The following is a 56,709-nucleotide window of genomic DNA, read 5'->3' as shown; positions in this document are numbered from 1 at the left end:
ACAAAGGAAAGTTTCAAAAAGGAAATAAAAATTGCCTATACTATTGTAAAGGATAAGAATGATACACAGAATGTGTGTAACTGAATCACACAAAAAGGAATTCTACTTTTTGAAATTTAGTAATGATATCTTTTTGCCAGTTTTTCTAATGTCCTATAGACAAATAGGAAAAGGAGTACGTCAAGGCTGTATATTGTCACCCTGCTTATTTAACTTATATACAGGAATACATAATGAGAAACGCTGGGCTGGAAGAAGCACAAGCTGGAATCAAGATTGCCGGGAGAAATATCAATAACCTCAGATATGCAGATAACACCACCCTTATAGCAGAAAGTAAAGAGGAACTAAAAAGCCTCTTGATGAAAGTGAAAGAGGAGAGTGAAAAAGTTGGCTTAAAGCTCAACATTCAGAAAATGAAGATCATGGCATCTGGTCCCATCACTTCATGGGAAATAGATGGGGAAACAGTGGCTGACTTTATTTTTGGGGCTCCAAAATCACTGCAGATGGTGACTGCAGCCATGAAATTAAAAGATGCTTACTCCTTGGAAGAAAAGTTAAGACCAACCTAGATAGCATATTGAAAAGCAGAGACATTACTTTGCCCACAAAGGTCCGTCTAGTCAGGGCTATGGTTTTTCCAGTGGTTGTGTATGGATGTGAGAGTTGGACTGTGAAGAAGGCTGAGCACTGAAGAATTAATGCTTTTGAACTGTGGTGCTGGAGAAGATTCTTGAGAGTCCCTTGGACTGCAAGGAGATCCAACCAGTCCTGGGTGTTCTTTGGAAGGAATGATGCTAAAGCTGAAACTCCAATACTTTGGCCACCTCATGCAAAGATTTGACTCATTGGAAAAGACTCTAATGCTGGGAGGGATTGGGGGCAGGAGGAGAAGGGGACGACAGAGGATGAGATGGCTGGATGTTATCACCGACTCGATGGACATGAGTTTCAGTGAACTCTGGGAATTGGTGATGGACAGGTGGGCCTGGAGTGCTGAAATTCATGGGGTCGCAAAGAGTCAGACACGACTGACTGAGTGACTGAACTGAACTGAACTGATAGACATCTAATAACAATGTATGAGATACAAAATTTTGAATATATTTGTGTGGGATATAAGATCAATATAAATTAATGTAAATAGAAATATATTTAAATTATTAATGAAATCATCCAAGATGCTCCTATTCTTATTTTTTCGGCAATTGATAAAATATTCTCAGAGAAATGGCTGACCACTCCAGCATTCTTGCCTGGAGAATTTCATGACAGGAGCCTGGGGTTGAAGAGACTCAGACATGATTGAGCAACTAACATGAGTAAAGAGGGACTGGCCACTGAGAAGTAAAGAGAACTTGAAAGAATAAAGGAGTAGCAGATTTGGGGCACAGCCACTGGCCATAGGGCTAAAATAGTACAATGGTTGTGCCCAATGAAGAATCCTGCACCCCACACACCCAGGCTAAGCTCCAGCCCTTGTGAATGGCAGAGGAGTGGCTATGGTACCATGCTGGTGGAATGTGCTAGAAATTCACCCTATAGGCTGGAAAACTATCCACTAGGATGCTGGAGAAAGCTATTCATAGAAAAATCATCTCACCCCAGTTACTGTATGAAAGCACATAAGCAGGGTAGGTCCTGGGGGGAGCTGCTGGCTGCTAGGTCCTGCTGGTCCCTTACACAGCAGGAGCCTGGTGCTGGGGAAGTCATCCTCAGAAGCTATGCTATGCTAAGTCACTTCAGTCTTATCTGACTCTGTGTGATCCCATAGACGGCAGCCCACCAGGCTCCCCCGTCCCTGGGATTCTCCAGGCAAGAACACTGGAGTGGGTTGCCATTTCCTTCTCCAGTGCGTTAAAGTGAAAAGTGAAAGTGAAGTCGCTCAGTCGTGTCGTACTCTTAGCGACCCCATGGACTACAGCCTACCAGGCTCCTCTGTCCATGGGATTTTCCAGGCAAGAGTACTGGAGTGGGGTGCCATTGCCTTCTCCACCTCAGAAGCTAAGCAGAGACCAATTACACATACTGCAAGAGCCTGGAGAATGAGCACACCAGAATCAGAAAGGAAAACCTTTTCTCCTCCAGTATCTCTCCAGGGTCTTTATTGACAATGCTTAATATCGTGCCATTAGGCAATAAAACAATGTTTAAATGGTTCAGATTTTCACAAGCAGGCAAAAAGGTTGAATTGGAACTGAGACAATAAATCAACAACCAGCACTTTCTCAAAAGGGTTCCATGTATGTACCGAAACTATAGTTTGGTACTTCTCTGGCAGTCCAGTTTCTAAGACTCTGTGGTTCCACTGCAGGGGGCACAGATTCGATCCCTGGTCAGAGATCTAAGATCCTGAATGCTGTGCAGCATAGCAGAAAAAAACAGTTATGTTCAACGTGGTTCCCCAAAACCAGAAGGAGGAAGGAGACTATAAGTGCACCTGGAAACTAAGGGACAGTATACCTAAGGAAAGGACTAGAAATCTGAGTTTTTAATAAGCTCTCCAAGCAGTTTGACTGGTGAGAGAACTTTGACACTACTAAGTTGGATGGTGGAGCCCCTTGGATATTACAAGGATAGAACCAGCCTGGTACTCTGTGTGTGTGTGTGAAGTCCTGGGTCTTGGTACACCTCTTTGTAAGATACTAGAACTTCTCTGCCTCTGTGTGTCTTCACTCATGGATATGGGTCTCATGTCTTTGTAGCTTGTTTCCCCATCTCTTTCTGTGCCTGCCTCTCAGTCTAAATATCTCGGCCTCCCAAGGCATGCCTTCTAATGCCTTTCAACTTTAATACTTATTTGACTGTGGACACTTAAGCTTGGTGGACTTAACAGTCAACAGTCCATGGGGTTGCAAAGACGTTAGACAGGACTGAGCGCACCCATCTTCTTGCAAAGCAGGTTCTTAACCACTAGACCACCAGGGACGTCCCCCTTTCAACTTTTACATGCTGTTCTGTCTCCTTCCTTCCCAATGGGTCCATCTTCCATCTTGAGATGAAGCAAGACTTCCTCCTCTGCAAGCCTCCTCTCTTCATGAACCGTCCCCATCCTCTACAGTCTGAGCGAGAGATCCTTTCATGGCTCCAAAGGCACAAGCTCCTTTAACACTTGTATTGTCCTGCATGATCCTCTTGCTTCCCTGGCTCCCTGCTAGGCTGTGTCTTTTTCATTAGTGCATCTTGGATGCCTAGCATAGTGCCGCCCCACGGCTGGCAATCAGCAAATACTAAGTAAGTAACTGAGACTGTCCCTCTAGGGAGGGACGGGGGTGGGGTGGAGGCTGTGTCTGGCCTGTTCACAGCGGGGGGCCCGGCCTTCCCAGCCCCTAATATCAGCCTGACACCGAGCAGGCGTTCTAAAAATGGCCAACCAACAAGGCAAGCTAGCCGAGCTGTCCCTCCCACGGCCTAGCGCAGACGTGGCTGGCGTCCAGGGGCCCCGTGCTGGCCGGAAGTCAGCGGAGAGGCCAACGGCCTTCAGGTGGCTGCCAGCCCGCAAGGCCAGAGGGGGCGGGGCCAGGACCGGAGGGGGCGGGGCCGGGGCCAGAGGGCGGCTCCTGTGGCGTGCACACCCGGAAGCGTGGCCGCGTCAGCGCTCAGAGCCGGTGGAGGCGTAGTCACCGCCGCAGCCACCACCTCCTCCTCAATCATGCCGGTAAGTGGTCGCGCCGTCCCCGCCCCGCGCAGAACCGCGGCCTCCGGCTTGCTCGTTTGCACCGCCGTTGGGTCAGACGTCCCTCTTCAAGGGCTCTGGCAGCGGCCGAAACTGTCGCCTCACTTCTTGCCCCTCCCACCTAGCTCCCCCCAGCTTCTGCGACCCTCCAGAAAATCGGATCCCAAAAAGAATTTTATCTGGGAGTCAGGCTTCAGCATATGGAAGCTCCTAGCCTTCATGCGATTACAAGCCTAAACCTTTCAGGCATAGACGGCGAAACTGAGACCACCCCAATAGGGGCAGGGAGTCGCAGAGATCACACAGGGAGGGAGTTGGTGTCCCACCTGGATGCCTCTTCCGGCGGAGCTGGCCTGAAAGAGGGGTTTGCGGTGGCTTTTGCCTCCCATATAGGACGGATGTTCAGAGATCGGTGTTTTTCTTCCCTTCCCCTGCCCACTCTTGAGTTTCAAGTTGGGCCGTGCTGAATGGAGAGAGTGCTTTCAACCTTTCCTACCGGTCACTTAATGAACCTGAACCCATGGGCTCCAGAGAGGTTCGGGGTCCTGCCCAAAGTCACCAGTTGCTCAGTGGCAGAGTTTGGGATGGGCAGAGCAGGTCTTAGGGCACCTTTGCAACTGACTCAGTCTCGTGGTCTCATTTTGTAGGTAAAAAATTAAGGCCTTTTTCAGATTACAAAACAAGGTCCACTAATTTATTCAGGGTGGTGTTGAGAAATGGGTGCGCTCAGATTAAGCCTCTTATCTTCAGGGTCCAAATCTCTCCTGAACTCACATGATAATTGCTCAATAAAAGTAGTCATGCTGGCTTGGGAGGAAGTTCTGTTCCTGATCTGATCTCGGGGCTCCTGGCTGGTGTCTTGTGATGCTTAACACTTTTCCCCAGGGTTGCCTGATTTTATGGCTCTGCTCCAAGTGGGTACCTAGAGGTATCCCACAGATGCCCTGTGTCTTAGCAGCCTAGCTTTGGGGAGCTGACAGGTGAGCCAGAGGTTCCTCCGGGCCAGGTTACAAACATCTCAAGTGTCATTTCCCTTGGGTCTTGCCAGGCACCTTGAGACAAATCCTCAGACAACCCAAAGTATGAACAAAGAACCTGAGAGAACCAGCCCTCCGAGTTGAGCAAATCTGCCTGTGACAGTGTCAGAGAACAACACTAATCACTCTGGGTCTGGGATAGTGGGGGCTACCAGGTTTCGGTGGCTGGGTGGCATGAGGGAAAAGCCAGCTTGAGGGTGGCTCTATTCTACGTTAAATTCTGGGCATTTATTTTTTTATACTTCTGGAGATTTTGACAAAAGACCCACCAGAGTGGATGATCAGAATGAAGAGGGCACTTGGCAGTATTATCATGAGATGAACAGCTGAAGGAAGAAGGGTATTAATCAAGGGACTCACACCAAAGCCGGAAAGGGAACAATGAGTCACCTGAAAGGTTTCTCACACAAACACTTGGAATCTCTGAAACTCCTTTGAAAAATCTGTGCCCCAACCCCCACCCTTGCCAGCTGGTGACTTTAGACACACTGCTTTACCTTTCTGTCCCTTGATTTCCTCAGCATACAATGGGGATTAAAAACTGCAACCTCATAGGACTGTCATTAGTAGTAAGAGGAAAAAAGTGCCAGTAAAATTCATAGCTCAGCCACTGACATAGTCCTGAAGGAATGGTAGCTCTTGTGTAGACCTAGAACAAATTGGGTAGAACTACAGCAGGCAGGTTTCAACCCTGTGTTAACAAGGACCACAGTGGCTGTTCTCTGTCACCCTGAGTGAGTGACCTAACCTCAGCTGTCAAGAAGTGACAATACTAAGGCCTATCTTGTGGGGTTGTTGTGATTAAACAAAGACATGCATGGACAATGCCTGGCACATAGTAGGCACTCTAATATTAGTAAATATCCAATCATCAAGGTGTTCAAAGACTGAATATTCTGGATATTTGAGAAAGCATTTCGCCTCTGGGAGGCGTCTGGATAGTATGACTCCATTCCATTCCTGCCCTTCCAGTTCTGAGATTCTATTAAAGGATTGTACAGATGACTGGGCTTTTTCATCTTCTTTACAGAAACTGTTTTATAGGTAGCAGAGCAGAGGTGCTGAGGGGCTGGCTCTGTGCAAAGTCAAGCATTCAGTGGTGGGGCCAGTCCTAGGATTCTCTGTAAAGAACGGATTACTCTACTCATTAAGGAGGCTTTCCACAACCCCCACATTTGCTTTTGCAACTCAGAGGTACTGAAGAGAGCACTGAATAACGATTGCCCGTCTGCTGGCTTCTGACCTCTGTACTGTGCAGGATTGAAAGAGACCTGTCCTTCATAGCCAACAAAAGAAAGCTCTAGAGATCTATTGACTTTAGGTCCTTGGGCAGCAAAAACTTGTGCTCCTTCCCAAGGTGTCCCTATCTCAGGGTTTCTGCAGCCCCATTTGCTAGTCTGGAACCAGCAAGGTGTCTCTGGAGCCAAGGAAAACCTGAGTTCAAGTCCCAACCTGCATATATACCCACCACGTGACTGGGTGACTTAGTTAACCCCTGGAACCTCAGTTTTCTCCTTAGTAGGGTGACTAGCTCCCTTTCCAAGCTGGGTGGGGACTGACTTAGATACTATATAAAGAGCATTTCACATAGTGGGTACTCAACAGATTTAGGTCTTATGTTGGTCTTGCAAACCCATTAAAGCTTTGGATTGGTATACAGATGCAAGCTATTGACCAATCTGTTGTTGTTGTTGTGGACTATTTTAAAAATCTTTATTGAATTTGTTACAATATTGCTTCTGCTTTATGTTTTGGTTTTTTGGCTGTAAGTTTTGTAGGATCTTAGCTCCCCAACCAGGGATCGAATCTGTAACCTCTGCATTAGAAGGCTAAGTCTTAACCACTGGACCACCAGGGAAGCCCCGCCCCACTGACTAATCTTGATTACCAATTACTCTAGAGCAGGAGTCAGCAAACTTTTTCTTAAAGGGCCAGACAGTAAATATCTAGGTCTTCATGAACCATATGGTCTGTTACAGGTCCTCAACTCGGCCCCTCTAGTGTGAAAGTAAATGAATGAGCTTAGCTGTGTTTCAGTAAAACTTTACAAAGCCAGGTTGCAGGCAGGCTGTAGTTTGCCAGTTTGTGTGCTGGAGCAGCATCTTAAACTGTTATGTGGGCAGGAATGAGCTGGGTGTCTTGTTAAAAACCGAGGATTCTGATTCAGGAGGCCTGATGGTAGGACATGAGAGTCTGCATTTCTGGCATGTTCCCAGGTGATGCTGTTACTGAGAACCACCTGTTAAAGGCAAGATTTTGGAGTCCTCACTAGAAATCCTTATTTCCAGAATTTGTTGTGGTTGTTGCCGAATAGTCACAAAATTAGCTGAAAGAATCAAATGTGTTTAACTAGAAGAAAAGGAAGACTATTTTCTTTAAGGCAAGTTTTGCAGATTTGGCCTCAGTAAAATAGTGGTTTTCTGGTTGTGTAATGATGGTGCAAATGATGGTTATATAACTCAGCACTGAAAAACCGAAGTACTTCACTCTTGGCCTCAGTTTCCCTTGTACAGCATGATGATAATCCAGACCCAAAGATGGTTTGAGACTTGGAGAGAGCCTGAGAGGCCATTTAGACCAGTTTTTCTCAGGTATGTGGTCTTACCCTTCTGTCTCCTCAGTGGGTTAAAATAAAAATGGAGGGTCCCAGGGCCCACCCAGAGCCACAGTGCCCACTGAGGCAGCCTGCAGACCTGGCTGGTCCCCAAGGCCCGATGTGATTCTTAAGTGCACTGAGGCTGAGAAAACTTACTTGGTTAATGGTTTAGATAAGGGAACTGGGGCCCTTAAGGGCAAGGATTTTGCCTGAGGTCTTCCAGTAAGATACAGTGCTATGCCCAGAATTCCTATTAAGGTAACAGATTTGAAATACTCCATGAAAAATGTAGCCATAGGTTTTTGTTTTTTCTTCTTTTGAAGGGATAGAAAAGAGGGAAGTGGAATAAAGTAATAACAATAATAATCTGAATAGCTAACTTTCTTTTTTTTTTTTTTTTTGCCACACCACAGAGTTTAGTTCCCCAACTGGGGATTGAACCCCAGCCCTTGGCAGTGAGACTGCAGAGTCTTAGCCACTGGGCCACCAGGAAAGTCCCTGATAGCTAACTTTTTACCCCAGTGGAACCTACGACTAGGCTCCAATCTCTTTACCTAACATACTAGTTATCTATCACTCCTAATTAATTGCCCCCCAAACTTAGTGGTTTAAGACAACAAATATTCATTAACTTACAGTTTGTGAGAGTCAGGACTCTGGAAGCAGTTTACTGGTGTTTCTGGCTCAGGGGCTCTCAGGAGGTGCGGTAACCATATTGTCCAGGGCTGTGGCCCTCTGAAGGAGGATCAGCTTCCAAGAGGGCTCCCTCACATGGCTGTTGGCCAAAGGGCTCAGTTCCTCACTGTATGCACCTCTCCATAGGTTTGCTTGAGAGTCCTTAGGACATGACAGCCAGTTTCCTCTGGAGTGAATGATCCTAGGGAGAGTAAGGCAGACAACACATGTCTTTTATGAGTTAGCCTCCAAGGTCCCCTAACATCACTTCAGCCATATTCTACAAGACATTGGGATGAGACTACTCAAGGGCATAAATACCAAGAGGCAGATATCATAGAAGAGAAGCAAAAGGCAAAGGAGAAAAGGAAAGATATACCCATTTGAATGCACCGTTCCAAAGAATAGCAAAGAGAGATAAGAAAGCCTTCTTCAATGCTCAGTGTAAAGAAATAGAGAAAAACAATAGAATGGGAAAGACTAGAGATCTCTTCAAGAAAATTAGAGATATCAAGAGAACATTTCATGCAAAGATGGGCATAATAAAGGACAGAAATGTTATGGACCTAATAGAAGCAGAAGATATTAAGAAGAGGTGGCAAGAATACACAGAAGAACTGTACAAAAAAGATCTTCATGACCCAGATAATCATGATGGTGTGATCACTCACCTAGAGCCAGACATCCTGGAATGCAAAGTCAAGTGGGCTTTAGGAAGCATCATTACGAACAAAGCTAGTGGAGGTGATGGAATTCCAGTTGAGCTATTTCAGATACTAAAAGATGATATTGTGAAAGTGCTGCACTCGATATGCCAGCAAATTTGGAAAACTCAGGACTGGAAAAGGTCAGTTTTTATCCCAATCCTGAAGAAAGGCAGTTCCAAAGAATGCTCAAACTACCACACAATTGCAGTCATCTCACACGCTAGTAAAGTAATGCTCAAAATTCTCCAAGCTAGGCTTCAATAGTATGTGAACTGTGAACTTCCAGATGTTCAAGCTGGATTTAGAAAAGGCAGAGGAACCAGAGATCAAATTGCCAACATCCATTGGATCATCAAAAAAGCAAGAGAGTTCCAGAAAAGCATCTGCTTTATTGACTATGCCAAAGCCTTTGACTATGTGGATCACCACAAACTGTGGAAAATTCTTAAAGAGAGGGGAATACCACACCACCTGACCTGCCTCCTGAGAAATCTATATGCATGTCAGGAAGCAACAGTTAGAACTGGACATGGAACAACAGACTGGTTCCAAATAGAGAAAGGAGTACATCAAGGCTGTATATTGTCACCCTGCTTATTTAACTTATATACAGAATACATCATGAGAAATGCTGGGCTGGATGAAGCACAAGCTGGAATCAAGATTGCCGGGAGAAATACCAGTAACCTCAGATATGCAGATGATACCACCCTTATGGCAGAAAGTGAAGAACTAAAGAGCCTCTTGATGAAAGCGAAAGAGGAGAGTGAAAAAGTTGTCTTAAAACTCAACATTCAGAAAACCAAGATCATGGCATCTGGTCCCATCACTTCATGGCCAGTAGATGGGGAAACAGTGACAGACTTTATTTTGGGGGGCTTCAAAATAACTGCAGATGATGACTGCAGCCATGAAATTAAAAGATGCTTGCTCCTTGGAAGAAAAGTTATGACCAACCTAGACAGCATATTAAAAAGCAGAGACATTTCTTTGCCAACAAAGGTCCGTCTAGTCAAGGCTATGGTTTTTCCAGTAGTCATGTATGGATGTGAGAGTTGGACTATAAAGAAAGCTGAGTGCCAAAGAATTGATGCTCTTGATCTATGGTGTTGGAGAAGACTCTTGAGAATCCCTTGGACTGCAAGGAGATCGAACTAGTCCATCCTAAAGGAAATCAATCCTGAATATTCATTGGAAGAACTGATGCTGAAGCTGAAACTCCAATACTTTGGCCACCTGATGTGAAGAACTGACTCATTTGAAAAGACCCTGATACTGGGAAAGATTTGAAGGTGGAAGGAGAAGGGGACAACAGAGGATGAGTTAGTTGGATGGCATCACCTACTCAATGGACATGAGCTTGCATAAACTCCAGGAGTTGGTGATGGACAGGGAAGCCTGGCGTGCTGCAGTCCATGGGGTCGCAAAGAGTTGGACACGACTGAGTGACTAAACTGAACTAAACTGAAGAGATCATGGGGCCATCTTGCATGCTGGCTGCTATGCTTAAAATCCTGTGTTCATCGTCTTCACCAGCCTGGAAAGGAACTCTCATCCCCATTTTGCAGATATAGAAACCAAGGCACAAAGGAATAAGTAAAGTTCCTTACTCATGGTCACACAGCTACTAAGTGCCAGAGCTGGGATCTGAAGCCAGGTCTCATTTTCAGAGATTACAATAAAGGAAGTATTGGTATAAATAACCTTTGTTTGAAACCAAAGGAAGAACCCAGGGTTCTTCAAGCAGCTGTATCAATTATCCATTCCCTCAACAAACTGTATTAAGCCCCTCCCCTGTGCCAGGCACTCACCTTTCCCTTTACTGGGGATGCAGCAGTGAACTGAATAGAACTCATGTTCTGGGAGCTTGCCTTCATGCCCTTGGTTTGTTAGATATCCTGGATATGGTAGGATGTTGAGCCCACATGGAGAGTCCAGAAACCTGAGTTCTCTTACTGGGCCAGCTTTAGCTCACTGGGAACCCAGGCAAATTCTCTCCCTTTCTGGGACTTAAGTGCTGCCTCTGAAGTACTTGGAATGCGACAGTGGTCTCTGTACTTCAGAATCACCATGGAAGCTTACTGGCGGTAGTGGACACCTCAGCCCTTTGGATTGCTGACCAGAACCCATAGTTTTTAATAAGCTCCCAGGTGATTCTAATGCAGGGAGTGATCTGATGCATAATTACGACCCCCAGATCAGCACTGCTCAGAGCATGCCTCCCCCCACTCCCCTGACCAGAGTTACTAGTGATCCTCAGACAACTGCACAGCTGAAAAACCAGGATGTTGAAGGTGAGACTAGAAACCCGCATTTTAAACTTCCTTCCCAGGTGATTCGATACATTGTGTGCCAGATACTGCTAAAAATTTTCTAGGGATTCTGTCCTTTAACACAACCACCTCTGAGATATAGAGAACCTGAGTTACTCCACTGTACAATTTAGTAGAGTGAGACTCGAGCTACTGATGAGTCTGATGACAGCCCGATCTTTCCTTTCTCTCTGCCCTCTGTCTTGGGGCCCTGAGTGGGCCTGCCTGCTAGTGGGTGTGGGGGTCCCTGTGCAGGACCTGGCTCATGGTCCCCTTTGTCTGTTTCAGAAGCACGAGTTCTCCGTGGATATGACCTGTGAAGGCTGCTCTAACGCAGTCACTCGAGTCCTCAACAAGCTAGGAGGTGAGTGAGTGGCCCTGGGTTGGGGATGGGGTGGGGAGACTGGTACACTTACATTAAATGAATGCAGGCATGGAGCAGGAGAATCTTGAGTTTAAGCTGATAATAACAGTGAAACCAAAACGTACTGAGTTACTTGGCATGTGCCAAGTACTCTGCTTCATGGCTTCTGTGGATCATGTCATTTAATCCTCACCACAACCGTTTCAGATAGTTTCTTTGACCATCTCTGTTGCGAGCAGGAGGGAACTGAAGTTCAGAGAGGTTGAATGATCTATTGGTATCACACAGCCAGTAAATGACTCAGCCAGTAAATCTGGCCTGGAGGAGCCCTTGCAGGACTAGTTACTATGTTACATTCATCTCCACTGTGGTAACTTTTGTTATGTGATACATTTGAGTGTCATTTTCTATTAAGATTTTAAAAGTTGTAACATTTTAAGAAACAAACTTTCAGTCAGTCATGCTGGCAGAACTTCTAAAGCACCCCTTTTGGGTGTATTTAGAAAACCATTCTACAGTCCCCTCACTTCTCATCTGCGGAAACTGAGGCCCAGAGTGGGCTAGGGTCTGGGGTTCCATGAGATAACAACAGAGTTGTAATCAGAGTCCTGGGGGCAATCCGTCTTTTAAGATTTTCATTTCTAAAACCCTGGATAATAAAACACCCAATTTTCTTTCTCTTTGTATTTATTTTTAATTGAAGGATAATTGCTTTATAATATTTTGTTGGTTTCTGCCATACATCAACATAAATTAGTCACAGGTATTCATATGCCCCCTCCTTCTTAAACTTTCCTCCCAACTCCCACTGTTTTTGTTGTTCAGTCATCAAGTCATGTCCGACTCTTCTCAACCCAATGGACTGTACCACACCAGGCCTTCCTGTCACTCATCATCTCGGGGACTCTGCCCAAGTTCATGTCCATTGAGTCAGACCTCCCACAATAATAACACCCAGTTTTCCAAGGGCTCTCATGGGGTTGTCATCTTGTTAGCACTTAAAACAGTTCTCTGAGCTATACTTTCCATCTGTGGAATGGGGATGTTGACACCAGGCCCCAGAGCAGGAAGTGACTTGCCCAGAGTCTCATAGTGAGTCCACAGCTAATTTCTAGACTATAAACTGGAACCTGAACTTGAAAAAATCTGAAGCAATGGAAAGAACTTGACCACTAACTTCCTGTGTGACCATGGCCTCCTCTTCTGGGGCCTGGCTTTCCCCAGCTGTAGTATGGGAATGTCAGTCTCTTAGCTTTGCTCTGGATGCTTTAAGGTGAAACTCCACGGCTTACCTGGTGGCTCAGTGGTAAAGAATATGCCTGCCAGTGCAGGAGACATGGGTTCGATCCCTGGGCTGGGTTGGGAAGATCCTACGTGCCACTGAGCAGCTAAGCTCGTGCACTACTAAGCCTGTGTTCTAAAACCCAGGAACTGCAACTACTGAGCCCATGTGCCCTAGAGTCTGTGCTCCACAAGAGGAGCTGCTGCAATGAGAAGCCTGTGCGCCGCAACCAGAGAGTAGCCCACACTCACCACAACTGGAGAAAAGCTCGCACAGCAACGAAGTTCCAGCGCAGCCAAAAATAAATGCATTTTTTTTCTTTTTTAAAAGAGTGAAACCCTGCTCGGAAGCCTCTGTATACAAGCAGCAGGTCTGGATGAAGTGAAGGCCAGCCTGCTTTCACTCTTGCCAGCTCCAGAACACCTGCCTGGGGACCTGGGTTGCTAGAAACACAGCTTTGAAACCCACTGGGTCTCATGATCCCAGAGTGTCTTCCAGCTCTATGATGCCACCAGAATATTTACTCTAAAGAGGAGGGAGGCCCTTCCGAAGCAAAAGACAAAACCCAGAGTGCAGCCAGGATGCACTGCCCTCCGCCCCTGGTGTCCAGTAGGTCCAGAGTCAGGTTAGGACTAAATCCTGTGCCATGTGCTTTTTGAGGTCCCTTCGCTGGTGTGCCCACAAGGGCTGGCTGACCCCAACTCCTTCATGTTTGATGGGGAGACTAGGGCCTGTGATGGGCAGGACCCAGCCGAGATCAGTGGTGAAGCCAAGCCTGGGACTCTGCCTTTGTTATTTCAACAAGACCCGTTTGTACCTACTCACATATGCCACCAAGGGTCCTTAAATGGACACAGCTCTTTAGGAGGGCAGTTCTGCAATATCTGTGAACATTTAAAGTACACCAATATTTTGCCCCACACTTTCCATTTTATGAATTCATGGTATAGAAATATTTTCACAAGTTTTATAAGATATGTTCAAGTATATCTACATTGTTTTGATCATAGTGAGAAATTGGAAGCAACCTCAGTGTCTTGTAGATGGGGACTGAGTAGATGGATGGTGTGTGTGTGCACAGTTGCTCAGTTGTGTCCAACTCTTTGTGATCCCATGGCCCGTAGCCCTCCAGGTTCCTCTGTCCATAAGATTCTCAAGGGAAGAATACCGGAGAGGGTTGCCATTCTCTGCTCCAGGGGATCTTCCTGATTCAGGGATCAAACCTGAGTCTCTTGTATCTCCTGCAGTGACAGGCAGATTCTTTACCACTGGGCCACCTGGGAAGCCCTGTGATACAGTAACACTGTGGGATATGGTGTGGCTGTCGAAAAGAATGAAGTAAGTCTCTATATGTGCTAAGATGGCAAGGTGTCCTGGACACTGGAAAGTGACATATAAGTAACTTGTTTACAGAGTATGATGCTACTTTGGAAAATAACTTTTCATTTGTCCATCAGGAGAAACACTGGATGGGTCCCTATTATTCAGTGATTCTTATAGGCAGGAAATAGTCGGGGGCCTTACACTTTCAAATTTTATTCAAAAATGCTTGTCTTTTTTTTTTTAATGGTGTGTCTGGGGACTTCCCAGGCAGTTCAGTGGTTAAGACTTCATGCTTCCACTGCAGGGGGCACAGGGTCGATCCCTGGTCAGGGAACTAAGATCCCACAAACCACAGAATGTGGCCAAAAAAAAAATTGGCATGTCTGTATTACTTTTGCAATTAAGAAAAAAAATTTTTTTACAACCCTTATTTAGAGGAGAGATAGACAAATTATAGCCTTTGGGCCCACAGTCTGTTATTGCATAGCTGAGAATGGTTTTTACATTTTTTCAGGCGTGTAAAACAATATGGGGCTTTCCAGGTGGCTCACGTGGTAAAGATCTGCCTACCAATTCAGGAACCACAAGAGAAATGGGTTCGATCCCTGGGTCAGAAAGATCCCCTGGAGAAGGAAATGGCAACCCACTCCAGATTCTTGCCTGGGAAATCCCATGAGCAGAGGAGCCTGGCAAGCTGCAATACATGCATTCGCAAAAGAGTCGGACACAAAAGCGAAAGTCGCTCAGTCATGTCCAACTCTGTGACCCCATGGACTATTCAAGTCATGGAATTCTCCAGGCCAGAATACGGGTAGCCTTTCCCTTCTCCAGAGGATCTTCCCAACCCAGGAATCAAACCCAGGTCTTCCACATTGCAGGTGGATTCCCTGCCAGCTGAGCCAGCAGGGAAGCCACAACAACACAAAACAATCTACAGAAGATGATGGGGCTGAGTCCATGCAGCTCACAGTTCCTAAACCATGGGCTCTCTGGCCCCGTTCAGAAGTTTGCCAATCCCTGGTCTAGAGGAGAGGGAAAGAGTGGGGTGAACAATTTAGGAGCCTGACTGGGTATATGTCTGTCTTCCCCACCCCACTTCCTGCAGGAGTTCAATTTGACATTGACCTGCCCAACAAAAAGGTCTGTATCAACTCTGAGCACAGCGTGGACACTTTGCTGGAGACCCTGGGGAAAACAGGAAAGGCTGTCTCCTACCTTGGCCCCAAATAGAGAGGCCCCGTCCAGCAGCCTGTAGGATGGACCAGCATGGGCAGGTGGGTAAGGCCCCGACATGGCCACCAAGTATATCATTACCTAATGCAAACCACAAGCTCAGGGACTCCTTCCAGTCTCCTGCGAGCAGAAAGAGCACTGCTTGATGTATCCCGGAGACCCCTCTATGACTTTGGGCTATAGTTTGTGATCAACAGGGTTTAAATGTAAGCATCTGGCCCTGGGCAGTGTGCCTTTTACTTTGGTAATATAATGGTCCCTTCAGAGGTATTATACTTCACTTACTCCCTAAGCTTTGCTCACTGACCAGGTAAGTGAATTCACCTTGGCTTCCATCCCCACTTAGAACTGTTATCAGCTTCCCAAACACGCCCTTTTCCCAGACTGGTGCAAAAACAAGTGTGATCAGTTTGGTAGCTTCTTAAAGCTTACTATATGACCCAGCCATTCCTTGCCTAGTATTTACCCAAGAGAAATGGGAAGCACTGTCCATACAAAGACTTGTAAATACTGGTAATGGCTTGACTTGTAATAGCCCAAAGCTGGAAACAACTCAGTGGCCATCACTAGGTGAGTAAACAAACTGTGGAATAGCCATGTAATTGAATACTATTGTCCACGCAACAACTTCAGTGAATCTCACATATAAAAGAAGTGAGTGAAAGAAGCCAAGAAAAGGAAACGTACTGTATGCTTTCATCTATGGAAATTCTAGAAAAATGAACACTAGTCTGGTGAGGGTATGGGGGTGTGTGTGTGTGTTAGTCGCTCGGTCGTGTCCAACTCTGCGACCCCTTGGACTGTAGCCCACCAGGCTCCTTTGTCTATGGGATTCTCCAGGCAAGAATACCGGAGTGGGTTGCCCTTTCCTTCTCCATGTGGGTGTATTCATCTGATAAGTTACAGATCATCACATTGTACACTAAAGTATAACACAGCCGTCAAAGGTGAAAAACAACAGAAACAAACCTCAGCAGCGTGTTTAAGCTGGCTGTTCCCTTTGATTTTACACAATCCAGAAAGGCAGGTGGCACCGTGCCAGCACCCTTCACTGTGGAGCCAGGGCAGACTTTAGTCATCCGTGCAGCGTTCCTTCCCTCTGTGCCCAGTCACAGCCTCAGAACCCTTCAGAGCACAGTCCTCCTAGGGGGCACTGCCCCTGTGCACCTTTAATGCGTGGATGACAACAATCACAACATCCCTAATGTCGGCCATGGCTCTCACTGTAATCAGGAAACACGAGGCCTGGAGAAGGGAAGTGACTTGACCAAAGCTTCACGCAGATGAGTGCCAGGAGCAGGCTGCAAGTCAGGTGTCCAACCGCCTGGCAGGCCACGGCAGTGACCTTCAGCCGCAGCCTCCTTCCTAAAGGTGGGTGTTGGAATCTGCGCCGTGGCGATGTCCTGTGTGTCTGGTGACATCATATGCAGATCAGGTGTGCCTGTCTTCCTCTTCCCCTTTCTGCCCACGGATACAACCATGTTCAGGAAGGAGCCCAGGGTGAATAATCAGTATTCCAGGGGTCTAGTTTTAGCTCTGTCCTCAGTTCACACTCTGACTTTGGACATTTGTCTTTTATTCCTGAGACCTAGTCCTCTCTCCTATAAAATGGGGCTGTAACCTCTACCTTGCTTTCCTGCCTTGTGGGGGTTGCTATGACATCCCTCTGAATATGAAGGACGCTCTTTAAAGGGAGAGTAATGTTTCCACCATACCAGTGTTCATCCAGAGAAGGCAATGGTGACCCACTCCAGTACTCTTGCCTGGAAAATCCCATGGATGGAGGGGCCTGATGGGCTGCAGTCCATGGGGTTGCTAAGAGTCAGGCACGACTGAGCGACTTCACTTTCACTTTTCACTTTCATGCATTGGAGAAGGAAATGGCAACCCACTCCAGTATTCTTGCCTGGAGAATCCCAGGGATAGAGGAGCCTAGTGGGCTGCCATCTATGGGGTTGCACAGAGTCGGACATGACTGAAGCAACTTAGCAGCAGCAGCTGTGTTCATCATGGTGGATCCTGTGTCCCTGGGGTTTTGAGAGGGAAGGGGGGACCCTGGGCCCCTCCATCTAACCTAAGTAGCCCTATTTTATATTAGGTAAAAGATTGTGTTTATACAAGTCTCTATTGCAAGGATGGATGGAGGAAGGGAAAAGTTACTCAGTGGCTCCACACATGTGGGAGCCCCAGTGTAGACACACTGAATTGGAAACTCCTGACTGAGCATGTAAATTTTAACTAAAAAATTAATACCTAGACTTCCCTGGTGGTCCAGTGGTTCAGTGGCTAACACTCTGCACGCCCAATTCAAGGGGCCCGAGTTCAATCCCTCATCAGGGAACTAGATCCCGCATGCTGCAACCAAGACCCAACACAGGCAAATGAATAAATTAAAAAAAAAAATATATATATATATATATAAAGTAAAACCTGCCAATTGTAAACCATGTATAGCTTAATGTGTGTTTTTTCTCATAGTAGGCTCTTCCTTTTAAACTGAGGTGAAATTCTCATAACGTTCAGCTCACCGTTCCTCACATGTGCCGCGCGTGGGCCTGTATAGTGTGTTCACAGTGTTGTGCCTCCACTCCAGTTTCAAAACTTTCATCACACTGGGAAGACTCCCTGTACCCACTGAAGCTCACACTCATTCCCCGATGCCTCCTCTCTCCATCCCCTGGCAACCACAAATCTGCTTTCTGCCCTTCTGGACGCACCTATTCTGGATGTTTCCTACAAAAGGAAACATTATATGACCTTTTGTGTCTGGCTTCTTTCACTCAGCATAATGTTTTCAGGATTCACTCAAGCTTAGCATGTACCAGTGCTTCATTCCTTTCAATGGCTAGATAGAACATTCTCATAGTAGTTTTCATAATTTATCTATTTTAGATTTTTTTTTTTAATTATAGGAACTGTCAAAACTATGCAAGTGTAGGCGTAAAATGAATCTCCACATGCCCGTCACCCAGATCCAACATTATCGAGTCATTGCCATCATCTCATCCACGGCCCACTCTCACCACCCCCATATTCACAGCAAATTCAGGCATCATAGTGTTTGGTCTGCACACCTGTCAGTAACGATGTGTAGTATGAAGAGGCTCCTGGAGGTTCATACCACAGCACTGGGTGAGAATCACTGATCAAGCCAGTTTTACTCCCACACACCAGGCAGCATCTGTCTCTGAGTCTGTTTTAAGAGGCTCCTCAGTGACTGATTCGAAGCCAGGTTCAGGAACCAGAGGATGAATATTTATTGGTTATTAGGTCTCCTTGATCATCTGGCTCTTAGCAGATTTGTTTGCTCATGGCTTTTTTTTTTGTTGCCATCCCAGTTAAGTTGAAACAGGGCAGAGGAAGAGCTCCAGCAGCCCTGCGAGAGCCTGGAAGAGGGCTTCAGCAGTGATCGGCTTAGCAAGGTCAAGGCATTCTTGTAGGAGCAGCGTGCAGGGCTGAACATGGGGTTCTAGTCCTACTCGGCACCTGGGTTTCCCACTTCACCCCTGCGACTGCCTCTTCGTGAATCTTTACTGCGTTTGTAATGTCTCCATGTGCACAGCAGATGGCATCAGTGTTCCACCTCACTTCTCATTTCTTCCAGGATGCTGATCCTCTCCTGCCCTCCAGACAGATCTAGGACCTGGCAATCCTGCTCAGCAATGGTAGTTCCTGCGGAGACCCTCATTTGTCCTGCTCCTCTGTAGCTTCCCTGCAATAAAGTCAAGCCAGTTTTGCTGGTGATACTGTCTCTTGCCTGGTCTTGTCACTTGCTTACATGCTGTGCTGCTCACATGTTGCTGTGAAGGAAATAACTACAGTGCTTCCTTGGGTTGGCGTTCTGACAGCTCCCAGGTCCAGTGGATCCTGAATCTTGGCTGTGTGAGCTTTTGCAGATCACTCACCCTCTCTGGGCCTCACTTTTCCTCATCTATAAGTGAAGGTGTTGGGTTTGGTTGGTGATCCTCTTTCTTTTCACTACTTTCTTAGACTCCATATGTTGAAAAACTTGTCTGTCAAGTGAATGCATTTAAGGGATGTAAAATTGTATGGTAATGGGAATAATGATGGGAAGATGTGCTTGTATATCAGAATAATGGGAAGAGAGAGACTGTCTGGGGTAGAGTCCAAGCTCCACATCTCCCAGCTGGGCCACGTAATCTCTTGGTGTCCACAGGCATAAAATGTGGTAACAGCATCTCTTGCAAATGGTGGTTGTGGGGATTAAATGAGATGACTCATGTAAATCACTTAGAGAGTGCTTGCCAGTTAGAAATCACTCAGTGAACATTCTCTATTCACGTACATTTTTTTGATGTGTATTTAATTAATCAAATATCTATAGAGATGGCAATTAGAATCCCAGTCAACCTAAAAGTTAGTGCCTCACAGAGTTGATTCAGTTATATCAAAACAAAGGGAATGTTTTCGTTTGTATAGCTTTATTTACTTTTTTAAAAATACTTTAAGGCAGCAGCTCTCAAACTGTTTTATCTCAGGACCCTTTTACACGCTTGAACATTTCTGAGTGTCTCAAAGAGTTTATGGTTATGTGGGTTATGCCATGGTAGAAATTAAAACAGGAATGTTTGAAACAGAAGAATATATAAGCACATCTCCCATGGGCCACTGGGGCGAGATGAGGTCATCGCACAGCATTTAGATCCTGGAAACTTCACTGCATGATTGTAAGAGAAAGGGGAAAAAAGGCATCTTGTGGGAGCAGTTTTGACCTGGCATTCCTACTGAAAGGTCTTGGGAACCACATCACTGCTTTGAACAGTGACCTGAGATGAGACCTGGCTCTGCCTTCGGCCACCTGTGATCTTGGAGCAGTCACTCCATCTGTCCCAGAAGTAGTTTCCTCATCTGTACAGCGCACAGTATCTGCACCCCCGGGGCCTTAAGTAAAACTCTGCCAGCTCTAAACTGTGTGCTAGTGTAATTCTGGCCCATTATGAGAGTATTAAAACAAGTCTCATCCAATTCTGCCTTTGTGGTCCCTCAGGGGCACAGGGCCTCTCCCAGCCTTCCCGGTATCTAGGTGTCTTGGCCACAAGATGGTGCTATTCTTTGGCTTTGACCATCCACAGAGATGTTGAAGACCGTTTCTGTGGACTCTGGGAGTACAAACTTGAGTTTTTCCATTTTCACAGTTTCCCAGGAGACCTGGTTGATGCTGGCTGGCCCACTGGGAACGCCCAAGGATGGAGACACTGGTGCCTCTTGGGGCAAGTGGTCCTTGGAGGAGTTCCTTTGCTTTGACTCTTCTCCACCCTACCACTCCCTGCTGGAATCCAGGTTTCCAGCTGAGGCCCTAGGTTTTGGTCTTTAATGCCCCAAGCAGCAGGAGCCAATGAGATCCCACAGCAGGATGTGTGTGTGTGTTGTGGGGGGAGCAAATGTGTCCACATGTCACCCCGGTGCTTGCCCCAGTGCCTGACCCCAGCCCACCTGCCCAGCCTTCCCAGCCCTCTCTGCAGCCAGCTGCATCTCCCAGCTGCCTTGCTTTTGTTCACACTGCCTCAAGATGGAATGATCTCGCCCGCCTCCCCACCACCGCCTGTCTCCAAGTACAAATTCCTTTCCCTCCCTTGCATACCACAGCCTCCAGGAAACCTCCACAACTGGAAGTAATTTATATCTCCTCTTGGCCCTCCCAGCATTTATCCTCCTAGCTTCAGGGCTGAGGCAAAGCTTTTCATCCACGTGTCTTTCCTGTCCTCAAGATCAGGCCACACATCTGTTCCCTCAGTGCAGAAAGCAGGCACAGTGGGGATATTTGATTGGATGTGTAATGGCTGCTATTTGGGGGCTTTTTATTGTGCATCCTGCCCTTATGTTTATGTCAGTCTTTTTTTTTTTTTTTTTTTATCTTTTAATTGAAGGATAATTGCTTTACAGAATTTTGTTGTTTTCTGTCAAACATTAGCATGAATCAGTCACAGATGTACATAGGTCCCCTCCCTTTTGAACCTCCCACCCATCTCCCGTCCCATTCCCACCCCAGAGCCCCTGTTTGTTTCCTGAGACATACAGCAAATTCCCATTGGCTATCTATTTTGCATAAGGTAATGTGATTTTCCATGTTACTCTCTCCAAACACCTCGCCGTCCCCTCCCCTCCCCTCTCCCCATGTTCATAGACTGTTCTCTGTATCTCCACTGCTGCCCCATAAATACATTAATCTGTACCATCTTTCTAGATTCCATATATATGTGTTAGTTTACAATTTTTATCCTTCTCTTTCCGACTTAATTCACTCTGTAGGATAGGCTCTAGGTTCATCCACCTCATTAGAACTGACTCAAATGCATTCCTTTTTATGGCTGAGTAATATTCCATTGTGTATATATCCCACACCATCTTTATCGATTCATCTGTCAATGGACATCTAGGTTGCTTCCATGTTCTAGCTATTGTAAATAGTACTACAATAAACATTGGGGTACATGTGTCTTTTTCAATTTTGGTTTCCTCAGGGTATATGCCTAGGAGTGGGATTGCTGGGTCACATGGTGGTTTTATTCCTAGTTTTTTAAGGAATCTCCATACCGTCTTCCATAGTGGCTGTATCAATTTACATTCGCACCAATGGTGCAAGAATGTCCCCTTTTCTCCACACCCTCTCCAGCATTTATTGTTTGTAGACTTTTTGATGATGGCCATTCTGACTGGTGTGAGGTGATATTTCATTGTAGTTTTGATTTGCATTTCTCTAATAATATGACATTCATTTGTATCTGGTCCCTGTAAGACAGTGGACCAGGACAGACTCAGACATGGTAGATGTGTAGGAGGCATCCTTTGAGTTAACCTTACAGAGGCAGAAATTACCTGGTCCAATCCTTTTAGCAGGTTTATATTTTTGTAAAAGGTCCCTGTGTGAATACAGAAGTCTGGAGCCCCTCTTGGGGCTCACTATTCCAGGCTCCCGTCACCTTTGCCTCTGTCCACCTTCCCCCCGTGTCCTCCATGGCCAAAGCCTTACCTTTTCCAGGGCTGACATCCCCAGGGCTGGAGAGAAGCCGCACAAGCCCTGTGGTGCTGGAGGCAGAGCCCGGGCAGGGTCCAGTGCTGGACTTGGGAGAGGGTAGCAGAGGGTCCACAGAGGGAGCCCCTCGACCCTGAGCAAGCTTGAGCAAGTCATCTCCTATCCATGTCTCCTGCTAAACACAGGTTTTCGACTTTTTTTTTTAAACAACTTTAATGAGGTATAACTTCATTTGATAAATGGCACACAACTTAAGCCTATATATAATATTAAAGGATATACAGACACACTCATGAAACTATCACCACAATCAAGAGAGTGATGTTCATCACCTGGGAAACTCTCATCAGACCCCTTAGTAATCCTCCCACCCCTCCCTCCACCCCCAAGTAACCACCAATCTGCTTTCTGCCGCTATCAATCAGTTTTCAGTTCCTAGACTTTTCTATAAATACAGTCATACAGAATAGACTCATTTCTGTCTGGCTTTTCCCACTCACCACAGTGACTTTGAAATTCACTCATGTTATTGAGGTCTCAGTAGTTTATTTCTTCCTATCACTGAGTAGTATGCCATTGTATGGCCATACCACAAAGTATTATTCATTCAACATTGATGGACACTGGACTTGTTTCCAGTTTTTTAAACTACTCTCTGGTGCCGGTCCGGTTCCACAGTGGCTCCACAGGGCACAGGAGTGTGCCAAACCAAGGCAGATGCCAAACCAAGGCAGAAGCCAAACCAAGGCAGCTTAACATAGTTTTACCTACCCAGCTCCCTCCTAGAGCCCAGAGGTATTGAGCCACACTCAGGACTTGAGCAGATCTGGGTGCAAATTCTACATCCACTACCTACTAACTGCATGGCCTTGAGGGAAAAGTAATGGATTCTTTTGTGCAACTCACTTCCTCATCTGTAGAACACGGATCATGATATATCTACCTCAGCTGGCTATTGTGAGATTATACAAGGTGGCTTACGTAAGACTCTGAGACTGAAATAGGAGTGTCTAATGCTTGATAGTGGCATTCCACAAATCAAGTCTTTTGAACAAAAAGTTTCACCATTATACAATTTGAAGTTTGAAAACTAGAATTTGCAGATCTACAGGTCTGGGTCCTTTCAACCCTGCAGACTATGAGAAGGAAAAATGGACCCTCAAGCATGGCACTGAGTGGGAGGAGAGCGGTGGTTGTTCAGGTCACAGCCCTCTCCGTGGCATTCTCCTTTAATTAGGGATGGTCTCTTCAAAAACACAAGCCTGTAATTTCTGGGGAGTGTCCCACAGAGCTGCTTTTAGGTTTCCATGTCTTTAGGGGCTGTGGTCACTTAGTTTAAGTGGATGAGAGAGCTTGGGGAGCCTATCTGCTCCCCAGGAAGGGATAGGTCTACAGATCTCAGACTGCCAGTCAGAACTTTGAAAGAGAATATCAAAGCCTCTGGAAACAAGGATGCCATCCCTCACTGGTCTGCTCATCCTGGGCTCCTAGCATCCTAGTCCTTTTAGGACTAAAAATCCCCAGGCAGCTAGAAGCCAGCTGGATCTTAGATGAGAATGCAGGCTCTGTAGACAAACAGATGGGTTCAGTGCCAGCCTGGCTGTTGCCTGGTGGCATGAGCTTGGGAGGTTGCTTAACTGTCCTCAGGATCTCAGTTTTCTCATCTGTAAAATAATAACTATGCCTTTTTCTCACAGTGAAATGAGATGATGCAGGCACACGGTGGGTGCTCAGCCTGACTACTGTTATCATCATTGCAGGGCTTTGGGGAAGAAGACCTGGCTGGTTGTCCAGTCCAATGTCCACACACACCCACCCTGCCTCCCCCCGACAGTGGGGCCCCAAGTCTTGGCCTGCACACCAGCCCTGAGAGAGAGGTCTACAAGCAACTGGCTCAACTCCAGACAGCTCTGGGAGGCGGGGAAATTCTGGTGTTGAGCCCACACACACCTCCCCAGCACTTCTCATAATGGAGGCTAGATATATCATGACACTCAGGCATCAGTCCAGCCCCTCCCCATGGTGGTGCCTCAGAGGCAGAACACACTCCCTTACCCATTCCTACTCCCATCCCTGGCCCACCCCCTCAGCTCTTCCTCGGGGACACAGCTGGAGTCATCAGACCACCTGGTCACCAGCCTCCTTGTTAATGCCGCCCCTCCCTTTTTTTTTAGCTGTACCTCAGGGCAGGTAGGATCTTAGTTCCCTGACAAGGAATTGAACCTGTGCCCCCTACAGGGGAAGCATGGAGTCTTAACCACTGAACTTCCAGGGAAGTCCTCGTTGATGCCCTTTTGATAGTGGAAGCTGAGAAAACCCAAGAAGGCCAAGCAGCCCTGAGCCCCCACTGCTGCTAGGCCCACTCATACGGTTCCTGGCACCCGGCACATGTGCCACCCCACCCGACTTGACTTGATTCCCACCCCACTTCGCTTGACATTTTGGGGAGTGTGTTCCTGAATCCTATGGCTCCATAATAGGTCTGAGGCTACCTGGTCAGGCCGCCACCCATCTCAGACCTGACCCCTCCCCAGCTCCGTCACTGCCCCTCCCAGGGTCCAGTTTGGAAACCATCCTCCCTTAAGTGCCACTGACGGGTATCTAACTCCTTTTTTTCTTTTCTTCCTTCTGGTCTAAACAGAAGCTGTGGTTTCCTCTGTATTCCTGGTAATTAGAGAGGCCAGAAAAGCCACTGAGATGGTAGGAAGGGCTAGAGGGAGAGGTGGAAGGTTAGAGGCTGGGGGAGCAGCCCGGAACCTCTAAGAGCTTCAAGTGCCCTCCAGCGCTGTGAGACAAGCTCCCCAGACCCTTCCACCACCACCTCCTGCCTCTGCCTCCTCCTCACACCAAACTCCAGAGGTGGCAGAGGCCTTGAGGAATTCTAGAATGTTAGAACTGGACAGCTCTTTAGAAAGAAAAACTCCTACTGCCTCATAATGGAACTATGTAAGTTGTGATGGTGATACAGAATTAAAACCATCTTATTTATAAATCACTCCCTGCATTATAATCTCTACATGATGAAGAAAGTCTGTGTAACGTTTTGGTGTATTTCTTTCTACATCTTTTGGTGCTTATTTAAATATTTATGTGTATGCATGCTCAGTTGCCCAGTATGTCCAACCCTTTGCAACTGTAGCCCACCAGGCTCTTCAGTCCATGGGATTCTCCAAGCAAGAATAATGGAGTGGGTTTCCAAATCTCCCTCCAGTGGATCCTTCCAACACAGGGATCGAACCCACATCTGATGCATCTCCTGCATTGCAGGCAGATTCTTTACCACTGAGCTACCAGGGAAGCCCTATATATATATATATGAACATAAAAGGCAATATACTGTAGTGTTTCAAACTCAGGCTCTGCAATTAGACTGTGTGGGTTTAAATCCCAGCTCCATATCTACTGGCAAATTATTTAACCTACCTAGTTTATTTCTTTAACCCTCTCTAGTTTCAGTGCACAGGTTTCTCATTGCAGCTGCTTCTCTTGTTGCAGAGCATGGGCTCTGGGATGCCATGGGCTCAGTGGTTGCAGCTCCTGGGCCCTAGAGCACAGTCTCAGTAATTGCAGCGCACGGGCTTAGTTGCCCTGCAGCATGTGGGATCTTCCTGGATCAGGGATCAAGCCCATATCCCCTGCATCGGCAAGTGGATTCTTTACCCCTGAGCCACCAGGGCAGCCCTCAATAATCATTTTAATAATTTTATTGGTGCTGATGTTTTGTAACCTGCTTCTTTCACTAAGTAGTTTCCATGGACACATTTTCATCCTGGATGTATTATCTGTGGTTGCTTCTTCACTACAATGGCTGAGTTGGATAGTTGCAACAGAGATTGTCCACAAAGTCTAAAGTGTTTACTATCTTGCCCTTTGCAGAGAAATTGTATCAATCCATGGACTAGATCAGTAATTTCAAACTGTGTTCTATGGAAACCCAAGGTTCCTACAGGTGCCTCAGGGGAAAGAGAAATAGATGGTGAGGTTCTAGGCCCCCAGCACCTTTCTATCAAGATTGATTCTCTTGGGACTTCCCTGGAGGTCCAGTGGTTAAGACTCCATGCTTACATTGCAGGAAGCATGGGTTCAATCCCTAGTTAGGGAACTAATTTCCCACATGCTATGATGAAACTAAAAAATAAAATAAAAAATGACTGATCCTCTTATTTGTTAAGATTAACCACCTCACACCAGTCAGATTGCCCATCATTAAAAAGTCTACAGGGGCTTCCCTGGTAGTCCAGTGGTTAAGACTCTGCATACCAATGCGGGGGACACAGGTTCAATCCTTGGTCCTGGAACTAGGAACTCACATGCCATGGGGCAACTGAGTCCATGCACCACAACTACTGAGCCTCTGCTCTAGAGCCTGCAAACCACAACTACTGAAGCCCTAGAGCCCATGCTCCACAAGAGAGCCCGCTGCAATGAGGAGCCTGCACACAGCAACTAGAGAGTAGCCCGTGTGCAGAAACAAAGATCCAGTGCAGCCATAAATAAATAAATGTTATTTTTTAAAAGTATACAAATGCTAGACAGAGTGTGGAGAAAATGGAACCCTCCTACACTGTTGGTGGGACTGTAAATTCATGTAGCTATGGAGAAAGTATAGAGGTTCCTCAAAAAATCAGAGTTGCCATATGGTTCAGCAATCCCACTCCTGAGCATATACCCAGACAAAACTATAATTCAAAAAGATACATGTTCCCTTATGTTCATAGCAGTATTATTCACAAGACATAGCCAAGACATATCCAAAAAAATGTCCATAGACAGATGAATGGATGAAGAAGATGTGGAATATATACACAACAGAAAATTACTCAGCCATAAAAAGGAATGAAATAATGCCATTTGCAGCAGCATAAATGAATCAGGAGATTATCATACTGAGCAAAATCAGAAAGAGAAAGACAAATACCATATGCTATCACTTACATGTGGAATCTAAAATGAACAATATATATGAATAAAATGAACTATCAAATGAACATATCTATGAAATAGAAACATAATCACAGATATATACAACAGATTTGTGGTTGCCAAGGATGAGGGTAGGTGCGGGAGTGAGGGATTGGGAGTTTGGGATTAGCAGATGCAAACCACTATACGTAGAAAAAACACAGGTAAACAACAAGGACTGACCGAATAGCACAGGGAAATACACTCAATATCTTGTAATAGCCTATAGTGGGAAGGAACCTGAAAAAGAATATATATCTATATAACTGAAGCACTTTGCTGTGCACTTGAAACTAACAAACATCGTAAATTAATTACATTTCAAACATATGCTATGCTGTGCTAAGTCACTTCAGTCGTGTCCGACTCTGTGTGACCCCATAGACGGCAGCCCACCAGGCTCCTCCGTCCATGGGATTTTCCAGGCAAGAGTTACTGGAGTGGGGTGCCATTGCCTTCTCCAACATAAATTGGCAAAAAACAGAAAGTGTTCTGTGTGACAGTAAAGGAGAAAGACACAGGAAGAAAACTATAAGTTTTTCTATACAACCACATATGGCAAAACATTAAGATTTGTTAAAGCCAGCAGGTACATACAAAGATGTTAACTTACTATTCTCTAAACTTTCTTTGTGTGCTTGTAATAGCTCATAAATTAAAAGAAAAAAGATGATATATAAACGTGGAGAACACTGCCAACAGTTCAACAGGATATACAATGAAAAATGAACATCCAGTTCATCTTAGATCTGTGGTTCTCTTTCTTGGGGGCACTGATTATCACCAATTTCATAAGCATCTTTCAGGAATAGTCTGCAAATGCAAGCTTTAAGATCCAAAAGAGTAACTCCACTGGGAACAATCATCCTTACATGCATGGACATCTGATCCCATTCCTCACATGGGAAGCAGCCTGAACACCAAGGTCTTCCACTTGGAGAGTCTACCTTGTGACTCTTTACTTTGGACATTGACTGGAAACCACTTTTCATTCTCTCTGTAGTGGACCCAAACCCATCCAGTGCATCTTTTCCAATTGGTGACTTTGTGGGCCTCTCTTGTTAACCAGAGTCAGCTTCTCTGGAGAATGACTGCTTATCTCTATGACATACCCTCCCAAGGACCCCTGGGGCTTCCCTGGTGGCCCAGTTGGTAAAGAATCTGCCTGCAGTGCAGGAGGCCACCTGCAATGCAGGAGATGCAGGTTCAATCCTTGGGTCAGAAGATCCCCTGGAGAAGGGCATGGCAACCCATTCCAGTATTCTTGCCTGGAGAATCCCATTGGCAGAGGAGTCTGGTGGGCTACAGTCCATGGGGGTCACAAGAGTTGAACACGACTTAGTGACAACTACCAAACCACCAAGGACCCCTAGAATGAAAATTTTGTATGCCAAGCAACCTGTATTTTAAGTCACCTGTGAAGCCTATATTTTAAGTCAGACCCTCCCAAATATATTCTCAAAACTTGGTAAGAATCATTCCAGCCATTTTACAGTGGGGTACACAAATAGACAAGAAGTCATAAACTTCATTTTTATATTATACAGATAAGTCCTTTACTGTTCTCTGATGCTGAACTTTAGGAAAAACAAAAGAGAAAAACATATAAAATGGGAACATACTTAGCACAGTATTCTGTACTTTGGCTTTTTTTTTTTGCATTTCACAGCATCTTACAATGATTCCACATTTCATATTAATCCACATAGTTTTGCCCTTCTATTTATAAAACAAATATTGGTTCAATTTTATTTGTGAATATACTGGGGGCTAAAATTGGTAATGATCTTATTCTTTCTAAAACAGTCTTAACTTGCTGAGTATAGGAGAATGACTTCATCTCCTTGCCTGAGATTTTTTTAGTTTTACCACTTAACATCCTGTGTCCTGGGAAACCCCTCAGTTCTGGGTGAACTGGGATGTTTGATCATCATATTTAAGTACCATAAAAATATAAGACAATTTTGAATAGGTATTGGTCCATTATAGCAATGTGAGCGGTAATCTTCATTTTTGCCCCCAGATTAAATTATCAACCAAACATTTTCCATAAGGAGGAAGGATTTTCCTAGCACTTTTGTCATTATCATTGGGAACTGCCTCATGTTGTTAGGGGGCTGCATAATATTCCATTGAATGACTTCACCATAATTTTATTAAACCCATTCCCTCCCAATGGTCATTTCATTTCTTTCCAGTGTTTTGCTGGAATAAACAAGCCTGCCATAAATGTCCTTATTTATCTGTTTATAAACTGGTAAATTCTTCACAATAATTTGTTTTGGAAATAAGGTTTTCCTGCTAAAAACAAAACTCCAAAAGCCACAGGATTAAAGACTCTTTCATCCTGGGTCTCCTGCGAGTCTCTTTTTCTTCAGGTGACTGGGCTGACGATGAGTTAAAAATGAGTGGGCAGCCAAGGCCCCAAGAAGGAAGCCCAGGCAAAGGGAAGGCTTCCTGGTGGGGCAGGACAGAGGAAAACAGCCCAGCACTGTGGTTCCCAGCTTGGAGCTGGTGTTTATCAAGGCGGGTGGGAGAGGAGCTGGCCAGACTTGGAGGGGTCCAGTGTTGGCTGGGAGAAGGGCCAGGAGACTGGAGCCATTCAGCCGTGTTCTAAAAAGAGCAGGGAGAGGAAGGAAAAACAAGCCCAGACACACACTGGGTGGCTGCCGGCTGGCCAGGGATCTTGGTACAACAAGCCAGGTGCCAGGCGTTGAGGCCAAGCCAGTGAGAACCCACCCCAGACTAGGTAGGTTGAGGTCAGTTCCACAACTGCTTCTTGGGTCTGTTAGGAATGGGTTTTTACAGAATATGGGATAATTCTGTACTTTTCCAGAAAGATGAGCTACCTGGGCCAGAAGGGTGCATTTCTAGCCATGTTGTATATGGGATCCATGTGTATTAATGCATCCTTTATCCCTCAAAGGAGGTCAGCATCATTGGCCATGGTGTTAGTGAAACACAAGAGCCAAAAGTCAAAAAAGTTTGGGAAATTCTAGGTCAGTCAAAATCAAGTAAATTCTCTAGTCTGGGAATTCACAGAGCCTTCAATATACTGATACCATAATTCATGGATTTTCCAAAAGGAGAGATTGTGTTGTTTTCAAAACTTGGAGTCCTCAGAACACAACTCTACCCCCAAACATGGAATATATAATAACATCTTTGCTAAACTTTGATTGCTAATTTTAATCCATAGGATAAGGCAGAAGCCAATAAGCCGATCCTTAAACATCCAAAAACCTAGGAGAGAGAGGACTGTGGAGTCTGGCCAATATGAGATGCTGTCAGGTCCTACGTGAAAGCACAAGGGGCACTTTTCACCATGTAACATAATTGACTTTCATGAGCACAAGGGATTCCCTGGAATTCTGATTTGGGCATAGCCCCATGCAGATCACAACATTTGATTGAATATGGCAGAAGATCTCGGGTTTGCTCCAGCCTGCATCTCACTCCTATTGGTTCTAGAGACTCAGCAATACACTTAACCACAGTGCTTTCTGAGGACCTTTGTGTACCAGGGTGGGTGCACACAGCACCATGGGAGAGATGCCCTATGCTGGGTTCTGAGAAATGCTGAGATCACTTCATCCAATTAGCATCCCCACTGCATGGCTCTGTGTCTGTGACTCCACCTTTGCTGATGGATCCTTCAAGGTTCAAATGCAAAGCCATCTGGGGAGAACCACTGGCGGCCTCTCTGCCCTGAGATCTGAGTGGAAAGAGCCAGATTTGGTGCTGGTCAAGGATGAAATGCCCTGTACTAAACAGACTGTATTTGCAAATCTTTCCTATCCTTGAGTAACTAGGTAAGGCTGATACCTTGTATCAAGGGCCCCTTCCCCTAGAAAGAATTAGAAAATGAAATGCTAAGGTGTCAGAGAAAGTCTTAGTTTTCTCTGCCACTAATTTGCTGATTGATATTAGAAAGTCCTTTCCCCTCTCTGAACTTCATGTTCTCCCTCTGTGAAATGAGGTGGTCACACTATTTCCATTATTTTCTAACTTTTGACCAGAGGAAGACTTTGATCAAACAAAGTCTTAAACTTTATCCTGTATATTGGGTTGGCCTGAAAGTTCATTTGGATTTTTCCATAACATCTTATGGATATTGTGCTTTTAGGAGCAAAGAGGTTGCTGTGATTGAGTCAGAGCATGTGGAGTTCTTCTGTATGACTGCAAAATTATATTTCCTGACCCGAGTGGTAGTTACAACTGGCGGTTTCCTTGGAGAAGGAAATGGCAACCCACTCCAATATTCTTACTTGGAGAAGGAAATGGCAATCCACTCCAATATTCTTACCTGGGAAATCCCATGGACAGAGGAACCTGCAGGCTACAGTCCATGGTGTCATGAAAGAGTTGGACATGACTTAGAGACTAAACAAGCACTAACTCCAAAATAAAAGTGGCTTGGGAATTTCCTGGCAGTCCAATGGTTAGGGCTCTGTGCTTTCATTGCCAAGGACCTGGGTTCAATCCCTGGTTGGGGAACTAAGATCCCACAAGCCGAGCACCAAAATATCAAAAACAACAACAATAAGAAAATAAAAGTGGCTTAAATATGACAGGATAAAGCGTCTGCCTATAATGCAGGTAGACAAGGGTTCAATCCCTGAGTCGGGAAGATCCCCTGGAGAAGGAAATGGCAACCTACTCCAGTACTCTTGCCTGGAAAATCCCATAGATGGAGGAGCCTGGCAGGCTACAGTCCACGGGGTCGCAGAGTTGGACATGACTGAGTGACTTCACTTTAAATATGACAGAGGTTTATGTCTCCTTCGTATAAATGAAATCTGGAGATAAACAGTCCAGGAACTCAATATAATCAAGTTAAAACTAAATGATCATCATGGCTGACTCTTTGCAACCCCATGAACTGTAGCCTGCCAGGCTCCTCTGTCTATGGAATTCTCCAGACAAGAATATTGGAATGGGTTGTCATTCCCTTCTCCATGGGATCTTCCCAACCCAGGGATTGAATCCAGATCTCCTGCACTGCAGGCAGATTCTTTACCATCTGAGCCACAAACAGGCAGGTAAATGAAATGATCATCAATGACCCAAGATCCCTTCTCTATTTTTTCCCATCATCTTCAACATGAGACTTCCAAGTCCAAGGTAGCCGACTGAGCTTCAGCATCATGTCCACACTACAGCCAGTGAGAAAAGGGAAGAAGAGCATAGACCCTCACATAAAAAAAAACACCCAGAAGTAGCACTCACAACCGTTACTTATATCCCACTAACCAAAACTTCATTACATGGCCTTACCTAGCTACAAGGGAGGCTGGGAAATGTGGTGTTTAACCTGGGTGACCATGGACCCCCCCGCAACACCCACACCAACTGAAGTTTCCACAACAAAGAAGGAAGGGTAGATTTAGGGGACAATATCAGTGGACTCTGCCACAACATACTAATGAATTTTCCTTTCTGATGTGTTGAAAGTTACGGGTGACCAATATTGGTGTCTTCGTTGTTTTCCAGTCACAGTTTTAAATACAAATTTTGAGGTATACAAAAGGAGATGAATATTAACAGTTTGTGGAACTGTGGAAGCTCCCACAGAACATGGCTTAAAAACCCCTGAACTAGAAACTCCCTAAGAGATTTTCCAGCACTGACATTCTAGAATTCTATGAAAGCCCTGCCCCGTTCCATGAGCGAACAGTGGGCTTTCTCTCTGGGGACTGGCAGGGGACTTCTTGTTACCTTCAGGACTGAGAATTGTACTGTTTGTTTCTTCTGAGTCAGCATAGCCCCAGCCAAATATCTTGAAAAGCTCTCTGTCATTCAGTAGCCTTCCCTCTTGGGCTGGTAGTTCCCTAGAGGAGGTGTAGTTTACTGAGGCATTGATAACTCAGTGTTTCAAAGCCAGGGCAGCTTCTTAGCAGGGAATGGCTCAGACTTTCCGTCAAGAGTTTCAGAGATCTTTAGAGTAGAGAGACCTATTTTTTGGTTCAGCTCTTTCATTATTTCAGAGAAGGAAGAACTGATCCAGAGAGGCTCAGAGATTTAGTGAACATCATCAGCATCTTGATAGCAGGGCTGGGTCACATACTAACTTGTCCTGATGCTTTCCATGAACTGTGATAGCTTGAATTTAATGTACACTTTCTATGTGCCAGGCTCTGAGCTAAGCACATTACTTGCTAATATAATATCCTCCTGCGCCAGAGGCTTTTAATCCATTCCAGAGACACAGGAGGGAAGGGATGAGGTCACGGGACTGAAAGACTTGGTATCTTAGAGAAGGTTCTAGAAAAACCCAGGAGCCAAGTATTATTTCCTGACTCTGACCACATTTCTGAGAGGAATGTTGTGGGGTTTGGGACGGCTGCGCAGCCTGTTGCGAGGGTGGTGGGGCTGGAGCAATGAAAGGGGATCAACATAGCTGACCTGCCTCTGTGAGAGCATAACCCTGGAAAATTCCAAAGCTTCGAGCAGCCTAGTCTGGGCAGAGCCACTATCGAAGAAAACAAAGTCCCTCCACCACCAGTCATTTAAAAGCTCTATAATCTTTACTTTATATCTCTAAGAGCATTATAAAGGATCTAGTTAATTAATCTAATTAACTAATCCATTCCTGTCCCCTTCAAATTCTCTCATCGTCTCTGCTCGACTGCTAGGAAAATACAAAACCCTGCACCTGGCCTTGTAAATTTTTGTCTCTTTCTTCCTATTAATGAAAAAAAAGAATTTTTTTAGAACTTTTAACTTTGAAATAATCATAGATTCATAAGAAGCTGCAAGGTAGTAGCAAGAGTACTCAGAGGTCCCTGTACTCTCTACCCAGTTCCCCCAGTGGTTACTCCTCATGTAACACTTTCATGTTACATCTTCCCAGCTCATCTAACCCTTGCAACAACTCTATGAGATGACTCTTACAATGATCATTTTACACAGGAAGAAACTGAGTCTCGAGAAATGAAATACATTGCTCAAGATCTCCAGCAATTTGGTGCAGAATCAGGACTTCGATTCGGATTTTCTGACTGTAAAGTTGGCACATGCTCACATGAAGTCTTTTTCTCCCTCCAACTTCTCCCTGACCCTCCCCAGGAAAGAGGAAAAGTCCAGAACAGAGAGGCCCAGCCCCCAAAGAATGCAGTTCTTCACATGTCTCAGGAGTGGGAGGGCCAACTGCAGTTTGCTAAAAGTTGGAGGAGCCTCCCCTACATAGCTTGGCTGTAGAGTCATCAGAATTATGTGCATGACCCAGACAGTGGCCCCAGACGCTGTTTCAGTTCCTTTCCAAAGCTGGGACACGTTTTCTGCTCTCCTTCAGGCTGCTCTTTGCCCTCTCCCGGGACTTTCTTCCTCTCTCACCCTCCTGCTCCACTGTTCCTCTGAAACCACAGGGTGATTCTCCTCTGCCACGTAACAAATATCATCTCCTCTTGTCTTAAAGCTATGACTAGGGCTCACATTGTCTCAGAGATGTGAGAAGAGGTTAGCCACCCACTTGAGTAAACACAAGATCTCCTCAGAGCCAGAAATCTGACTTTTTCTCCTGAAAGTGACAGAGCCCCCAAGCCAAAGCAGCATACGCCCCAAAGGGACTTGACAGGCTCCTGTAAACAAAAAGGCCAGGAGCAGGGCTGTCTACCATGTAGGGATCGCAGGCTGCTGTGTGTCACAGATGTTTGCATCCAAACACGTTTATCTCACTCTGTAAAGCAACTCGTTCCTCTGGCAGCCTTCCTGGTGCCTCTCGCTCCTCTGCTGCTCCCCTTCTCATCTCATGCCTGCAATCTGAGAAGACAGGGACAAAGAGCAAAGGCTCCTTCCTATCACAAGTTTCCTCAGAAGCTTCCAGGCACAGACCTGCCTACAAGTTATTGACCAGCCCTGGGTCACATGCCCTCTCTCTTCATTGTAAGGAGGGTGCGTTGGCTGAACATGGACAGAGAGCTCCCCGAGTGAAACAGAAGGTCTTCAGATTAAGCAGAAGAGCAGATAAATAGCGATGGCTGCCCTGGGCTGGTTTAGGGACTCAGACCAATGTCCCAGGTTGGGACTCTGTCTCTCTCCTGTTGGGTTTATGTTCATTGGGCCTCCCAGTGTGAACTTGGAGAGGCTGTTTCTACTCTGGATCTCACATCCACTACTAGTCCAGCCCAGGAGGAAAACAGCCAGATCCTTTGCTTCAGACCAGCCTTCCACCTCATGCTCCTCCGTGAAACAGTCACTATTATCATGGAGCCTGGAATGCTAAGTAACTTAAGTAATTAAACCATTCCTGTCCCCATCAAATTCTCTCCTCTCCTCATTCCTACTGCCCTACTGCTAGGATTTAGACTAGTTTAATTAGCCTCTTTCTCTAAGCTGGACTGAGAATGCAGGAGAGGGTGTCATTACCCAAGAGGGAAATCAAGGCATGGTGCCCAAAGAATGGAGAATGGGTGCTGGTAGCCCCCCAAAACCCCAACAACTATCTACTGCTGATTCTTAGGCATCATCCTGTTCTGAGACTCTTAAAGCACTGAAGGTATGTCCAGCTTCCCCAAATATTTGATCAAAATTTCATATTTTAGATCAGTGGTTCTCAAAGTGTGGTCCCAGGGTTCTGGGGGTCCCTTTAAGGGTCCACAAGTTCCAAACTATATGCTCATAATACACTAAGATGTTATTTGCCTCTTTCACTATCATTCTCTCCCAAGGATCCAGTGGAGTTTTCTAGAGGGTACGTGATGTGTTGGCTCCAGATGTTGTTTTGCTCTAATACCTAATGGGGTGTGTGTATATTCTTGTTCTTTAAAAAGGTCTTAGTGTTCACTTCTAACACAGTGAATATTGACAAATATAACTAAATAAAACATTTATTCAAAGTCACAACAATTTTTTTTTTTTTTGGCCATGCCACACATCTTATGGGATCTCAGTTCCCCAATTAGGGACTGAACCTGGGCCATGGCAGTGAGAGCCCAGAATCCTAACCACTAAGCCACCAGGAAACTCCCTCACAATAATTTTTAAGGCAGTAAATGGGTTCGAGACCAAAAGTTTGAGAATCATCCTTCATATTTTGGAGTGGCATATTCTGCTCCCCATCAGCTGTTTTAGATATTAGACTCACTTGAACATCTTAAGGAACAACAGGCACACTTATTAGTGTTAGGTAACAAATTTTAACCCATTCAAGACCATTATCAGTTTAATTTTATGTATCACAGTTTCAGCTGTAAGTATCAAAAACCAAATGAAAAAATAGCAATGCCTTAAATAACACAGAAATATGTTCTTCCCTCAAACAAACAAAATTTGGAGGCAAGTTATCAAGGACTGGAGTTCTGGCTTCTGTCAGGGCAGCCCGAGTGTGGGCTGGAAAAGAATTTCCAGACACACAGTATTTCAGAAGGGACTGAGTTTATTAAGAGCAGGGAGCAGAGATAATGAGGGTGCTGCAAATGCATCAGGCTGACCTCCTGACAGACCAGGGAAAGCCAACAGGATGCTGTTAGAACAGAGGGCTGGCTCAAGAGAGAGCTGAGGCTTTTTTCGTGGGTTGCACGCTCAGTTGCTTCAGTCCCCTCTGACTCTTTGTGACCCTATGGATTGTAGCCCACCAGGTTCCTCTGTCCACAGGGTTCTTCAGGCAAAAATACTGGAGTGGGTTGCCATGCCCTCCTCCAGGAGATCTTCCTGACCCAGGGATCGAACCCACATCTCTTATGTCTCCTGCATTGGCAGGCAGGTTCTTTACCACTAGTGCCACCTGGAAAGCCCTTTCATGGCTTAGCAGCCAATTTTTATAGTCTCAAGACATAGAAAATCCCTGCTGGAAGGGTGGCACTAGGTGATTTGTTAGGGCACTATAGGGTAAGTACCGAGGTAGGCATTTTGGCCCAATTTGGGGTCAGGAAGCTTGCTGGTGATGATCAAGGGGGCTTTTGGCAACAGTTACAAAGAGTTAGCTTCAGAGGCAACCTTGGCTGTGGTCTCCACCTAGGGTGGCCCTGGTGCAAGGCCTTGCACCTCTCTCCTTGGGATAGGACTCCACAGCTTCATGATCATGCAAGACCTGGAGTCACCCTATTTTGCTGCTCTGCCACACTCCACATGGGCTTTAAATGTTGTGTTCCAAAGTGGCTGCTTAAGCTCCACCCACCCCAATTGCATTCTGTCAGCACGACATTTCCCCAAAGTTGCATATGACACTACTGGGTACATTGTTAGGCCAGAACTTAGTTACATAACCTCATCTATCTGCAAAGAACTTGAGGAAATTCAGTTTTTAAAAGTCTGTTCATCACACATTCAGTTAAAAATCAGTGTTTCTATTTCTGAGAAAGAGAAGTCTACAAAATATCAGGGATTAACTACCAAGTTAAGTTTTTTGTGTGTGTGTAGACTTTGGAATCAAGCTTCTCCTTTATTCTCTGTTTGTTCAGTTGCTAAGTCGTGTCTGACTCTTTGTGACCCCATGGACCGCAGTACATTAGGCTTCCCTGTCCTTCATTATCTCCTGGAGTTTGCTCAAACTCATATCCATTGAGTCAGTGATGCCATTCAACCATTCATCCTCTGTCACCTGCTTTTCCTCCTGACCTCAATCTTTCCCAGCTTCAGGATCTTTTCAAGTAAGTTGGCTCTTCGAACCAGGTGTCCAAAATATTGGAGCTTCAGCTTCAGCATCAGTCCTTCCAGTAAATATTCAGGGTTGATTTCCTTTAGGATTGACTGGCTTGATCTCCTTGCTGTCCAAGGGACTCTCAAGAGTTATTCTCCGTTTAACTGCAAAATATTCTGTGTTTCAAAATGAGCTGTTTAAAAACTGTGCCCATTTTCAACTATATCTATAAATTGATATTCTCTCAATATTATGGTGTAAAAAATATATTATTCAATGAATTGGCTGTGAGGCTGATTGAAGTCTATGATTGAAACCTAAATCCCAGTTTTAAGTTTTTGTGATCATCAGTGCCTGCTCTTCATGTTGACTGGCTTTCACAAACAGATAAGACAATGTTTGTTTAGCTATTTATTTATTTTGGCCAAGCCACTGAGAAGGTTGCAGATCTTAGTTCTTTGACCAGGGATTGAACCTGGGTCTTGGCAGTGAAAGTCCAGAGTCCTAACTACTGAACCTCTAGGAAATTCCCAAAACAATGTTTAAAATCAGAAAATAAATTTACACTGATAAAACGCTACCGTTATGTGTTAATATATTTAAAGTCTGTGTATAATTTCATTTGGAATTGGGGATGTACTATTAAAGAACTGATAGCAATGATTTTCTGAAGGTCCTAGGCCAACAGATGTGTTTTGTTTGGTGACTACTTTGTTCATAGCATTTTAAATTTGAATATCTTTTATAGACCAGATACTCTCCAGTTCAGTAAGGCTCCATCCCTCCCTCTTGTGTTAAACTGGGCTATTTAACCAAATCTTCACATATGCCTGGAGGCATCTGAAATTTCTAACAGATCATACAGAAAGGGAAAGGTTTTGTTTAAAGTCCAATAAGCATTTGTTGAACTTGAGAAAAACCAAGAAAGTAGCCGAGCAGTCTGCAGAGAATAATCACTAAAGTGTGAATTAAGTACAAGTTGCATAAAAGATGATGGCATATGTTGAGGTCAGATGTTGGAGAGTCTTGAAGGAGAGCTGAGAAGTCTGCCTTAACTACATGGGACATGGGAAACCACTGGATGATAGATAAATTTTAAAGGGTCTAGGATTGTTATGGAGGTACTGGGACATGCCTCTTTAAACCAAGGGTAAAACGATCTATTCTGGAGATGAGATAGGGCACGTTAGAGCAAGGCACATAGAAATGGCCTCTCGCTTTTTTGTTCAGTTTCTAAATTGTGTCTGACTCTTTGCAACCCCCTGGACTGCAGCATGCCAAGCTTCCCTTTCCTTTACCATCTCCTGGAGTCTGCTCAAATTCCCCTCCATTGAGTCAATGATGAACTTTTCTCCCTATTTGAAGTGATGGGACTGGCCTGGGGTTAGTGTTAATAGAGACAAGGGCTGGGTGTGTCTACCAAGGGAATTTGCAAAAGTCTTTTAGGAAAAAAAAAGGATCAAATCCATCCTAGCCTCCTGGCTGTTCTTAATGGTCATTAGTATTCCAATGAACACTCATAGAAAAGAATTTGATTGATTTCTTGAGTGTTCCAAGCATACCTGCATGGGTCATTCAACCCAGGGGCCATAAATTGAATGACCAGGGTTCCAAAGTTGAGTTTTCTGGGTCCAAAGGGAGACTGAGAGCAAGGGTCACAGATAATCAACAAGAAGGTTACACTCCAAAATAAATAAAATAAAATAAACAAAAGATAGTTATACTCCAGGAAGGCTAGGCAAGCTAGGCAGTTGTTTCTGGGTCTGGTGAATGCATGGAGTGGACAAGAAGCAGTGAAATGTTCCAGTTACTGTGCTAAGGATCTTAATTGCTTTATGGGGATAGATACCTTTACCCCTAATCCACAGAGAAGACTGAGGCAGAAAGGTTAAAACAATTCTTTGGATGGATTCCTATTGATGGATTCCCATTGATGGGTTAGTTAAAAAGTCGCGTAGTGACATTTTACATTATCTCCCTGCAGAGGAATAGGAAAGTGTGGTATCTTTATTCTAGCACTTGCAGTGAGGTAAGGGAAGCCGTGGGCTGGTACCTTTTGTCCCTCTGCCTTCACTGACGCTTTCCCCATTTTATTGCACCCAAGTTTCCCCCTGGCCCATCCCTCTCCCCACTCTCAGCCCCCGTGTGGGGAGGGAAGACTCTGCTTCAGGATAAGAACATCCACCCCCCGCCCCCCCACCTAGGCACTCAGAGGATTGCATCTCCTGGTCCCAGAGGCAGCAGTTGTTCTGAAATGCAGGCAGTTTGGGGAGGAAGAGTCAGGATTTGAGTGGACAGGAGACCTGGGAGAAAATGGTCAGGCTCCTTCCAAAATGTGCCAATACGCCACTGTCTATTTTTCAGAATAACTGACATTCTCTTGGAAATAGCCAATTACAGCTAGACTCTAAGCTCTATGAAGGCGGAGACTATGTCCAGGCTCATCCCAGCATAAACACCATCAATAGCAGGTGTTGAAAAAATCGGTTGTTGAATGACTGAATGAGTTGTTAGACACGTTGATCATTTACTAAATCACAGCAGGACATAATTGGAAGGATCCTTGAGATCTTTTAGCCTGATTTCTCCCATTTTACAGAGAAAGAACCCAAGGCAAGGGAACTTCCTGTGAGACAGTACTGAGTGAGAATTAGATCCCAGGCCTCCTGCCCTGAATCCTGGGTTCACTTTATAATACCAGAGCTTCTCAAGGTGGGACACAGACCACTTTCTGTCCTGAAGATTATTTTTTGCATGAAACTACACTGAATCCACAGAGTAAATAAACTAATTTCCTTTAAATATTTTTCCAAGCCTTCTGATCATGCAAAGGAGAAAGTCATGGTTTGGAGCTAGTAAATTGCTAACACCACTCACTTGCTAATAATCTTTTTTATTTTTATTTTTTAACAACAAGGGAGCCCATGTTAGGATCAGAACCTTCACAAGAAACAGAAACAATTTAGTTTAATTCAATATTGTTATCTAAATGTTTTGTGGGAAGTTTCAAGCAGAATTCAAAACAAAGAGAATAATATTATTAACCTTCTAAGTACTCAGCATCCAGCTCTAATCATTATCAAGAGTTCATCAAACTTGTTTACATACCCAGCTCCATCACACACTTTTTCTTATGAGTATTTAAAAACAAATCTTGTATTTACATTATACCATCACAACCATAAATATTTCAGTATGTAAAGCTAATAGATAAGAACTTTGTTTTTGGTGGAGCCACAATTGCCTCATCTCACCTAACACAATTGAAAGTAATTCCTTAGTATATATAGGAATAAAACTACCATATGACCCAGCAATCCCACTACTGGGCATATACCATGAGAAAACCATAATTGAAAAAAACACATGTACTCCAATGTTCATTGCAGCACTGTTTACAATAGCCAGGACACGGAAGGAACCTAGATGTACATCAACAGGTGAATGGATAAAGAAGTTGTAGGTACATACAATGGAATTTGTTATATATACATTGGAATATCACTCAGCCATTAAAAGGAACAAATCTTAGCAGTTCTAATCAGATGGATGAATCTAGAGCCTGTTATACAGAGTGAAGTAAGTCAGAAAGAGAAAAACAAATATGTTAATGCATATATATGGAATCTAGAAAAATGGTACTGAGGAATCTGTTTGCAGGGCAGGAACAGAGACTCAAACCTAGAGAACTGACCCACGACACAGCAGGGGCAGGAGAGAGTGCCCCAGGGCAGGAGAGAGTGCCCCTGGAACGAACTGGGCTCTGGGATGAACTGAGAGAACAGCACTGAAATACGTACATTATCATATGCTAAACAGAGAGCCAGTGGGGATGTGCAGCAGTGTTCTGTGACAACCTAGAGGGGTGGGATGCGATGGGAGGTGGGAGGGGGGATGAAGAGGGAGGGGACATATGTATACCTATGACTGATTCATACTGATGTATGGGAGAGACCAAAACAACAATTGTAAAGCAGTCCCAGTGAAAATAAATAAAATTTTTAAAAAAAAGTAATTTCTTATTATCGTTCAATACCCAGTCTGTGTTCAAATTTTCCAGATTATCTTAAAAATCTTTATTTCTATTTGGCTGATTTGAATCAAGATACAAAGAAACCCACACCCTACACTCTTCTTACATCCCATTAATCTATTGTAGTTCCTACCCCCACCGACCTTTTTTACACCATTTATTGAAGAAACCATTTCATTTGTCCTGCAGAATTTCTCACATTCTGGTATGGCTGGTTGGATTCTCACAGTGTTTCTAAATATTCTCCTCTAATCCTTTATTTCCTGAAAACCGGTGGTTTGATTCAGACACAGATTGATACGAGAATGGCCCCTGAGGAACAGAATATTAAAATGAGTTTTTAAAATTGGTTCTCTAGTCTGGCTGGATTTTAAGGCACTAATGACCTGTTTTCAGTCCTAAAGGGGATACTTGCAGTCCATGGCAAATGGTGGCACTATTAGCTGGCACTTCCCTGCCAATGGAGGGAACACGGGTTCGATCCCTGGTTGGGGAAGATCCCACATGCCTTGGGGCAACTAAGGCCATGTGCTAAAACTGCCCACACTTTAGGGCTGGCAAGTGGCAGCCTCTGAACCCACGTACTGCAACCACTGAAGCCCACACGTCTAGAGCCTGTGCACTGCAACAAGAGAAGCCAAAACACTGAGAAGCCCGAGCACCACAACAAACAGAAAGCCCTGCTCACTGCCACTAGAGAAAGCCCCGACACAGCAACAAAGAACCAGGGCAGCCATAAACAAACAAACTGTCAGCCACAGATTCTCATAACCAAGTACCCAGAGAAGCCAAGGCTCTAAGTGATCAAGTATTTGCTGTCATAGAGCATCTTACTGAAATGAAGGAGGATGATGCAGCTGATTGGCTGCTTCTAAGGGTGCTGGCAAAGACAAGGAAAGAAAAGTGATAAGCTCAGGGCTCTGAATGCCCAGCATTTTCATTTTTTATTTTTAAAAAATTTATCTCTTAGGCTCCAAATGCTAAGTGCTAACGGTATCAATATGATTCCTCTACCACATATAATTTCTTTACCTACTGTATCCAGATAATAATATCTGGATAATATTAATACGAAAAGTAAGTCTATGGAATACATCTTTCCCCCCTTCCAGATATAATGAGTATATATCTCATTAAGGGTGAACAGCCAAAATACTATTAAATTTACTTGAAATAATGATTCTTAGGATGGTTATGCTACCAACTTGATATACAATGAGGTTCAGTTGTTCCTGTATCTTTTTCTTTTTAGATTTACTTATCTCTTTGATATAATTAAGCATTTTAAATTAGGGCTTCCCAGGTGGCACAGTGGTAAAGAATCCTTCTGCCAGTGCAAAAGATATAGGAGACACAGGTTTGATCCCTGGGTCGGGAAGATCCCCTGGAGAAGGAAATGACAACCCACCCCAGTATTCTTGCTTGGAAATTCCATGGGCAGAGGAGTCTGGCAGAGTACAGTCCATAGGGTCAAAAAGAGCTGGATACGACTGAGCATGCATGCACAGCACATTTTAAATTATGTAAAACATTTCATAGTTCCAAAGTTAGAATTCTATAACAAGGTATATTCAGAAAGCTAGCTTTTGCCTTTTTCTCTCTCCTTAAGGAAAACATTTCTGTTAAGTTTTGGTTTATCTTTCATTCATTTCTCTTTGAAAATATAAGCAAACACATATACATGTTTTTATTTGTCTCTTGCACTCTAAACACTGTTTAGCACCTTGTTGTTTTGTTGTTGTTGTTGTTTTAACCTAATATGTCCTGGAGCTTGTTTTATAGCTGCTGCTGCTACTGCTACTAAGTCGCTTCAGTAGTGTCCGACTCTGTGCGACTCCATAGACGGCAGCCCAACAGGCTCTCCCATCCCTGGGATTCTCCAGGCAAGAATACTGGAGTGGGTTGCCATTTCCTTCTCCAATGCATGGAAGTGAAAAGTGAAAGTGAAGTTGCTCAGTCGTGTCCGACTCCTGGCGACTCCATGGACTGCAGCCTACCAGGCTCCTCCATCCATGGGATTTTCCAGGCAAGAGTACTGGAGTGGGGTGCCATTGCCTTCTCCGTGTTTTATAGCATTATATAGAAATTACCAGGGACTTTCCTGGCAGTCCACTGTTTAAGACTCTATGTTTCCAATGCAGGAGGCTCTGGCTTGATCCCTGGTCAGGGAACTACTGTCCCACATGCCAGGCAGCGTGGTCAAAAAAAAAAAAAGAAAAAAAAAATGTTCCTCATTCCTTTTTAGACTGAGTTAGAATTTGACATCATCATTTTCTTAGCACTGTGTCAATTGCTTTCTGTGTATGACAAGTTTATCAGTCAGGTTCCTGGCAGGAAACAGATGGCACTTTCAAAATGGGTAATCTGAGAATTTAATCAAGGGGCTATTTATACAGATGTGGGCCCATGTAGGTAAGCCACAGAGACGGTGCAAGTCCCCAGGGCCAGCAATAGCTTGAGGCCTGAGGAGGTGATGGGAAAGATGGTTACAAGAACAAGAAGGGGGCCTTGGATGAGAGCTGGGCCCCTGGGTTGAGGGACAGAATCAGTTTGCTGTGATCCCCCAGGGAAGGAGCTGGGGGAAATCAACACACCAACCTCATTCTTCCTGCTCTTCCCAGTTTCCTACTGTGCTCCCCACTGGCCCCTCCCAAGTGGAAACAGGCCACTGAGGTGTGCAGATGCGGAAGGCTGGGGAATGGATCTCAGGGGCAAGCAGGACACAGCTGGCACAGCCAGGGATACATTTCCATTTAAGTTTTATAAGCTCTCATTTAAATGAATTGCATTTGGGACTTCCCTGGTGGTCCAGTGACTGAGACTCCCAAAGCAGGGGGCCTGGGTTCCATCCTTGGTCAGGGAACTAGATCCCACGTGCCATAACTAAGAGTTCGAATGTTGAAACTAAAGATCCTGCATGCAGGAACTAAGACCCGACACAGTCAAATAAATAAAAATCTATATTAAAAAATTAAATGGATCTAAGCTTTAAGCTTAAAGCTCAACATTCAGAAAACGAAGATCCAGTCCCATCGCTTCATGGGAAATAGACGGGGAAACAGTGGAAACAGTGTCAGACTTTATTTTTCTGGGCTTCAAAATCACTGCAGATGGTGACTGCAGCCATGAAATTAAAAGACGCTTACTCCTTGGAAGGAAAGTTATGACCAACCTAGATAGCATATTCAAAAGCAGAGGCATTACTTTGCCAACAAAGGTTCATCTAGTCAAGGTTATGGTTTTTCCTGTGGTCATGTATGGATGTGAGAGTTGGACTGTGAAGAAGGCTGAGTGCCAAAGAATTGATGCTTTTGAACTGTGGTGTTGGAGAAGACTCTTGAGAGTCCCTTGGACTGCAAGGAGATCCAACCAGTCCATTCTGAAGGAGATCAGCCCTGGGTGTTCTTTGGAAGGAATGATGCTAAAGCTGAAACTCCAGTACTTTGGCCACCTCACGTGAAGAGTTGACTCATTGGAAAAGACTCTGATGCTGGGAGGGATTGGGGGCAAGAGGAGAAGGGGACGACAGAGGATGAGATGGCTGGATGGCATCACTGACCCGAAGGACGTGAGTCTCAGTGAACTCTGGGAATCGGTGATGGACAGGGAGGCCTGGCCTGCTGCGATTCATGGGGTCGCAAAGAGTCGGACATGACTGAGCGACTGATCTGATCTGATCTGAAGCTTTAAAAAATAAGCTTAAATAAAGCAAATAAGAGGATAGGTTTCAGGAGGACACCACAAGGGTGGTGAAAGTGGTGCCTTATGCCTGAATCTGGAAAACCCTGGTCAGGATGACCCACTGTCCCCCTCTCCCTACCCCCCATCCCCCATCCCCATATTTTAAGAGATAACCTCCTCTCTCCTGGCCATCCCTGGCTGCCTCTCTCTGGACCTTTGAGAGTTGCTGAGAAACATTAGGGGAAATGATGCTTTTCATCAGAGAGGAGAGGCCCTGGGAGGTCACGGGTGAAGGGCTCTGAGAGCTCCTGAAGTGGATCCCTACCCCCAACCCCCACACCCAACTCTCGCCCATCCCTTCCCCCCCACCCTCCGGCCTTCCCCACTTTCTCTTTCCTGTCCCATCCCCACCCCTACTCCAGATCCGCTCCCTTGGCTGCTCTCCCTGGGAGCACAGGGCCTTCTTTCTTATCCTCTGACCAGCTGAGCTGTTGAGGGAAGATGGATGCTGCGTGTCCTTGGGGCTGAAACTCTAGGTTGGAAACCGGAGAAGGACCAGAGGGGGTGGAAGAATCCCTACCTGTATTCAGTCCAAGCCCCACCTGGCTCAGGGTTACAGCCTGAGGGCTGAGTGTGGACCTCAGAGAAGACCTCTCTAAGGACAGGGAGCCAGAAAGCTGTATGAGTCTGGGGCGGACGAGACGTAAGAGACCATTGTAAATGGAATCAGCCCTCTTGCTTTATCTTTACCCTCCTCCTTTTGGTATAATCCCATTCACTCAAATGAGTGACGGAGCGCCCCCTCTGGGTGGGGCGCAGTGCAAACGCTGGGGCACAATGAACAAGGCTTCATTCCCTGGCCCAGGAAACAGCAGAGGGCGGAGGAGAGATGAAAAAACAACTACACAGCCTGTAGGGGAGGTACCTAACCCAGTTCTCTGGAATCAGAGAAGCTTTCCAGAGGAAGCCATGTCTAGGCTGAGCATTAATGGAGGGTAAGAATGAGAAGTTCAAGTCCATAGAGAACTTGGTGGGGAGAAGAGGATACACAAAGGCAGCCATAGGTTCAAGAGATCCTGGTGGCCCGCAGCAGTTACTGTGGGTCAGTTTATTAGAATGTGTGTTGTGTTGGGTGGGGAGGAACGGTATAGGAAGTGTTGAGAGATGAGGCTGGAGGGTAGGCAGGGGCCAGGCTATGCAGGGACCCAACCTGCCTTAAGGAGTTTGAAGGGTATTCTGTGGGGAAGGAAGTGTTTTTGTAGGGCAGTGACATCATCAGATTCGTGTTCAAGAGTCTCTTCATGGTACTTTAGAGCTAGCTCTCAACTGTGCTTCCACATTTCCATCCTCACTGTTAATCCCTGGACCCTTGCAACAGCATGCTCTCCTCCTGAATCCCCAGCACATTGTATCTCTACTCTACACTTGAATCTAACAGAATATCCAATTTTAAAATGCATAGGGACTTCCCTGGTGGTCCAAGGGTATCCAGTGTAGGGGGCGTGGATTTGATCCCTGGTCGGGGAACTAAGATTCCCACATGCCTCATAATGTAGCCAAAAAATAAATAAATAAAATTTAAAAAAAATCAACACGTGTATACCTGTGGCGGATTCATGTTGATGTATGGCAAAACCAATACAATATTGTAAAGTAATTAACCTCCAATTAAAATAAATAAATTTATATTTTAAAAAAATCAAACCAAGTTTCAGTGAGCCTTAAGATTTATTAGTGTAAATTTCTTTAAAATTGTATCACTATTCCTTAAACCTAATCGTTGCACCTACTAAGACTGATTTTCTAAAAATTGTGATTAAAAAAACACAAAATTCATGTGGGGAATTCTTGAAAAAGGAAAAACCATCTCTGTTGAAGAAATGTAGGCGTTGTGTGAAACACAAGTGCTGTACCAGTGACCAAGACATGCAAGAGCCCTGTTCATGCAACACTTAGATTCTGGGGGAGAGGGAGATAGAGAACAAGCCCATGAAAAAGCACAGGTGAATTTATCTTGTGATAAGGAAGAAAATCCCCCCAGGGTGGATGACAGAGTGACTGGAGATTAGGGGTGGGTTGTTGCTGTTCAGTAGCTCAGTAGTGCCCGACTTTTTCAACCCCATGGACTGCAGCACACCAGGCTTCCCTGACCTTCACTATTTCCTGGAGTTTGTTCAAACTCATGTCCATTGAGTCAATGATACCACCCATCCATGAGATTAGGTGGTTAGTGAAGGCTTCTCTCAGGAATTCACTAAGCTGAGATCAGATGGCTGGAGGTAGTGTGTCCAGGGTTGTTATGGCAGTTCTTTGGTCATCAGACCCCAGGCTCTTTTTTTCGTCTCCATCCCCTTAGCTAATGGCTTCCATTCTTGAGGTAATTTTGTGGTCCAATATAGCTGCTGGTGCTCCAGCCATTATGCCTTCATTCCAGGCAGCAAGAAGAAAGAAGGAAGAAAAGGCGAAAAGGTGGACTTCTGCATGCCAAATCTAAGTATGACTTCAAATAACAACTGTCCTTTGGAGTCCTTTTTCATCCCACCAAGAATGAGTGTCTACCTCATGATAGGACTTCACTACTTTGGGAAGGAGAAGGGATGAACAGGGCCAGCAAGTCTACTCTACATGCCAGTAGGGATCTGAGGAGAGAGCCCATGTTAAAAGCCTGCTGAGGACATTATACATATGACATTTGGATTGAGCCACAAGAAGAGCTGCCTCTAGGATGTATGTGGCCTTGGGCAAATTTGCAGTGGGCGGGCAGGGTAGAGCCCCTATCTGTATAATTTGATATTTTAAAAGAGAGATGGACTACCCAGCTGAGTCAGATTCCTGAAAGGATCCTTCTCAAGTGCCATACATCTCATTAGCTAGAAAATGGCACTGGGGGAGAGAATTCTGCAAGGGTTTCCAGCAGGGAAGGGACAGAGTGATGAGCATTTTAAAAGAGCCATTCTAGTTGCTGTGTGGAAAATGGGAAAGTGGTGAGGCTAGAATGGAAAAAACATCAAAGAAGGAGTCATTGACTTGGCTCCTCCTCCTGATGATATTCAAATTAACCATGTGATCTTGAACAAGTCTCTCCTCCTGCCTGGGCCTGAGTTATCTCCTTTCATGAACTGGGTTGAACGTGACAGGCCCTCGGTCTGCTTCTCCTTATAAGGCTGATGTACCAGAGGTGGTTGCCTGTGGGCCTGGCAGCTCTCAGGGCACATTCCATGCCCTGGAGAAGCATCTCTGGGAGGCTCCCCCATCCTCTATCTCCTGGACCCCACAACGTCTCTGAAAGGTGCCTCCCTTCAGGCCTGGGTGCCCAGGTTCTGGGAGGAGGGAGGAGGCCTGGCCGCAGCTCCTGATTGTCTCTCAACCGGCCCTGGATCTGTTTGTTCCTGCTCATCTCTCTCCTCCATGTCTGCCTCTTCTCTGCTTCTTCTGGCTCCCTGCCTGCCTCCCACACAGACTTCTGACAGCCCCACACCCAGCCCAAAAGGGCTCCAGGCTCAGTGAGCACAGGAGCAGGTGTGAACCGTTCTTGATCCTGCCTCACGGCCTCCCATCAAGTCTCACTTGCCCTACCTGTGCTGCTCTTACTGCCAGCCATCTCTCTTTGGTGGTTCCTTTTTCTCTCTCAGTGTCTTTTGGCCTTGCCCTCTGTGTCTATTTTAAAAGCACCCAACAACAGGCAATTATATGTCCATAAAAAATGCACTAGGGAAGTAATAAGTTGGTATAAAGTACCGCTCACCTCCGTTTCCGCTCAATCCATCCCCTCTCCAGAAGCTACCACTATTTATGGTTTTGTGCGTATGCATGGCTGACCCTGTGCTCTGTTATTAGCTCTCCTCTCTCTCTCCTTCTCTCTCTCTGACTTTGTGTATGAGTTTGACTGGGTCTCAGTTCCTCTGCCTTGATCTCTTTTTTCTTTTGGCCATGCCACGAGGCTTGCAGGATCTTGGTTTCCCAACCAGGGGCTGAACCTGGGCCCTGGCAGACAAAGCACTGAGTCCTAACCACTGGACCACCAGAGAAGTCTCATCTCTGCCTTTAGCTCTTTCTGTTTCTCTGTGTTGCTTTTTCCTGCTGATTTCTCAGTGCATCTCTCTCTCTCTCTTTCCCTTTCTCTCTCTTCCTCTCACTCTTTCCTTATCTGCCTCATTCTATTTTTTGCTTCTCCTGTCAAAACCAGTTTGTTTTTTCTTAAGTTATAAACTTTCATAAAAATAAAAAATGGGCACATGTCAATGATTTATTTAACCTGTTCATGAGGGAATAGCAGGGTGGTAAAGCTGATTCCAGGAGAGTTCAAAGAGAGATCATGTCTACATGGGCACTGAAGGAAAGCTGGAGAGTCTGCTAGGTCATATACAAAACTGGTTAATGTCCTACAAGGCCTTAAAACTCCAGCCTCTGGGGTTCTTCCTTCAACTGGACAGAAATCTATGGATTAATATGTAACTTCAGAGCCAGGCCCCCTAATCAATAGTAAACAAGTCAAACAACAGTACATCTCCTAGAGAAGGTGGTCCCTGGATGGGTGTGTTAGTCCAGGCTTTAGTCTAACATCAAGAGGACATGCAGTCACCCTCTGGTCTTATTGCTGAGTTTTGGGTCGATTTCTCCACATTTGTTTCTCTGTGGGTGCCTTTTCCCCTCTCTCCTCACTTCTGCTTCTCTCTTAATCATGGCATGCTCGGTCAATGTCTTTCTCTTCTCTGTCTGAGCCTGTTCCTCTGTCTTTCTTGGACTCTGTCCCTCTGTCTGGATCTCACAAACTCATCTTAATCGCCTTGACCTGGGAGTTAGCCACGTTGTGCCAGCAGCTGCACAGGAGTTGCAGGGAAGGGACAGAGCAGCCATGCCCCTGCCACTCTGTCTGAATTTCTCTTTAGCCTTGGAAGGACATCAGATGGAAATTCTGAGCCCCTGGAGCAGAGGAGCTGAGGGTGTGGGACGTGGCAGGAGAAGGGAGGGCTGGCCAGCTGCTGTGGGCTGGAGCGAGCTCCTGGCTTCAGCTGGCTGGGGCGGGGATGATTTCACACCACAAAAATGTCTGAATCAGGAGAATAATCCAACTTGGGATAAGGCTGGGAAGTGGGCCATTTAGTGGGGGAGGGCAGGGTGTGGAGATCTCGGTGTTGGGACCGGGGGCCAAGATGGGTGGCTGGCTCTGACTACTCATAGCTCTGGGGTGGGGCCCTTACGGTTCTGGGGTTTCAGGAAAGAAATGATTACTTCTCCCACATTGCAAGTCAAAGGGCAAAGTCTGGCCTCCTGAGAGATAGCAGGGCAGACTCAGGGTTGCCACCCTGGAGAATCACAAGGCTCCACTAGAAAACCTGAGAGGGGAGGGAGAGACACAGGAAACAGTAGAGAAAGAGAAGAGGAAACACTGAACTGAAAGTCTTCAAGGCCTTGAATTAAATGACATAGTGCTTTTCAAGAGTTATTTAGCTGCAGAACCCCATTAAAATATCCCAACAACAGCTGCCTTGGTGGGGGGGAGTGTCTAAGGAGAGAATCTGAGCCCCCTCACCTTGATCCTCATCCCCCACCATTTGGAAATTGTGACCTAACCCGACAGCCTCATTTTACAAATGAGCCAAATGCCCAGAGAAGGGAGATGACTTGCCTAAGTTATTTATGGAGTGAGGAACTCGGGCCCCTTGATGCCTGGTCCACTACTCTCTTCAAAAAGATGGGAAGGGACTACCTGGTGGTCCAGTGGCTAAGCCTCTGCACTCCCAAAGCAGGGGAATGGGATCCCACATGCTGCAGCCAAGACTTGGTGCAGCCAAATAAATAAAGAAAGAAAGAAATGAGAAGAACAGAAAAAGAAAGTCAGTTCAGTCACTCAGTTGTGTCCGACTCTTTGTGACCCCATGAACCGCAGCACGCCAGGCCTCCCTGTCCCTCACCAACTCCTGGAGTCCACCCAAACCCATGTCCATCGAGTCAGTGATACCATCCAACCATCTCATCTTCTGTCGTCCCCTTCCCCTCCTGCCCTCAATCTTTCCCAGCATCAGGGTCTTTTCAAATGAGTCAGGTCTTTGCATCAGGTGGCCAAAGAATGGGAGTTTCAGCTTCAACATCAGTCCTTCCAATGAACACCCAGGACTGATCTCCTTTAGGATGGACTGGTTGGATCTCCTTGAAGTCCAAGGGACTCTCAAGAGTCTTCTCCAACACCACAGTGCAAAAGCATCAATTCTTTGGCGCTCAGCTTTCTTCACAGTCCAACTCTCACATCCATACATGACCACTGGAAAAATCATAGCCAAGAAATGTCTCTGCTTTTTAATATGCTATCCGGGTTGGTCATAACTTTCCTTCCAAGGAGTAAGTGTCTTTTAATTTCATGGTTGCAGTCACCATCTGCAGTGATTTTGGAGCCCCCAAAAATAAAGTCATCCACTGTTTCCACTGTTTACCCATCTATTTCCCATGAAGTGATGGGATCAGATGCCATGATCTTAGTTTTCCAAATGTTGAGCTTTAAGCCAACTTTTTCACTCTCCTCTTTCACTTTCATCAAGAGGCTCTTTAGTTCTTCTTCACTTTCTGCCATAAGGGTGGTGTCATCTGCATATCTGAGGTTATTAATATTTCTCCTGGCAACCTTGATTCCTCCAGCCCAGCGTTTCTCATGATGTACTCTGCATATGAATCAAATAAGCAGGGTGACAATATACAGCCTTGACGTACTCCTTTCCCTATTTGGAACCAGTCCGTTGTTCCATGTCCAGTTCTAACTGTTGCTTCTGACCTGCATATAGGTTTCTCAAGAGGCAGATCAGGTGGTCTGGTATTCCCATCTCTTTCAGAATTTTCCACAGTTGATTGTGATCCACACAGTCAAAGGCTTTGGCATAATCAATAAAGCAGAAATAGATATTCTTCTGTAACTCTCTTGCTTTTTCGATGATCCATCAGATGTTGGCAATTTGATCTCTGGTTCCTCTGTCTTTTCTAAAACCAGCTTGAACACCTGGAAGTTCATGGTTCATGTATTGCTGAAGCCTGGCTTGGAGAATTTTAAGCATTACTTTATTAGCATGTGAGATGAGTGCAATTGTGTGGTAGTTTGAACATTTTTTGGCATTGCCTTTCTTTGGGATTGGAAAGAAAACTGACCTCTTCCAGTCCTGTGGCTACTGCTGAGTTTTCCAAATTTGTTGGCATATTGAGTGCAGCACTTTCACAGCATCATCTTTCAGGATTTGAAATAGCTCAACTGGAATTGCATCACCTCCACTAGCTTTGTTCATAGTGATGCTTCCTAAGGCCCACTTGACTTCACATTCCAGGATGTCTGGCTCTAGGTGAGTGATCACACCATCGTGATTATCTTGGTCGTGAAGATCTTTTTTGTACAGTTCTTCTGTGTATTCTTGCCACCTCTTCTTAATATCTTCTGCTTCTGTTAGGTCCATACCATTTCTGTCCTTTATTGAGCCCATCTTTGCATGAAATGTTCCCTTGGTATCTCTGATTTTCTTGAAGTGATCTGTAGTCTTTTCGATTCTATTGTTTTCCTCTATTTCTTTGCATTGATCACTGAGGAAGGCTTTCTTATCTCTCCTTGCTATTCTTTGGAACTCTGCATTCAAATGGGTATATCTTTCTTTTTCTCCTTTGCTTTTTGCTTCCCTTCTTTTCACAGCTATTTGTAAGGCCTCCTCAGACAGCCATTTTGCTTTTTTGCATTCCTTTTTCTTGGGGATAGTCTTGATTCCTATCTCCTGTACAATGTCACGAACCTTCATCCATAGTTCATCAGGCACTCTGTCTATCAGATCTAGTCCCTTAAATCTATTTCTCACTCCACTGTATAGTCATAAGGGATTTGAAAAAGAAAGGGTTCAGATTAAAAAAAGGAAGATGGGAAATGAGAAGATGGAGAAGAGGAAGAGAAAAGCAGAGAGAAGGAAGCACAAGGCTAGGTCTCTCTAAAGTTTTCATAACCAGAAAGTAAGACATTGGTCTTTCTCCCAGAAGGATACAGAAGAGGGACCTTTGGGAAAGGTGAACCAGCCTCAGCTCCCATCAATAAAGCTGCCAGACTGGTGGCTGATAAGAGATACCTCCAGCAGATGGATTTTGTTTGAAGGAGAAAATATTTAAAAAGGGGGTAAGGGATCTGAGAATGGCAACCCACTCCAGTACTCTTGCCTGAGTCGGACATGACTGAGTGACTTCACTTCCATTTTTAATTTCATGCATTGGAGAAGGAAATGGCAACCCACTCCAGTGTTCTTGCCTGGAGAATCCCAGGGACGGGGGAGCCTGGTGGGCTGCCGTCTATGGGGTCGCACAGAGTCGGATACGACTGAAGTGACTTAGCAGCAGCAGCAAAGGATCTGAGAGTCTCTGGGTGGGGCATGTTCTCTCCAAGTTGACCAAGCCCCTCCCCCACCCCCGGCTAGATCCAGCACTTTGTCTAGAGGAACTTCTCAAACCTGTCACCTGCCTGCTCCCAAAGATGATGACCCTGTCTCCCTGGTAACACTGGTTTCTTCTCCAGGGATGTACCTGGCAGGTGGATGGAGCCCCTTCCTCATGGCTACCTACCTGGGGTGAAGAGACTTCAAGCTTCTGCGGAGTGGGTCTGACATTGTCCAGGGCTCACATTTGGCTCATGGAGCTCTTTCCTTTCCCACGGGGCTGGGTACAGCTTGTGAGTTTGTGATACTCTGTGTCTTGGGACAGATTGCTCTCGCTCTCTCTCTTTGCTCATTTTTTTCTTCACCGGTAAAGCCAGTGGGCTAAAAATAAACTCGTGCATTTCAATTTTTTTATTAAGTAATGAAATCTTAGGCAATAGCCTGATATGTCAGACAGGTAAAAGTAGTTCTGCTCTAGGTAACTAATAAGGACCCGCTGTGTAGCACAAGGAACTCTACTCAGTACTCTATAACGGCCTATATGGGAAAAGAATCTAAAAAAAAAAAAAATGTACATATGTTTATATACAACTGATTCACTTTGCTGTACATCTAAAACCAACACAACACTGTAAATCAACTATACTCCAATAATTTTTTTTTTTAATGTAGTTCTGCTCTGGTCGAAGGCAGAAATGGACTGGGAATCTGGAGATCTGCCCTTTTGGCTTTCTTTCTGTCTCCTTAAGGCTCCTCTATGAAACTCCCATAGCAGCCTGTGTGAACGTCACTGGTGTGGAAAGTCTCGAAGATTCATTACAAGAAGCTGCTGTCTGAGAACTGAAGCCAGGAGTGGGGAGAGATGACCTACTGGATCAGCCCCAGAAGAGAGTGAGTCTGCCAGGCAATGGTGGGGGAAAAGAGACTTGGAGACAGGGGTAAGGGGTTAATTGGTAATTGGTTAATCCAGATCTCCTTTCTGTGTCCCCATCTCCTGAGACCCAGAAAAGAAGGATGGAGGCTCTAGGCTGTCCCCCAGGTCAGCTGAGTCACAGCACCGGTTGCCACGTCGCTGGGCTGGTGGGGCCGTCATTACCCCTGGGTCCACAGCTGCTAAAACTGAAGAGAGGCTTGGTTTTCTGGCCACGTCAGGGAACATGTAAGATCTGCCACGTTGCGGACTGGGTTATAGGGCTTTCCCCCTCCTTCAGAAAAGATTTCCAGGCGTGTGGGGTTTCAGGAGAAAATTGGTGCCTGCGTGTGAGTGTTCCCTGGACCCAGACCAGCAGCTGGAGTGTTACAGAGCCAGGGATGGGAGGAGGCAGAACTAATCCATCGTCGAGCTCCTCCAACCCCACCCAGGGCTACGGGGAGATAGCTCAGTCCGGACGGAGCCTGGCACCTTCAGTCATGGATACAGGACCTCAAAGACAGAGTAAAAGTCTATGTACTCTGTACACGAATCTTTGACATTTAGAGAGAATTTGTCTACATTTCTGGGCTTCCCTGGTGGTTCAAATGGTAATGAATCCACCTGCAATGCAGGCGGATCAAACCTAGGTTTGATCCCTGGGTCAGGAAGATCCTGTGGAGAAGGAAATGGCCACCCAGTCCAGTATTCTTGCCTGGAGAATCCCATGGACAGAGGAGCCTGGCAGACCACAGGGTCACAGAGTTGGACACAATTGAGCAACTTGATGATGATGTGTCTATACCTCTAGCAGGAGACCTTTCCTCAGCATGCTTTAATAGAGCACTATGCCAAAGAATTCATGAGCTTGGGTCAAGCCCCGGGTCTACCATTCACTGGCCTCATGACCCAGAACAAGTTACTTCACCTTCCTGGACAAGGACATTGGATCCAACAGACATCCCTCAAAGGCATTTTCATGGAAACAGAGTTCTCTGGGACATATTCAGAAGTTCACTGAAAAGAGGGACACATAAAGGTTTTCCCTGGTCAGGGAAATAAGATCCTGAATGCCGAATGGTGCAGCCTAAACAAACAAACAAACAGACCAAAAAAGAGTTTCTTTCCTGCAGAACTTCTCAGAGGCTTTAACACTGTCTTGTGGCTCAGGAATAACCATGAGGAAGGTGGCTGATGCCACACTTCCCAAACTCACTTGAACCCAGGGTCCCCCTTTTTATCTGAGGACTAAGAGTATGTGGACATGCTTTGGGAAATTTTTAATGCTCTAATGATAAGATAGCTCACATTTTTTGATAGTGCAGGATATGAAACAGTGAGCCAAACACACTACATATATAATTTCATTTAATCCTTACAAGATCCTCATAAAGGCAGGGGACTGGGAAGGGGGTGGATTGTACCATTACATTTGAGTAAACTGAGGTTGGAGCTGAAATACTATGCCCCAAGTTTTATTGTTTGTTTGTTTTTTTTTCCTTAATTTTTGGCTGTACCTCGAAGTCTGCGGGATCTTAAATTCCCTGACCAGGGCTTGAAACTTCGCCCCCTGCAGTGGAAATGCAGAGTCTTAACCACTAGACCACCAGGGGAGTCCCTGCCCAGAATTTTAGAGTTAAGTCACTTGCCACAGGATCCAGGCCCAGAGATCTGACTCCAAAGTTGGGCCTTTCAACTTTGCTCTTGTTAACTCACTCTCTGAAACCTACTCTCTCTGAATCTAACACTGACTTTGTACTCAGGAGGGTCAGATGTATAATCATGCTTATTTAATAAGACAAGAAAATCAAGGTGCAGAGAAAAGATACACCACTCGAGGATAGACTACAGGCAGGGTCCTACTAAAGGCAGAACCTAATTGCAACTCAAACACTGTTCATTGGTGGGGGGTGGTGGTTTGTGTCAACTCGAGAGAGTGCAGCCAACATATGATGAAT

The 56,709-nt window shown here is 45.4% G+C and overlaps 1 protein-coding gene across 4 annotated transcripts; it reads left to right on the top strand.

The window, feature by feature from the left end:
• The first annotated feature begins 3,592 nt into the window (after nucleotides 1–3,592).
• On the top strand, nucleotides 3,593–54,247 carry ATOX1 (antioxidant 1 copper chaperone). Of its 4 annotated transcripts, XR_003035401.2 has the most exons (5): nucleotides 3,593–3,661; nucleotides 11,295–11,370; nucleotides 15,081–15,249; nucleotides 16,442–16,579; nucleotides 18,813–18,952. XR_003035401.2 is itself a non-coding variant. In XM_010807526.4 (4 exons), the coding sequence occupies exons 1-3, from the start codon at nucleotides 3,656–3,658 to the stop codon at nucleotides 15,203–15,205; spliced, it is 207 nt and encodes a 68-aa protein (XP_010805828.1). In that variant the 5' UTR covers nucleotides 3,593–3,655; the 3' UTR covers nucleotides 15,206–15,249; nucleotides 53,982–54,247.
• The last annotated feature ends 2,462 nt before the right edge of the window (nucleotides 54,248–56,709 follow it).

Source organism: Bos taurus, chromosome 7 (assembly GCF_002263795.3).
Source record: "Bos taurus isolate L1 Dominette 01449 registration number 42190680 breed Hereford chromosome 7, ARS-UCD2.0, whole genome shotgun sequence".
Taxonomy (NCBI): domain Eukaryota; kingdom Metazoa; phylum Chordata; class Mammalia; order Artiodactyla; family Bovidae; genus Bos; species Bos taurus.
Note: the sequence above shows the minus strand (reverse complement) of the source record. Positions and strands in the feature narration are given on the sequence as shown.

What these genes read in the sequence shown, in the direction of transcription:
- ATOX1 (XM_010807526.4), top strand. An exon ending in AGTCCTCAACAAGCTAGGAG is followed by an intron (nt 11,371 to 15,080) that starts GTGAGTGAGTGG and finishes CACTTCCTGCAG; the next exon opens with GAGTTCAATTTGACATTGAC.